Source organism: Hippoglossus hippoglossus, chromosome 1, assembly GCF_009819705.1.
Source record: "Hippoglossus hippoglossus isolate fHipHip1 chromosome 1, fHipHip1.pri, whole genome shotgun sequence".
NCBI classification, from domain to species: domain Eukaryota; kingdom Metazoa; phylum Chordata; class Actinopteri; order Pleuronectiformes; family Pleuronectidae; genus Hippoglossus; species Hippoglossus hippoglossus.
Genome location: NC_047151.1, coordinates 6,701,100 through 6,773,188, shown reverse-complemented (window position 1 = coordinate 6,773,188; position 72,089 = coordinate 6,701,100). Strand labels below are relative to the sequence as shown.

The window sequence follows — 72,089 nt, the reverse complement described above, 5'->3', positions numbered from 1 at the left end:
CGTTATATTCTTACACATTCAGAACAATTACCTGCTGCCCATTTTTCTCCAAAGATGAGATGTCTTTGATCTCTACCTGACAGTTTTCTATTTACACTTTGCAGTTTAAATTTTCAGTCGTTAAAACAGTTTTGTTCAGGAGATTGTTCATGTGAAGTTAGTAATGATCATGTAGGTTGTGTTTTTGTCCTTTAGATTTATTATGCCGACTTGTTTTTTTTCGAAATATAAACTAGAACATAAATAAATAAATGACCTTGTTGAGAATGTCAGCAAACTATAAAAGGAAACATTGTCATGTGGAAAAGAGATACATATGGGGTTATATGACAGACAATTTATGGATATTTATATATGTATATTCCTAAATCTTTTGTAATAGACAAGAGACCATTTCTTTTAAAGGACTAAGGGCTTAAGAGGCATAAATAAAAACATCAAGAAATGAGGATATATTGAATATCTTTTTATTAGTTTACTGTTTTCTGTTTTTAAGTGTTTGATTCTCAAAGAAACAGAAATAATCATGAAAAGAGTTTGGAGAAGCACAATGAGGAGAAAAATCTACTGATGGCGCTGGATCTTTATGGTGGTGTCACAAGCAGATCTTTGAAGACAGAGACAATATATTTGTCCAGTATTGGGTCTTCCATTTCCAATTCAAACAGCACACTTACAACACCGTGCCACTTTTAGCAGATTTTTTTGAAAATGGCTTTGTCAAGGTGTTTCATCATTTTTGGGGTGATCTCAAAATCTTCATCCTTGATTTCGACCCATATGTTTTCGAGTAGACGCTCGATGATGGTGTTTGGTGATCTGAGAGTGTTCGACAACTTTGCTTAAGCAAAGATCCTCGAAACCAGCTTCAGAACAATTATCCTGATGGGTAATTTCCTTCCTTCCACTGTTGGTTCTTGCTCTTCTCTGTATTCTTCATTGAATTCAGGAGTGGTCACCTTGCTTTCTGAGCCAGACCCTTTACCAGGTGCCGAAGGCAGACTGGCCCCACCGATCGGGCCCTCTGACACAGCTTTTTCTAAAGTATGTGTTATCACCCTGGAAGTGAGAGTTTCTGACTGTGTGTGAAGCCACCACCTCATTACTCCAAGGAAACACCACACAATGGCAAGGATGTCAGCTGATATGATAGCACGTGGCGGACAAACCGTTATGCTTGTGCACTGTGGTTGTGAGGCTTTTGGTCGTGAGGTAATCTTAAATCTCATCCTATCTATGTGATTGTTGAGGATATTCTCCTGGACAGTTTTGGATGTTGCAGACAGAATACTTTCCCTGTCTTCTGAGATTGTCTTCTGGGATGAGGATGATGACTGACTGTCATCTTCATTGACCAGTTGTTGGTAGACCTTCTTTTTGCTCTTAGAAGGTGCACACATACGTTTCAGATTCCTCATGAGTCCTTTGATCATTTTGCCGGCCTGTTGAATCATACCTTGTAGTCTTTTTGGAGGTGTGACACGAGGAGTAGTTGCCTTCACACTGTCCACGCCCATGGAAAGGGAAAGCCCTCAAATTCTCACCAAAGCATGTGCTCGGGCCAGTTATTATTAGGGCCCGAGCACCTCCGGTGGGAGGCCCTATTGTATTTCGAAGGATTTGTATTTCCTTTTTGGGTCTTTTTCAGGGCCTAGACATGCTCAAATTGTTACCAAAGTTTGCAGGGAATTCAAAACCCCAAAAAGTAATTATATTCTGGAGTAATTTGAAATGGGAAAGGAAAAATGGCTCAACAGCGCCATCTAAGGAAAAGCCCCTCAGTTAGCTTACAAAAATCGTAGCCCAGGTGTATCATGACCAGACAAACAAAAAAGGTCAGAGGTGCAATTGGAAAAAAGCAACAGGAAGCCCGCCATTTTGACTTTAGTGGCCATATTGGCCATTTTCCAAATTTTTACTTTGATGTACTTGTCCCAGGGCTTTCATCAGATCAACTTCATATGGAGATGCATGTCCTCACAACAAGATGGAGATGAAAACTACCTTTGATGTTTACTGCGTCCGTAGATTAATTTATGAATCAGATCATTTGGTCTTTAAATAAATTATTTCTGATAACCTGATGGTGAAGGCCCCACAGACATACATGCTCTCAAGCAGCAGCTCTCCTGTTTGACCACCATTTAGTCTCATACCCCTCCTCTCTCCCTACTTCACTATCTGTTTATGGCCAAAGTGGTGTTGAACATCTCTTTTTCTCGCTCCTCTCCAGGGGCCTGTACTACAAGCGAGTTCAACATACCCAGGATATCTTTCTGATATCCTTAACTGAACTTAACCTAACTATCGCAACCGCGCAACAGTGTAGTTTCATTTTGGTGGCAAAGAAATATATAGTGGCATGATATGTTAGTTTAAATATAAATCAAACCAAATTTCTTTATGTAAACATAAATGCAGGTTTTTTACATTGTTTATTCTGTAGCTCAAGGCTGCATTTACAGAGATGTACGAATGCAACCACCACCTCCCAGACCCTGAAGTGGACGCCGGTGACCCTGAACCCGAGGTCTCAGACACTCAAAAAAATAATTATATATTGTGATACTGTAATATTGGTACATAGCTGGGACAAGAATCCCCTACCGTATTAATAAAGTCTAACCTGATGTTATCTTTTGTTATCTTGTTTTATCTTATTATATTCAAATAAAGAAGTAATTGATATGGTGTCTCTGTGCCCCTATCTACCAATAATAATACTAAAAATAAATAAATAATTAAAGCCCTCAAAAAGCCAATTCATTTGCCTGAAAAAAAAAAAAAGTATTATAATAATAATAAATAACAATAAAATAATAATTAATAAAAACAAATATTATAATAATAATAATTGGCCCGAGCACATGCTTTGGTGAGAATTTGAGGGCTTTAATTTGTTGTTGAATTCTTTGATGCTGATAATGCAGGAGTGGAGTTGTTTGTTGACGGCTCAGCATCAAAGGATTCATGGTCCATGTATGTCCGAGATACAGAACCTCGTGTTTTGATGGCGTGTAATCAAACCTTGACGCCACGCGCCACGGTCACACCGTGTGACCAAAAATCGATCTTTGAGGTAGTTTTTATCTCCATCTTGTTTAGATGACACTCATCTCAATTTGAAGTTGATCTGATGAAAGCCCTGGGACAAGTTCGTCAAAAGTAAAAATGTGAAAAATGGCCAAAAAATGCAAAATGGCAGGCTTCCTGTTGCTTTTTTCAAATTGCACCTCCAGACTTTTTTGTTTGTCTGGTCATGATACACCTGTGTATCGATTTTTGTGAAGATCGGTCAATGTGAACGCGTTCCAGGGGGCGCGGGCACTGTTGAGCCATTTTGCCACGCCCATTTAAAATTACTCCAGAATACGTACATTTTCACCACTTTCTAATTTTCTGCAAACTTTGGTAAGAATTTGATTTCATTTGCCTGAAAAAAATAAATAATAATAATCCTTACAATTTCAATAGGGCCTCCCACTGTCCGGTGCTCGGGCCCTAATAATAATAACATCTTTCCATAGCACCTTTCAAAACAGCCACCACAAATTGTTTCACAAAGAGACAAATAAAAAAAAGAATTTAGTAATTTAGTAAAGTAAGAACTTAGTAATTGTTTTTCAGTGTTTCTGAATGTATGTTGCTTCTGTGGTTCACATGATTCAATCAAAATAAAAACTCCAACAACAGCTTGTGGGGATCATCAAATTATAATTATTGATGCAGATTGTACAGTGGTGTCCTGAGAAATGTTAAGAAATAGGGGACACTGAACACTTATTACTTATAATGTTAATATAGTCCTTAGGTATAGAATTGCATAAGCCTCCCAAAAAAATTTATAGTGGAATCACTGCTAAACGAAACACTGGACGACTTTAACTAATGTTCAACATGTGTCTTCACATAAAGGTACCTGGTCCTGCTCCAGGCGTGATGTAGACAGTGTGGTAGCCGTTGAACGGGATGGCCTGGTAGGAGTCTTCATAGGGGTCATATGTGAAAACCTATAGCACGAGAAGAAAGCAGTGTTTTTATACTGACTGAGAACGACCACTGATTGTGTCTCAGCCCTCACAGAGAAGCCTCCCTCTCATTTGTCGGACTGTCAGCGATGATTAAATTCATAAAGAGAAGGTCAACTTTCAGGATTAATCCATTACTATTTGAAGTTTACTCAACATTGACTTAGAGTAGTAGAGTAACCCTAACCACTGTATATAAAGATAGACGGCACGCCAGATTCCAAAAGCTGAATCATCTTGATCGCCCCCTGATGGCTGGCTGCGGTATAGGCCATAAGCCCCGCCTCCTCAGAGTCCAACATGAAGAGGATGAACTGCTCAAGAGACGAAGTAGGTTTTGTTGTAAGCAGGAGAGACTTCAGGTTAAACTGTTTTTAGTTTTAAACCTCTTCAAAACACAATTGTCTTTTATTTCTTTTACCTGACAGTAGTTTTAAAGACTATAAAATCAGACGTGTGTAAATGACTAAAATTCATTCAGCTCTGTCTCTTTGAATATATCTGAAGTTAGGATGGGACTGTGTTTTTCCTCTTATATGTAAATTTGTGTCTTTCAGTCACTTGGACAAATGCAGTCTGATAATGCTGCCCAACATGCTCTGGCTGCAGTGAAAAGTAATCAAGAGAGGCAGCTGACTGCTGAAAACTCAGCTCTGGCAAAAGAAAATACAGCTCTGAAGAAGCAGGCTGCACAAAACACTGCTGTGGCTGCAGAAAGCGTTGCTCTCGTTGCAGTGAACAATAATCTGAAGAGGCAGCTGACTGCTGAAAACTCAGCTCTGGCAAAAGAAAATACAGCTCTGAAGAAGCAGGCTGCACAAAACACTGCTGTGGCTGCAGAAAACGCTGCTCTGGCTGCAGTGAAAAGTAATCTAGAGAGGCAGCTGACTGCTGAAAACTCAGCTCTGGCAAAAGAAAACACAACTCTGAAGAAGCAGGCTGCACAAAACACTGCTGTGGCTGCAGAAAACGCTGCTCTGGCTGCAGTGAAAAGTAATCTAGAGAGGCAGCTGACTGCTGAAAACTCAGCTCTGGCAAAAGAAAACAACTCTGAAGAAGCAGGCTGCACAAAACACTGCTGTGGCTGCAGAAAACGCTGCTCTGGCTGCAGTGAAAAGTAATCTAGAGAGGCAGCTGACTGCTGAAAACTCAGCTCTGGCAAAAGAAAACAACTCTGAAGAAGCAGGCTGCACAAAACACTGCTCTGGCTGCAGTGAAAAGTAATCTAGAGAGGCAGCTGACTGCTGAAAACTCATCTCTGGCAAAAGAAAATACAGCTCTGAAGAAGCAGGCTGCAGAAAACACTGCTCAAGCTGCAGTGAACAATAATCTTTACAGGCAGCTGACTGCTGAAAACTCAGCTCTGGCAAAAGAAAACAGCTCAGGAGAAGCAGGCTGCACAAAACACTGCTGTGGCTGCAGAAAACGCTGCTCAAGATGCAGTGAACAATAATCTGAAGAGGCAGCTGACACAATTGTCTTTTATTTCTTTTACCTGACAGTAGTTTTAAAGACTATAAAATCAGACGTGTGTAAATGACTAAAATTCATTCAGCTCTGTCTCTTTGAATATATCTGAAGTTAGGATGGGACTGTGTTTTTCCTCTTATATGTAAATTTGTGTCTTTCAGTCACTTGGACAAATGCAGTCTGATAATGCTGCCCAACATGCTCTGGCTGCAGTGAAAAGTAATCAAGAGAGGCAGCTGACTGCTGAAAACTCAGCTCTGGTAAAAGAAAACACAACTCTGAAGAAGCAGGCTGCACAAAACACTGCTCTGGCTGTGGAAAATGCTGCTCTATCTGCAGTGAATAATAATCGGAAGAGGCAGCTGACTGCTGAAAAGTTAGCTCTGGCAAAAGAAAACACTGCACTAAAGAAGCTGGCTGCTGAGACCGCAGTTATAAAGGAGCATGAGGCAGAGAAAGCTGCTCTGAAAAAGCAGGCTGCAGAAAGCGCTGCTCTAGCTGCAGTAAACGCTGCTCTGAAGAGACAGCTGACTGCTGATAACGCAACTCTGAAGAAGCATATGGACTCTACTGCCTCACATCTGTATCAGGCCAGAGGTGACTGTGTCAACCTGATAATGTCTGTGGAGAACCAGAAAGTGGAAAATGACCCGAAGGTGAAATTTGCAGCTCTGCAGGAGAAATACGAGGAGAAACTGAGCGTCCTGGAAGAGGAGGCCAGCTTCGAGCAGAGCGAGGATCTTTTAAACAAGATATGGTGGACAGAGGAGAAGTTGTCTCCTGAGCACAAGGAAGTAAAACCCCTGATACTGAAGAACATTGAGCTTCAGGTACGTTAAATCAGATCATTTTAGATTTGAATTATATGGATTGTAAGTTTGTTTCATGTTTAGACTTTGAGGAAGAAAGTGTTGACACTTATGTTGTCTCTGTCTTTTCAGGAACTCACCTTTGAGACCGACTCGGACAAGGTGAAGGTCAAAAATGAGAAAAGGGAGAACAAAGAGAAGAAGAAGCAGGAAAAGAAAGCAACTGGAGAGAGCGAAGGAGAAGAAGGAGAGCAAAGAACTGAAGAAGAGGGAGAAGAAGGAGAAGAAAGAGAAGAATACGCAGGAAAAGAAAGCAACTGGAGAGAAAGAAGGAGGAGAAGGAGGAGAAGGAGGAGGAGGGGGAAGGGAGAGTGAGTTGGAAGATATTCCCCTTTTTTCGCTTTAAACGCCGGAGCTAGTCCTAATCTCGTCTCTCATCCTTCCTCTCCCTCAACCATCCCTTCATCCTGAACGCCCCATTCATTGCAAAATGAAATGCTGGAAATGAATGATTGTTTTATGTTGACTACTTTGTTTTCATAATCGTTGGAAGCAGTAATTGAAATGCAATGAATCGCCCGTCCCTTTTAACAGCTGGGGCCAAAGCCAAGGATGACTCAACTGATCAACTGAAATAGCCATTTACAGAGATCTGCCATTCAACTAATAAAGCATTTCTTTAATCAATCTTACCACAAACACTTGAGCCCACAGTGAAAGCTCTGACTCCAGGTGACACGCACACACTGTGAGTTTGCTTTTCAATCTGCAGCAACAAAGAGCAACATGGAAAAACACTACAATATGATTCAAAACTGCATTTCACTAAACACTAACAGTATATGGGTCTTAAATGTAACACATCAGATATCTGGAAATTTATCAATTAACCCCATCTCCTCATACTTCATTTGCAAACACAGAAAATATGTTTCAATGTCTCATATCACAGACCCTCAGATGACCATGTGACCCTCTGGAGGGTCTGAACCCAATGGTTGACAAACAGTTATTTATGGAGTCAAGAGGTGTTTATTACTGCCATCTGGTGGCAGCATAAGGTAAGCCTACTTTAATCTATTAAAACTATTACATTCAAAATAGAGGGGTAAAAACTTGGACAAACAAAAGTAACAACGTAAAATTAAAACAAATAAAGTAATTAAGTAAATAATAAAAGACAAAATGATAAAATAATTAGTTACATATACAGAATGAAATAATAGTAATAATAATAATAATATTAAAATTACTCCAGAATACGTACATTTTCACCACTTTCTAATTTTCTGCAAACTTTGGTAACGATTTGAGCATGTTAAGCCCTCAAAAAGCCAATTAATTTGCCTGAAAAAAAAAATAATGATTCTTACAATTTCAATAGGGCCTCCCACTGTCTTCTACTTTTCGGTGCTCGGGCCCTAACTAGTTAATCAGAGTTTTAAATATCCTGCTAACAGGAGGGATAAATATCATTATTATTGTTATCCGTTAAAATTTTATATAAAAACCCAGAAAAGTCATTAAAAATCAAAAACCGAAGTCTGTCGTTTACGTAAAGTACTCAAACCTTTAGTTAAGTACTTTATAGAAGACCATTTAGCAGAATGGATTTTACGTAGTGGAATTTCGTAAATTTGTATCCTTTTCTTTTGCCAGTACTTTTAAATGATGTTGTATTGTCCTATTTGCAGTCGTTGACATCAGATTTGAAATCATATAGCTTGCTGTCTTTGATTTGAAATGTTATCTTATTATTAGAGCCCGAGCACCGAACGGTGGGAGGCCCTATTGAAATACAATCTCTCTTCTCTTTGTGACCTTTACTGAGGTGACCTGGTCAGAGGATAAACAGTGTTACCAGTATGACATTAAGTAAAATGTGCAAACTTATCGAACTTTGAGGTAGTTTTTATCTCCATCTTGTTGTGTCCATCCATATGAAGTTGATCTGATGAAAGCCCTGGGACAAGTACAAAGTAAAAATGTAGAAAATGGCCACTAAATCCAAAATGGCGGGCTTCCTGTTGCGTTTTTCAAATTGCACCTCTGACTTTTTTTGTTTGTCTGGTCATGATACACCTGGGCTACGATTTTTGTGAAGATCGGTGAAAGCTAACTGAGGGGCTTTTCCTTAGATGGTGCTGTTGAGCCATTTTGCCACGCCCATTTCAAATTAGTCCAGAATACAATTACTTTTTGGTGTTTTGCAAACTTTGGTAACAATTTGAGCATGTCTAGGCCCTGAAAAAGCCCCAAAAGTGAAATAGAAATCCTTCGAAATACAATAGGGCCTCCCACCTTCGGTGCTCGGGCTCTAATAATAAGATAACATTTCAAATCAAAGACAGCAATCTATATGATTTAAAATCTGATCTCAACGACTGCAAATAGGACAATACAACATCATTTAAAAGTACTGGCAAAAGAAAAGGATACAAATTTACGAAATTCCACTACGTAAAATCCATTCTGCTAAATGGTCTTCTATAAAGTACTTAACTAAAGGTTTGGGTACTTTACGTAAACGACAGACTTCGGTTTTTGATTTTTGATGACTTTTCAGGGGTTTTTTCCATAAAATTCTCCAAAATATTAACGGATAAGAATAATAATGATATTTATCCCTCCTGTTAGCAGGATATTTAAAACTCTGATTAAGTAGTTTTCATTGAATTTGAAAGAAATTAGTTTTGTTATTATGGTTTTGTTTTGCTTCTGTTTAGGTCAGAGATAATAATTTGTAGTAGCAAGTTTAGGTTCCAAATTGGTTGAAAAGCTTGATACTCTGAGTTCCTCATTTCCACTGACATCCTTCCTGACTTTTTGTTTGTTCGTCCCCCATCAGTCGTAGCAGTACAGGCAGAGAGCGCAGCGAGAAGCCGCTGATCTCTGCGCCGCCATCGTCTCGGCCTGGTCCGTTCACCAGGGGAAGCAGTTCAAGGGAGCTGCGGGAGAGTCAAACCCCAGAGGAGCCGCGAAGAGACTGGAAGCGAGAGGGAGCCAAGCCCCGGAGACCGAGGGTCACCGAGGACAAACCTGAGCCAGAGCTCAGCAGAGTCCGAGAGCCTGCTGCCCAACACCGGACAGACATCGCGATAATACTGACACATTCACTCTCTGCCATTACACACACTGTTGTGACTGTGGTTGTTTATTTGCCTTGACAGTGAAACCTGAGCCTGTTGTCGTGACGATACAGAAACCTGCTCGGTCTGAGGAGCAGATCGAGAGCAAGTCCATCATCGAGGAGTTCCTGAACAATAAGGATTTCAAGGTGCTAAGATCCAGTCAACTGATAACTGATTTTTATTCACACCAACAAACGGCTGCTTATAAGAATATTAACGATGACATGTTTACTGCGTCCGTAGATTAATTTATGAATCAGATAATTTGGTCTTTAAATAAATTATTTCGTGGGGCAACCTGATGGTGAAGGCACCACATAGACATACATGCTCTCAAGCAGCAGCTCTCCTGTTTGACCACCATTTAGTCTCATACCCCTCCTCTCTCCCTACTTCACTATCTGTTTATGGCCAAAGTGGTGTTGAACATCTCTTTTTCTCGCTCCTCTCCAGGGGCCTGTACTACAAGCGAGTTCAACATACCCAGGATATCTTTCTGATATCCTTAACTGAACTTAACCTAACTATCGCAACCGCGCAACAGTGTAGTTTCATTTTGGTGGCAAAGAAATATATAGTGGCATGATATGTTACAGTTTAAATATAAATCAAACCAAATTTCTTTATGTAAACATAAATGCAGGTTTTTTACATTGTTTATTCTGTAGCTCAAGGCTGCATTTACAGAGATGTACGAATGCAACCACCACCTCCCAGACCCTGAAGTGGACGCCGGTGACCCTGAACCCGAGGTCTCAGACCCTGAACATGAGGTCCCAGACCCTGAAGTGGACGTCTCTGACCCTGAACCTTGGGTCCCAAAAGGAAGAAAAAAGTATACTATCCACAGATAATGGAGACTATATACTTGAGGAATATGGTGGCGACTTTACAGGATGAAGTGGCTCATAGAAATTTCATTATCCGAGAACAGGCCAAAATAATTCAGCACCTCAAGGCTGCATTTACAGAGATGTACGACTGCAACCACCACCTCAAGAGGCAGAAGTACCAAGTCCAGGACTTGGTACTTCTGCCTCTTGAGGTGAACCCAAGGGTCTGGAACCTTGGGTCCCAGACCCTGAACCCGAGGTCCCAGACCCTGAAGTGGACGCCGGTGACCCTGAACCCGAGGTCTCAGACACTGAACCCGAGGTCTCAGACCCTGAATATGAGGTCCCAGACCCTGAAGTGGACGTCTCTGACCCTGAACCCAAGGTCCCAGACCTCGTCATGCAAAATGACGAGGTCTCCTTTAAGGAGCTGCCGCAGAAGATGGATATGGTGGCGACTTTACAGGATGAAGTGGCTCATAAGAATTTCATTATCCGAGAACAGGCCAAAATAATTCAGTACCTCAAGGCTGCATTAACAGAGATGTACGAATGCAACCACCACCTCCCAGACCCTGAAGTGGACGCCGGTGACCCTGAACCCGAGGTCATGACTGAGTTAGCCAGTGTTACATTTATCAGAGACGAAAAGAAAAACTGAATGAGTCAATAAAGTAATGATCTGCTCACAAGCCCTTTATCTCCAGGTTAGTGTTTAAAGAAAATAGTCAAAGAGAATTTGGGATAAAGAAAAATGTGAACAGAAAAAGATCAGAGAATCAAATGAAGGGATGATTATTTTATGGTTTTAGCTCCAATGCTGTGAATGGATATATGATGGAGCCGTATACATTCTCATGAACTTTGCACATATTTTATTTTGTAAGGCACATTGTAATACAGGTTTTGAAATGTGCTACGGAAATAAATTGTATTCTTCTTATTATAGTTATAATAATTATCAGTATTATTACTATCACAAGCCAATCAGGTACAGGGTACAGATCAGGTGTGTCTATGTGCTGGATAGATACCATAGTCATAGAAACTTTTCTGACACAAATTATGCCTCCAATTATCTGTACCAGTCCTTCAAGAAAAGAAACTCCCCAAAAAATATACAAAATAATTTTGTTCTGGTATTGTGAAGTCTTGTGATATGCTGGAAAAATGTATAACATAAGCAATACAGTTGCTTTTGTCTATGTAAAAATCCGCCAGAGGCACGAAATTGAACACAGTGGCTAACATTAGTCAGAGGATGAACAGGAACAAGGGACCTTGTGCCAGTATAATTCCTATTTTTAGGCCTAATTGGAATCAAAGGTTTGGTACAGTTATGTCTAGTCCAAGACGAATGCGTGACTGTAAATTTATTCCCAAAAGGTACAATCTGTATACCTGTTTCCAATCGAATAGAAGCTGTATTTGGACACATAGTGTTAAGCCAATCTTTTTCTGTCGTACAATTTGTTTCAGCTAGTGTTAGTTGCATTTGATCTCAATCCTTGTTGAACATATTCCTTATAATACGTTAACCTGAACAGAGCTGACAAATTAATATCTGTAGGTCTGTAGCTACGATTAAAAGAACTCACTGCAAAATGTATGATTCTCTCCTTATCACCTTCATAATCAACCATGTTGCGTGTGGTCATTACAGTGTGTGAAGGGGGAGTGTAGCAGTCTTCATCATCACTTGTGATCTGAGATGATGTGGCAGGCCAGCCCATGACGGTCCAATCTTCTTTTGTGAAAGGCACAGGAACAAGCATGGGAGCGGTAGACGAAATGGGCATGTGTTGACATGTCTTAACATTTGAAAGATTTATTTTCTGAGGAATTTCAGTCACAACAGTTAGTGCAATGTTGTTATCTTGATATGGTGACATACGAGACGGGTTGTCTCCACACCTCTGCTGCCAGTTTACTGAACCCTGATAAGCAGGTGCTGTCTCACAGCTAGAAGGTTTGCCACACCACTGTGGATGTTTCTAATCTGAATTAATGTCAGCATGTAGTCACCAAACAGCTGTCACCCGTGTCGCACTGAATCCGAATGTGTTTTTGATTTAATACTATTGTCGTGTTCTTTTTTCCTTAGGTAGAGATGGTAGAGTCGGTCTGGTTCAAGAAAGTATTTATTTAGAAGCAATGAACAGCTACTACATAGCTATGGGCACTCAACGTACAACCCGCAAGCCGCCTAATACCGCCAGGGAAGTCAAGAGTCGCCCCGAGCGGATGGTGGGTGCAATATTTATAATAATAGGTAGAACTTCAGCAGGAGGGGGAGTCACGTGGCTAGTGCACAGGCTGGTCCCAGCCTCAAGGCACTGGAATTCGCCAATGATGAGGAGCCGCTCTCAGTTTCGTCCCTCCTTTGACAGTCGCTGGGACCAATCTTCACATTCTGACAGTGTTTGGTTTGGTGTTTTAAAACAAGCCTTGAATCGGCTGACAGCTTGTGAGCTTTCAGTATGGCATGCACATGTTCCTATCTGTCCTTCAGACCCTAGTGGCCGCTGCTTGAATTCTTTCTAAGGGTATGTCAGTATTTTTTAAGAAAACAGTGCATTCATCTATGTGTGATTTTTGGAATAAAGCTAATGGAGTTTATGCTGTAATATTGTAAGTTAGGTATTAGAACAAGTTAAAGTACAGTTTATTGTCTGCCACAGATGTACAGTCTTCTCAGACAGGCATTATCAGACAGGTGCAAGACTGAACTGCGATGTGACACACACACCCACACAACAATCAACTTCAAGATTAAAACCAGCCAGCAACGGCTACTATCAGTCACTATGTGAAGGCCACACATTTTCCCACCTATTCAGATTCAGCCCAAACTGCCCCTGCCCCCACCCCTGTCTAACATACTGCACTTGTTTAGTTCAGTTTCATTGCCATCTTCACAGACACATATTCAAAGAAGAACATAGATTTTAGTCTTAACAATATTCAAAGGAAAACATAGATTTTAGTCTTAACACTATCCAAGCATTATCTCGTGATCTAAACCTTACTGTATAGACCGGACAATTGGGGTGTTCGCATTGTGTTTTCGGGCATTTAATAGAGCTATTCCCAGGTTTCCAAATCTGTCTGAGGTGTCTCATCTGTACGTTGGTGCTGACAGGTTGTGGATCACTTATCTTTTCAATGAGCTGTGAGACGCACACACTGAGATGAGAGTGTCGTTTCTGCACCAAAATGCAAAGTCTACATTTGAACTCTTAGATCTTGCTCTCACATCACATCACGTCATCAAGTGATTTGAAGGAGGTGTTTTTCAAGTCTCACCAGAGCATCATGGTCAATTGTATAAATTGAAGTTATTCAGATCACATCGACTGGCAGGGCAGTGGAAAACTATTTTTCCTTCCTGCCATTCTTGCTTTCTCTGCCATTCCCTTTTGGGCTGATGGTGGAGGCTTGAATTTGTAACGCTCATATTTGTAACATTGGCAGAGTTATATGGTCGTAATTTGTGGATGTGAAAAAAAAAATCATTACTATCGCAGTCAGCGACAATAACCAACAAATACTTCGTCTCAGGCTCCAACCATGCAGCCTGAAAGGGTGCCATGGCCGTGGTCTTTCCATCATTGGACAGTGAGCGTCTCCTACGTCACCACAACTGTCACACCCTTCTTGACGGTTTGTTGAAGCTCGGAGTGCAGGCAGAGCCCAATCAGCACTCCCCCCTTCTCACCGAGGTGTTACAATTGGGTGATGTGTTTGACTACTCACTGCCGGTGGTGACTCTGGCTTCTGCACAGCTGTTACTGGTTGGAGCTTGGCACGTTACAGATGGAGGAAGGCGCTATTCCACCCTTTCCTCTTTCTCTCGCCTCTAAGCTTTGTGGACGTTGGGGTGGAAGTCGCCCACTGGTCCCTGTATGCGCTTGCAGTGGCTGGCATGGATCCAGGTGGCTCTTCCTTCAACCTTCACTGCTGTCTCAGTGGTCAGGAGCACCTGGTATGGACCCGTGAACATGCAGCATAATTAATGTAATATACACACACATATATATATATACACATGTATACACACACACAAACACTTTTGTTTTGGTTAATACTGTTTTTATTCCTTTTTGGCAGCATTTACTTGTTTAGTTTGTTTGAATTGTTATCTTGTTTGATTGAACAATTGGGTTACAACATGATTGGTTATATTGTTTACAGATGTATTGTTTATGGTTATATCCTTCATTTCTTCATTAGTTTGGTAGCTGAGTGCCACACTGCTGGGAGGCTAGGCACTCCAGGTGAGGTCCACACGACGTAACGCATGTGAGTGAGAGCACTGGGATAAGAGTGTGTGTGCACCATTGTTGTTTTGCTGTGGCACCCCTGGGCACTGCTTTGGTTAGACTGCCTCTCCACATGTGGCCTCAGCTCACATTTTGTTTTGTAGGCTGGCTTTTATAGTTTGAAGAGATTTTAGACTAATGTTATATTAGATTTTAAAGTTAGATTTTAATCCTGTTTGCAGCAAATAATATTTTTGCCTATTAATCTTGTTTCTCCCTTTCAGTTCCAGACCATATTATTGTATCGTTTTGAGTTGTTGTTGTTAATAAAATATTCTTTGTGGAGTCCTTGATCCGCAGCACTTACCTGGCGAGGCCAAGGTGTCTTTATCCGACGAGGAGCTGTGCCTGTTCCGCCTGCTGCGCTTCTCCCTCTCACCCCGCGGCGACGACGAGCCTCCCGCTAAGCACGGCAGCAGCAGCGCCTCTTCTCCGGAGCCGTCCGTCTCCAGCTCGGTCAGGACGCTTTCACACGAGTCCGACATACGAACGGCGACCCCGGGGTTCAGCGCGAGTCCCAAGCCCTCCCGGCTCCTGTCAAACAAAACCCCAGGGGAGTCCGAGGAGAGAAAGTTGGACTCCAGCAGTGACACCGCTGCCTCCCCGGCGTCCAGCCCGCTGCTCTCCGTCTCTGTCGGGTCGCATTCGGACATCATTGTCCCTCTGGTTGAACACAGTTACAGTGAATCACACCTGGTTCCCCTCACAGCTCCATTTTAAAGCGGCTCCGGTCTCGCAGCTGCTCTCACTCTCAGAAGCAGAAATGTCCAGAATTATTTTTATTTCCCGCTCTGTCCAGTGCGCATGCGCAGTGATAAAGACACCGGTTGACCGAAGATGCGTTCAAGGACTCACTCGGAGGTTTTTGTGCTGGACAACATTTTAATACGTCAACAATTTCTCGCCCGGCAAAATCAACTCGCAGATACACTGTGGCAATGATATATCAAAATTCGTGATATTTTAATTAGGAGAATTTTGGAGGTGCAGTATTTGAGTGTTTTTATTGGTGTAGAATCACCTGAATACACTGAACCTTGTTTCTTGACGTCACTCACTGTCTGTTATATATCTCCCTTTCAAATGCCTGACAACAATTGTATTGTCTTGAATATATGTGTGTGCTCTCTGTGACTGTTTTGTGTGTATTTTGTGTATGGGATGAAATAAATCTTATGCACTGAATAAGTATGGCTAAGCTTAAGGCCGTAAACCAAATAGAACATTTGGACGTTTTGCATTCCATATACACAAAGGCCAACACAATTATAGGCATTATTGGAGGTTAATTGTGAAAAAATCTATGGTGCATGTGTGTACAACAAAACCATAGAATTTTAGTTGTATAAAAATAATTGACCTTATGTATGATTTCATTATAATAACTGAGACTAGCCTTAAATGAATAAGGGCTATAAGTGTATATTCTGGTCAGCCCACTGCAAAGCCGGTTCCCCAAACTTATCCTGCATAGGGCCCCCAGATGTACAGAGCCGGCCCTGGTTGTCTCTTTTTTTATGTGACATTACATAATAACCGAACAGTTCACAAAACCCAAAGCTTCATTTATAAAGTTCCATTAACCTAAAATCCAGCTTCAACAAACAGTTGATAACCAAGCCTGTGCACTACTGTGAGTTTGAATCTAATTCAGCTTCATTTGAAGTAATACAACTGCAGTATAAGCTCATGAACAGGACACAGTTTGTCTTTGCTATAAGTGTTTTATGGCAAAGACTTTCCTAAAGTTTTACATTTGTGTTACACAAAAATCACGTTTATGTTGATATTTAAGTCATTTTTACACCAAACAATTTAAAAAATCACAAGGAAGCACACTGATGCATTCACTGTCCTCTCATGTTTGTGTTTGTCCTGCATTGATATTTAGCAGTTGTGTATCTTTGTGGCCACTAGGTGACGACAGTGATTCACAAATCAAAGATGTTGAGTCCCACCTCCAGCAGCTTTTCTCCAAAAGAAGACTTTATTCTTTTTTTTTTCTAGAAATGCCACTTACTGACCATATTTCTTTCATCAAGTGTCATCACTCTTCACATTTTGCCAGCGGAGGAAAAATAATTCCTTGTCTTCCCACTGGCAGTCTCTGACATTAAGGTTGAGATCATAAAATGGGTCTTTTTCTGGTGTGATAAGATAATGATCAATTTTACTTTGCTCCATTTTTTCAGTTTGAACCCGAGGTGGATTATTGCAGGTTGAAGAACCTCTGCATTAACTTTGCCAGGCTTAATGCTGTTATTTTCCATGGCTCTACTTTACTTTCCCCCTCTCTCTCATCCTTACTCCCCTGTAAATTAATGGTCTCTCGCTCTTTTCTTTCTATTCTCTCAGTGGCCCTCAATCACCCAGTGGTCTGTGCAGCACCACGCTCCCCCCTTAGCCCTCAGCCTCTCCACCACCTATATACCTCGGCCCCCTCGCCACCACCACGGCACTCTAATAAGGGAGTAACTGAAACACATGCAAATGAGCAGTCAGCCAGCTGGTATCACAGCAGCCATGTGATCTATCAAGGTAGGGGGTTAGGGGGTGAAGGAGACAGGGACGGGGGGAGGGATGGAGGGGGAGTGCACGCAGGGAAGGAGGAAGGAGGAAGGTTAGAGGAGGAGGGATCTTGGGGGCTTGAGAGGGAGATGGACAGGTTGAAAGACGCTCTGTAGAAACACAGGCATCCCCCTGCTCTTTGCTGGATGTTAAAATAATCCAATCAGGCCTCTCTCCCATTGGCCGTCAGCATCTCTCTCCATATTGTTTCTAGCTCAGCCTCCTTCACCTGTTATTTCTATATCCCTCCAATCATCACGGACAAACACCTGAACTGTCACTCATGTGACACATGACACTTAACAGGAAAGCACATCAGCATGTCTCTCACCTTCTCTATGCATGTGTGTGTGTGTCTGTCTGTGTGTGCATGTGTGTGTGCTTGCCTTTGTGTGTGTCGACCTATGTACTTCACCCACCACTGGATGACAAGCCCCTGCAGCAGTCAAGGCACACTGCAGACATATTCACTGCATGTGTGTGTGAGTACTTGTGCAGATATCTTTGTGAGGACCATTCAGATCCCACAACCTACACAGTGAGGACATTTTGGCTGGTCCTCACTTTCTGACCCACTTCTAATGGCCTGTTTGAGGGTTAAGACTTGGTTTAGGTTGGGGTTAGGTATTTAGTTGTGATGGTTAAGGTTAGGGTAAGGGGCTAAGGAATGCATTATGAAAATTAATGTCCTCATTAAGATACAAACGTGTGTGTGTGTGTGTGTGTGTGTGTGTGTGTGTGTGTGTGTGTGTGTGTGCGTTCATGCATTTGTAGCACCCATTCCAGCAGATTCTGCTGGCATAAGATCTGGTTCAAGCTGCCAACAGCAACCACCCAGATCCATTCCTGCTTCCTTCCTTCTCCTGTCTCCCCCCCTTGGCTGCTTCTTGAGGTAGATAGGTCTATTTTTTTGGGGGGTGGGGGTGGGGTGGGGTGGGGGGGGTGGTAGGTGGTTCATGTGTGTTTGGCTGATTGGAGATTTTGTTGGTGCGTGAGTGAACACATCCAAATATGAGCTTGTAATCTCCTTTTTACAAACTCCAACTCAGACTCAGATATCCACCGGGTTTTGATGTTGCAACATTTAAAGATTTCTACATGTAAGGTTATTAGATGATTTAATAAAAGTAAACAATCACATACGCATGGCATGAAGTGGTCATAACACATAAACAAATACTTAATTTTGCTGATGCATAATGGATAGTCAACTAGCGTGAACATATCGATGTCTGTCTTTCATCTGGTTCCTGTGGGGGGGATACACTGAGCCACGGCGACACCAGTCACCTGTTACCTGTCAAGAGAGATGCACAGGGAGAAACAGGATTCAGAAATAGCGTGTGTGTATGCGTGCATGTCCATCTATAGTTATGAGGGCCAATTTTGGTTTAGTACCATCATTGTTAGGACATTTTGGCTGGTCTTCCAAAATTCAATGGGCTGTTTGAGGTTTAAGACTTGGTTTTAGTGTTAGGGGTTAAAACTAGGTTTAGGTTAGGGTTAGGGTAAGATTTAGGGTTAGGCATTAATAGTGATGGTTGAGGTTAGGGTAAGGGGTAAGGGGCTAGGGAATGCATTATGCATGTGTGTGTGTGTGTGTGTGTGTGTGTGTGAATCTGCATTTGTATGTGTTCATCAGGCAGTACCTCTCGGACCAAACATCCTCAGGTAGCAGTGTGAACAGTACGGCTTCTCGTCATACTGAAACACAATCAGCAGGACACATTGACTGCATCATACATTTATTTGCTTGTCCTATTTATGCATTCAGTCGCTGTTTTCATTATTTCCCTCATGTTTTTCCTCATTCATTGTCCCCATATACCTCCGCATGTTGTCCGGCTGTGAGCTGTCTGTTGCACTTTTGACACTTCAGACACAGAGGGTGGTAGTCCCTCCCCAGGGACCTCTTCTTCTCACCTGGACCAAAAAATATGAAGCCTGCGTTAATGAGAGGCAGGGTGGGATGTTATGTTTTTATTATCTATCAACCAAGCAGTCAGAGGAATTTTCCTTTGTACACACACACTCTGTACTTAAAAAAAAAAAAAACTCTTGATAATTTGTGACGCTGAGTTAAATGAGGATATTTTACATCGAAGAAATACGACGTGTGTGATTCAGGTGTCTGGTTCGGTATTTAAAAACTGTTACTCTCCTCCGTGCAAATAGGCCAGAGAGTGTGGCGTTGGAGGAAAAGAGGTAAGTAGGCCAGGTCACATCGGAGAATTTGAACTTAGCTGGCACTCAAGTAGGAAAGTAAACCTTGCGGTAAAAAGAACAGCTACTCACGTAGAATTGAATAGTTGGTTTGAGTGCTGTTATAGAGCTAACAGCAAAGACTGAATGTGGGAGAGAGGACTTGACAAAAAATGAGAGACTGAAGGTGAGGAGGAAACCCAGAGAGCAGCATACACGCACATTTGTCTGGACCCACATCCTGTTGTTATCGGGGATTTGTGCATCTGTGTATGTGTGTGTGTGTGTGTGTGTGTGTGTGTGTGTGTGTGTGTGTGTGTGTGTGCAGTGGTTGGAAGAGAAGCAGAAAGAAAAAGAAAAAGAAAAACTTTTTGTTCTCCCCCCCCCTTTTAAGCACACATCAAAATGGATAGCATCAGCCTTTTACAAAGCAGATATTTCAAGATGTCAGCAGGAAAAGCAGGTGTAAATAAGCATGTTTGCAGTGGCTTGGTTCTGTTTAGTTGTATTTCATTGTGTTAGTGCATACTACCATTTTGTGTCAAATGGTACATATTATTGTAATGAAATGTAGCCATTGATGAAGTCTGTAGCACATATGGTTGGCAGGTTAAAGAGTCCACTGGAAGAAATGCCAATCCGGATCAGGGGGGTTGATCCAGGATGTTTTTTTTAACTGTCTTTAACATTGCGATATACGGCATTTTTTCCACATTTCCGTTGATTTCTCACTGAGTAATTAATGGCTCTTGATTAAAAAAAAATCAAACCCTAACCAAAAAAAAATCAAACCCTAACCCTAACCCTTATGATTGTAAAATTCTTTTAATTTAAATGTGGTTTCATAAGGGGACTAGGCTTTGGCAGAGGTGCCAGGTACCCTTCGATTTAGTTTACACATGTTTTTTACTTTCATTTATACCATAAGCATTTTTGTGTAAAATGTCCTCATTTAAAATTGTCTTGTTTGCACTTTTTCTTATATAAGTGAAACAACAAAAATATATACATTAAGAGAAGGCAAATAGAGAACTTTACGATAAAAAATATTAAACAGACAGCAGAAGAAAAACTAAAGTGAAAGAAATTAGAGGTCTCACTCACCAAAGTAGACAGGCTTTCCACAGATTGGACAGTAGCCTACCATGATAGCATATAATTATTGATCATTCAGTGTGTATGTGTGTGCAATTAAGCTGGCGTAGTGAGAAAATATCCTGAGAGAGTGTATATGTGTGAACTGAAAATTGACAGGAAAACGGTTAAACTGCAGAAACGTCAGAGTCTTGTGAAGTCAAAACCAGGATGTGGTGAGTGAGACGTCACAGGAAGAGAGACAAATGTGATTTAAGAAGTAAATACTATCATCAGCGGGGGATAAAACAAGAGACAGGCAGCATATCTAATCAAAGCTTCTTAATATGATGTATAACAGATATAAAGTCATGATTTAACGGTCAGTTTTATATTTGCGTTCATCAGATGCTCTGGAGACCCAGCCTTGACACAGTAGAGAGAGGGAGAGAAAAAGAAAGACAAAGGGGTGAGGAGAGAAGGGATAAAAACCAGCTGTCAGCAGCTCAAGTTCCCAACTATCTCCTCTTCTTTCCTGCTCTTTTCACCCTGTTTTCTAGATTAAAAACAAGGAGTGCCTCTGAATTGAAACGAGAAACCCGACACTTGTGCCTTTCTTTCCTTCTGTCTGTCGATCCTCTCTCTCTCTCCCTCTCTCTCTATGTCTCTCTTTTCCCTGTCACATATTCACACACATGCACGCCCCCACTCACTGACTCACATGGACACACACCCATTTACGCACACACTAAAAGGCTGTTCTTCTCCTCAATGACATCACATAGAGAGGCTGCACCCAGAGAGCACAGGGAGAGGCAGGGTGAGGCTGGGTTGGTTGGGGGACTGACAGGGGGGGAGCAGGGGTGTGTGTGTATGAATGTGTGGGTGTGGGTGTGGAGGCAGTTACCCCCTTGGGATATGACATAGAAGCAGTCCTGGGGAGGGACTGGGGTGAGGAGAGATGAGCGAGACAAGGATGGAGACAGTAGTGAGCCTCAGCTCAGCCGGGACAAAGAAGATGAACTCTGATGAACTTCGCAGAACAGAACAAGGCCGCTGAAGTCACTGTGGAAGACAGGCAAACGTCTATGTGGTTCGATCCCTATCACTGTTAGTGGGACTCGCTTATGCCTCATTAATGACTGAAGCACATGACCGATTGCATAAACTAGCACACAGGAAAGTATAGTGGTGAAAGAAATAGCTGTAGTCAGATGATACAAACATTTTACTTCAGTAAACATTAGCAACTGACCTTAAAGCAGGGGTGAGAGCCTTTTCAAGGCTTATTTAAATTTTCAGAAAATCCTTCAAGAGCCAAACTAAATTATCTAATAAATATATCACACTGCCCTCTCTCTACAATGGAAGGAACTCTTTCTCTTTGCCAGTTGTCTGGTGTCAGATGATACTGATGATGAGGCTACTCAGCTATTTTTCCAGGTTTGGGTCAGGCAATTTTTTCAGTCTTTACAACAGCCCTCCCAAACAGAGATACATACTTCAATGCATGTCTACGATCTCTGTCCGCATGAGGTTTTGGCTCTGCATCAGTTTTAATCCCTGTCCATTACTCGCCTAAAGACATTTATGACATGACCATACTCAAAGACTGGCTATGCGCAACAGGGTCAGCAATGCTTGTAATTGAGTATCTACATGTATGTTGCATTGTAAACTGGTAGCCGAGGCCAATGCCAGGTGTTTTCTTCCATAAGCGGGGTTATTTGATAGGAGTCTGACGCATTAGCAAAGGTAGCGTCATGATCGAAAAGACCCCATTAGTGGTTATGAGTGTCTACGTCGTCGTTTCCTAACATCTCTGTTTCTCCCATTCAGACTAAAAGACTGCAGTGATTCCAAACCTCTCTGTTTTACCGGCTCTAAACCGCCGGAGTAATGTGGATGCCCAGCTTGTCCGTAGCAGAGTTGATGCATTTTCATGCAAAAAACATATTAGTATGGATATTAGCTCTGTTTGTTGCTTTGCAGCTTAATTAGTTCATGTTGTAGGTTGCCAGGTAGTGTAGGTTGATTCCATAATAAACACAGGTTAGCAAATCTCACTGCTTGGACTAATTTTGCAAACTTACCACCATTTTCAGGTAGTATAGGCTTGTATTCTTGTAGGATAGGGAATATGTGTAACCACACTTGCTTGGATGGATAGACGGAGCAGCGGGAGGGATGGATAGATAGATAGATAGATAGGTACATAGAAACATAGATACATAGATACATAGATACCTAGATACATAGATATAAATAAAGTGTAAATAAATAAGGGGAAAAAAATGTATGTACTTTATATAGCTATATGCATAAACACACATTGACATACATGCTTCTGTGTGTTGTGTTGTTAATTTACATTTTGACAGCTCTCACACATCACAAATACATCTGCATATAATTTCTGTTCTGATGAACTTCAGAGGCCCACGAAATATATGAAGTATTTCATCATTTGCATACTCGCCAGCATCCCTCTCTTGTGTTTCATGCTTTGCAGAGGGATGGAATACCAAGTAGCTATTTCATCTGACCAGCCGTCCCTACAGGATAACCTATCATGTCTCTCCATCAGCATTCATTGTGTGTGGACAGTGCTGGGAGAGTTACATCCTGAATTGGAGGCCCATATATGCATACCCAGCTGACAATGTTTTTTGATGCAAATGATGATGTTGGGATTTTAATAGAGCAGAGAGTGAATATGCTGGACACAAAAAAACTGAAATTTGTGTAACCATAGTGAGAGGGAACAGTTAGAAGAAGAGGAGGTTTTCAACAGGTTGAATTTGAGGAAAAACAGAGCAGAATAAAACAAAAAGGGTCAAATTAAAAAAGAAAAAGGGAGCAGAGCACAAAGAAATGGAGGCAAAGTAATTGTGAAATAGAGAGAGAAAGGAGACAAGAAGAGAAGAAGAGAGGGGGCGTTAAAACCACTTTTCCCAGCGGATCTTTTGGTAAGGCTGCATTGAGGAAACTGCCAAAACTCTTTGACACACACACATTCCCGCACATAGTATACATGGTTCACATCCAGCAAGTCACATGAGATACAGCCACATACACTGGATGGAGAGATGTGGGAATATTGGTGTGTGTGTGTGTGGATAGGATTTAAGTAACATTCAGTGAGTGGTGGAAACAGGACAGAGAGAGAAACACTGGCTCCTCTGGTGGGTTGCCTCTGGACCAGGCCAAACCCTCTGACGCCGGCTTTGAGAACTGTGTGCAGGGGCGGAGGAGGGGGGGGCAACACAGGAAGAGGCGCAGGAAAGAAAACGGCTGGAAGGATTCCTTCTTCCCACACATAAATGCACCCTTGATCACATGTGTGTACACATGAACGCACACTCACACACAAAGAGCGAAGAGAAGCCTTTGGATGGATTCCTTTTTTCCCCCACACACTCACACAAACACACACACACCCACTCGTCGTCACGTTTCAGTTCTTGGCATCCTCCTCTCTTCTCCGAGCCCAGAATATGACATGGCATTTGGGGTTACATCTCAGCTGCATACACACAATCAGCCTCGCAGTACAAGACATATGGCAACCAAAATCAAGCAGGGTTTCAAACATTTGACTGATGAAGACAACAAAAGAGCCCCATGGTGTTTTTGCTTGATGATACCTGTTTGAGATACCTTGCTTTCCTCAGATATTTTCATTGTATCAGTTTTCACAATAACTTTTCCTTGCCTTCTCTAAATCATCATATTGCCAAAGAGAGGCAAACAGCTAAAGCTTTCTCAAACAACCCAAGAAAAAAAACCTCTCACCCTATATTGTTATAAAGCCATTCTGGTTCTTATTTGGATCAGTTGGATGGATAATTTTGGTGAGATCCCACCGTGGTGTGGCGATCCATTACTGGGGTGTGTTTTTCCACAAATATCCCCCTCTGTGACGGCCATTCTGGAGTCAGACCATCTAAAGGCTATAATCCTCTTCTCAGCAGATGGAAAAGTCAGGAAAATAAGTCCTTGTTTTTCTCTATTAATCTGGCAAAGCCTATAAGTCCCCTTATACCTCTATGTGGTGATATGATTATGGCATAGGGACTATTACTGCATGATTATCAGCTATGAGTGGCTGGGTCAGTTAGATTCCATTTGTTGTTTTGTTTGAAGTGTGCATAAAACCGATAGAGGGGTGTATTCTATGTGTGTGTGTGTGTGTGTGTGTGTGTGTGTGTGTGTGTGTGTGTGTGTGTGTGTGTGTGTGTGTGTGTGTGTGTGTGTGTGTGCGCTCACAGCTTTTGACACACAAGCGACAGATACCAACACAATGCAGTGCCATAAATACCAACTTCTAGAGTTTCTCAACAAAAGAGGGTGAAGACACAAAGGCCAAGCTGAGATTTGCAGTATATTTTTGGCCATGTTGTTTAGTAAGGACTCAAAAATATCAACAATTATTCAACAGATTGACATGACATTTTGTACAGACATCCATGGTCCCTTCAGGATGAATTGTGTTGATTCTGATCCTGACTTTTCCTCTTGTGCCACCAAAGCTTTTATAGCCCTCCGCCAAGGATATTATGTTTTCACCCTTGTACCTTGTTGTAGGCAAGATTCCACAAAAACAACTGAATGGATTTCCATGAAACTTGGTGGAAGGATGTGGGTTGGGTCAGGGAAGAGCCCATTCAATCTTTGGTGCATGGCCGGATCAGGCCGAGGTTTAGGGAATGCATGAATAGATTTTAAGGGGTCGAATTTAAGGGAACCATTGGCAGTGGTAAAATGTTTTATTATTAGATAGATTGCCATGAACTTTAGCAAACGTAGTGCCAGTCAGTTATTTGGTGTAATATCTCAACATCTACAAAACCGATTGGCCTACATTTTGGTTTGGACATTCATTACTACTCACGGTCATTTACAATACTATAATTTTGTAGATTTCCTTCAATTTTTAGCTCCTTCATCTAGTCAAGTTTCTAATTGTAAAATGCCTGAAATTACATTCCCATCGACCTCAGCTGTACTCTCTGTTTAGTGCTAATCAGTAAAGTTAACATTCTTACACGCTTAACTATAACTGTGAATGTGGTCAATAATATACCTGGCAAACTTCTGCATTTGCTCAAAGTAATGCGGCACAGTACAACCAAAGTCGACACTGCCATCGACCCATATCACCAAAAGCCCTCCTGACATCTTCTACGTGTGTGGCACCGCTTCTTCATCCTGAGATATTTGTATTCTATTTGTTTTTTATTTTTGCGTCTTTTGCATGTTCAAAGTTTCATCAACACGCCCACTCGCTTGTGGTGAATCCTGCAGAGGATCTCCTGCTGTGTTCTCACATTGGCTCTTTTGAAAACTATCCCACGTTTTTTCTAGGAACCTCTTACTCTGACATTTGTGTTCTCACATACAGCCCCCTCCCCTGTCCGGAGATTATCCGGGGTTCAGTGCATGTCTAGTTAAACTTTAATCTGGTTTTAACATGACACAATAAGGACATTTCCACACTGTGATAAATGATTTGAAAATGTTGTTTTTATTTAATTTAGGCCCCCTGGATGGACTGTCTCATGCTTTACTGCCAAACATTGTTCAAATCCACAAAACTGCATGTTAGATAGTGGAGACTGCAAAGTTTTCAAAGATACCAAATGATTCAGACTGAATTTGCAGGGAAATCGAATAAAATGGTGCACAAGACATCTATAATATTACCTTTTGATTTAATGATGAAACTGTAAAAAAACATGTCTTCCTTGGGTTGAAAATGTTCCCTCAGTGTGAACATCGTATATAGCTTCAGTGATGGCTTTCAACAAGCTTGTACACGCAGTTCGACTGTGTGGAATAAGATGATTTCGACAACCTGAAGGCTACTTAAGAGGAAACAAAAAGGGAAAGTGCATATTAAGGGGATGATGATTATACAGGGTTTCAAACTTGCAGTGTCGACCTCAGTCAGCCCTCACTCACTCACTCACTCAGCAGGGTTCTGGGTGTATAGCACTTTGTTCTCAAGGCTGGTCCCACCTATTGTTTCGATCTGCTGGGGGAAAGAGTGAGGCAGGCTGAAGGAAAGAACCTAATGTGTTGCTTCTTGCCTGTGCATTCTTGGCATAGCTCTTTGCCCTTTTCATTTTTTTACTGTGATTTTTTTTTTCTCCTTCGCTTTAATAGTGAAGCCAAGGGTCCACAGCCAGCCAAGTCCCACCGCTCCAGTCTGGCTAAGCCACAGAAAGCTTGGCTTCCTCCTCTCGGTGCTTTCTCTCTCTCTCTCATTCTCCATGTATGAATACAGTGTGCGTCCCTCTCACTTTCTCTTTGTATGTTTCTTTGTGTCGCTTTATATGTCTGTCTCAGTTGTTTCTTTTTTTGTCCATTTGGTTTTTTGCATCTGTCTGCATTGGTCAATCTGCCTCTTTGTCTCAATTCCTCCTCTATTTTTTTTGTCTTGTTCTCTTCTAATACACACACACACACACACACACACACACACACACACACACACACACACACACACACACACACACACACACACACACACACACACACACACACACACACACACACACACACACACACACACACACACACACACACACACACAACCCTCTCTACTCTCTACTTCCCTGCCTGTCAGTCTGTCACAGCCAGCGGATTTCTTCTTCTCTGCTGTTCATGCTCTCTGTTAAATCTTCTTTTCATCTTTTTACGGACATGTTTATAGACAAGTCAAGAACATTTTTATGTACACGCATATGGTAGGCCACATGTGTGCTTTTTTTGCAGTGAATTTCGCATGTAGATCAACAAATTTCGACCTCTCTGATTATTCTGAATGCCTTTATTGTCAAATCTATAGACGTCAAAAACATATTGCATAACCATTAGGGTAACGCTGAAGGTATTACAGCAATGTCATGTCATCTGAAATCCAACGCTATGTCTTTTTTCAACACAATGTGAATTTGAATGTATCCAAAGGAGACAGTGTTGGCAATTTGCTCCTATCTGTCTCTCAAGCGAAATTGAATTATAGATCAAGAAGCCCTCGTGTGCACTAAAAACAGAATTCTCCAACTCGAGCGAGGCCCTCTCCCTCTTCTACTACGCCCATTTCTATCTGATCAGCTCCATTCATTCCGCCACTTAGACAGGAATCTAATTAGACCAGAATATCAACATTAAAACACATCACTGCCTCCCCCTCCTCTCTCTCTCTCTCTCTCTCTCTCTCTCTCTCTCTCTCTCTCTCTCTCTCTCTCTTTGTTTCTCTGCTCTTCCCTACAGCTGGTGAGAGTAAGGTTTGTGGCTGCCCCTCCCCCAGCGTTTGAACAAGCCAATAAGAGAGCATGTCAGCAAAATACCCCCCCCCCCCTCCACACACACCCCATCCCTCCTTTTCCCTTACCACCCCATCCATTCCCAACCCCATCCCCCAGAGCCCTCTCTACACCCCATCCCCCTTTCCTACCACCCCTAACCCACTTACTCATCCTGCCTCCACCCTCCCACACACCCACGAGACTTCCCCACCCTCTCCACTTTCTCACCCGTGCTCTCTCCCTATACTAACTGCTCCCCAGTCTTCTTTCCCTTTCCTCTCACTCAACTTCCCACTCACCCTTTTTTCCTGAACACCCTTTCTTCCAACTCCCTTCCCTGCACTCCCACACGCCATTTTCCTCATCCCCATCTCTGCCTCTCCCCATCCTTCCCCCACCTTTCTCTCTATCCTCTCCTCTCTCTTCTGTGGCCTTATCGTATGAATATCGGTAGCACACTGGGTGAAAAATTGATCCTCTCCGCCTGTCTATGGACGTTGCCACAGTGCATTATAGCCTGTGTGTGTGTGTGTGTGTGGAGGCTTGCAGGGAGAGAGGAGGAGGAGGAGTGAGGGAAGGAGGGTGGGAGGGATATTTGCATATCATCAAAGTAGGGAAAGGGAGTGTAATGAGGGGAGAATGTGTCTGTGTGTGTGTGTGTGTGTGTGTGTGTGTGTGTGTGTGTGTGTGTGTGTGTGTGTGTGTGTGTGTGTGTGTGTATTAGCAGTGGTGTTGATGGGTTGTGGTTGAGGGTATGTGAAATGAGAGAACAAGACCAAGGGACTAGGGCAAGGGAGGTGAGATGGACTGGGATGGGTTTAGTAGTGTGAGTGTTTTTGCATGGGTGTGTGTGTGTGTGTGTGTGAGAGAGAGAGGGCAGGGGAGACAGACATTGATCACACATGTTCCCCCTCACATGCCATCCATCACACCGGCTTGTTTAGAATATCAATGCTGCACCTCATTAACACTATTATATTCGAAATAAAAACTCATCAAAGGCTGGGTAAAATATAGAAGAGCCACATATCCCACTGTTAAGAACACAACGAGCTCATCTGGTTTGTGGACATACACGTGCACAAACCTGTTCTGCCAGTGAGAAATGTGTCTGATCGCACTCGCTTTCTCTTATTCTTAGGGTCAAAATACCTTTATTCTTGTAATCTATTTGAGTTCACATCTAAATAAACCCTTTATTTTGTATCTCTAACACTATTTTCCATCTACCGTTAGAGGCTGGTGAACATAACTTTTGCAAACGCAGCGAATACTTATTTTAAAAAGGGAACTTTCGGGCTCCAGAGGAAACAGCTGCATTGGGCAGGCTTGGTATTTGTAAATAAATAATTTAAAGCCCCTTTTAGCCTGCCTCCCTGCTCCCCACAGCTTCTGATTTAACAGGCACAACCAGTCGATCCCCGAATCCACACCGTCTCATATTGCTAATAAACTCCTTATTTTTTAAGTCAAGTGAATGAAAAACAGTCGCATTCGAAGCTCGGCGACATTTTACAGTGTTATTTTGCTCCCAGTGAGCGAATAGGGACGAGCGTGTGCGAGAAGTAACTACAAACGCGGTTCGTTTTCTGGTGTCGATTGGTCGCGCCTGGTGAAATCCGACTTGAGCGTTGACGGTCTGTCACATTTCACGCTGACACCGAGCGAGCACAGGGCTCACGCACACACACAGACACACAATACTACCGACAGATCCGCGTCAGGAGCCCAGCCGAGGCGAGCACATTGGAGGTAAGTAGTTGTGGATAAAAGTACTTGGAGCATTGGGGAATCAAACGTGGTTTCAGCGGCGGGGTCACGGCTCAACATCGTGTTAATTCTCGCTTTGGGTCTCCCTTTGTAAGATCTTACCACTTTTATCTTCCTGTGTGTGTGCGCTCTGGTGTTTAGCTATTTCCACACCAGCGAACACAACCGGCTCAGCTCACATTCAATGAAATAACTCGTTAAGTTTTTGCTCAAAGCATTTTTCTGTTTTGTTTTTTTGTACTATTAACCATGCAGCTTAAAGGGATACGAGGCGTGGGTGGCGAGCTACGGGTTTTTTCTCTGTGCTGGTCGGCTGAGGAGGAGGGGTTGGTATAGCTTAGCAGGCTGGCTAGCGAGCGACGCTACGCCGACTGGCTAAACAAGTTTAAATTATCGTTAAAGTGGGAAAAGTTCCCTTAAACTAATTTTGGGTTTAAACACGTTTATGGATAAGATCATGTGTTTGATAACAGTGCTGTTACAGGGTTAGAATAAGCACATAAACGCGTTGGCTATTCACACTAACGTTAGCATACCCCCCTGAACGTTAGCCTGTGAGCTAGCGAGCTGTGACCGTACTCTCCGCGGTTGTTGTGGACTAAACATCGCTGATGAACCGCGGGGTTTAACGTAACTGCCGCATGGAAGTGGTTTGATAAAATCTTAGATACTGAACGTGCCCACAGCCATGTTTAGTTAAAAACACTGGATATTGAAGGTTTCTCAAACTGACGTCGCTCTATTTTAGTTGCTGAACCAGTTTGGGCGATCGTGCTGTTTAGCAGCGTTACTGAGACAAACTTGAGGGAAGTGGCGGATTCAAAGTTACAACACACACGCTCGGCAGTATAAACCGTGGTAGTTCACATTAACGCGGCTGTGTAAACACTGTGTGTGGTGGCTGTTTTGATTTGCAGTGTTAACACTGAGAACCTCTCTCCCTACGTCTTTTTACAAACAGCGCATAAAAGCTTCTTCTGTGAGAGGAAACGAGAGGAAAACGCAGGGAAAAAAGAAACAGAGGAAATCCCCCGAAAGGAAATGCCAATCGCAGCCGCTGGACAGCCGACGACCCAGGAGCCCAGAGTTTGCCCCCGGCTGCCCTCCACCCCGGAGCCTGTCCCTAAAGGGGCTGATTTATTCGACGAGGCGGGGGCGGCGGAGTCGGCGGAGCGAACAGAGTACGGGGGCTCAGAGGGGGGCAGAGGACTCGGGGGCTATAGTTACACCCAGAGCGGCGCTAGGGGCTTTGCACAGCCAGGATCCACCAGCTCTCCGCCGCAGTCCCCAGCCGCGTCCTCATCCTTTCTCCTCCACCCGCTCCACCCGCACCAAATGGCAATGGAGCCCCCAAGGACTCGATCGCGTTCTCGCTCTGGATATTACCAGCAGTACGGTGGTGGTGGTAATGGCACTGGATTTACCGGCAGTGGAGTCATGGGATCTAACCATCACCAGCTTCACCACCATCAGCAGCAGCAACTATATCCGCAGCAGCAGCAGCAGCAGCACGGTGCCGGTTGCGCACCACTTGGAGCTCACAGCAACCACCCGGAGAACCAGCAGCGATCCCCAGGAAGTAACACCTCTCCCGGCATTCAGAGGCTTTCTTCCGTTCCCGGAGCGCACCGCATCCCGGCTGCAGGTAAACGTCCCCACTTGGCATTGTCACTGACTGTGTATGTGGTACGGTACCCTCAATAGGAGAGGTAAATAAATATGTTAAACTAATTCATTCGACTTTTCCCTTCATATAAGCAGCAAATAGAAGTGTTTAATTCCATGGAGGCAAATTGTGAGGAGGAGGAGGAGGAGGGGGCAGTCCAGGGGTTGTCATGTCACAAGTGTGTATGTGTGAACACATTTGTTGTATTCTAATTAGAAGGGGTGTTTTATGTGCCTGCCATGGAGCTGCAGAGTGGATGTGGAGCACAGTTGGCACATACAGTAGGTAAATGAACAACAGCAGTCTGTGGTGGAGACGGGGGTAGCCTCAAGCTTATTGAACTGCCGTGCATAGTTAAGTTACCCAGACTGTGCTTCTTAAGGCACTGTGGCATGTCTACTTTTAGTCAACTACACAAATATTGATGTAGCTAGGTAACAAGCCTAACAGTATGTGCAGGCTAATCTTTGTCTATATTAGGCAGATGCTACACAGATACTAGGGATACAAGGGTTAGGGTTTGTCGGCTGAAAATTGTGAACAAGAGAAAAGAAAACAGGCACTTCTCATATATATATATATATATATATATATATATATGTATGTATGTATGTATGTATGTATGTATGTATGTATGTATGTGTGGTGACACTTATGTTCATTTTAACTACAGTCTTGTTTAGCTCAGTGGGTGGATGGTAGTATTTTTTTAAACATGCATTCAAATCATTACTTGATGTGGTGCTTTAGAGAAGATAGTCAGCTAAATGGGATGTGTCACTTTACACCCAAACGGTTTATTATGGCCTCCATGATAACAGACAGAGACTCTTTTGGTACATGTATGTATGGGCATACAGTTTCAGATGGGGGGGGGGGGGGTTCACAAGTAGCTGAGAGGGTAAGCTATTACTTGGTAGTTGAGCTTCACTGTAAAGCAAAACTTAGTGCGAGAGTGTGCACGCACTGGTGCTGGGTGCAGGATAGATGGGAGGGCACTCTCACACAGAGAATGCAGTGCAGCCAACCACATAACATAGATACAGCAAAGCTAGAGTTTCATTTTCAGTCAGGCTGTGGGAAAGCTTTTCTTTCAGCACCCCTAACAGGCTTCTCAGGTTAAAAAAATGCTGGGGCGTTAGCTTTCTCCTGTGTTGCTCGGGGAAACAAGTTGAAATGCTCATGGGAAAAAATTATTAAAATTTTGTACATATCAATTCTCATGTACACATTTTTAAAGTATAGATTTTAATCATGGATCGAGCCTTTGAGTCAATGGTTTGTTGTGCCCAGAGCAGATTGACTATACATACTGATTCCACATGTTGGAGTAAGTTATCATGCAATCAGGAGACGAATAAACCAGTCTTCGCTTTTTATTGAGCGACTCATGTTTGACAGACAAGCAAATGCTCGAACACACAGAATCACTGACGGTCCAGTGACTAAGCTAACATTTTTTTGGCGGACTGTATTTAACTACTAATTTGTATTTAAAAAAACATAGCAACATAGATACAAATTTCAACCATACAGTGCCGAGAAATGTATTTCAGTTATTTAAATAATGTTAAGGGGTGTCTGCCTATGTCAGTGACTAACTGTGTTCTGGGACTGGAATTACCTGTCTGGAAGAGTAGATGTAAGACCAACCAAAACAGCTGAAAACACATAAACAAACCAAGGCCCCTTCTGGACTCCTGGTCTAACTATATGTGTCTAGGTTTGTGCATGTCTGCAGGGTTACGCACAAGTCAAGCCCTCTGTATGTTTGTCGTAGACACTAAAAGATCTGAGACAAAGGATTAAAAAATTATAAAACAGATCAGTTTCCCAAGGCACACTGCATCCCCACTGAATTTGAAATACAGCCATTATCAGAGTTTAGTGGTTTGCTGTGACCTACGACCCATACTCTCTCACAGTAGCTAGACTATGACATGTAGGATAGCACAAATCAATGGATAGGATGACTGTATAGTATTTCCATCCAAATGGATTTCGATCTAGAGGGGGATGGTGGCCACAGATTCTGTAGACACTCACTCTTTATCTGTACTAATTTTAATCAGACCTGAGAGATCCACGGCACTCCAAAGACAGGTTATTAGTCACATATTTTATTGGTCGGGTATTTATTGGTTTGGACTCTGTTCTATTCTATTCTGATCTAGCAGTTTGTAAAAAGATATATTTAAAAACATCATTAGGATATAAAAGTCTGACCATTGGGGAAAAATTGCAAGAACATAAAAATGTTTAGTAGATGTGAAGCTGCAAAACAGGTCTTATTTTAAAATACAAAATGATTCAATTGCTTTATTTTTTTAATACTATTTACATGATTGACATAGACAAAGGAAACCTTCACTAATTTGTAGTTGAATAATCTCATACAAGTGAAGCAGCTGGCTAGCCGGGCCTTCCCCAACACTACACACTTTTTATTAGACCCTCTCTCCACTCCCAGAAAGGCTCCTGCTTGTTGTTAGAGAGTGAAAGAGAGGATAGATACTTAGTCCATTCTTCCTATGTTAGTCACCTGCGTTGGCCATGAAAGCAAATGATATCTTGTACTCTTCAATCCCGCCCTCTGTCTGCTCTCCTTGTAGTCTATTCTAATGCCTTTGGCCTCTTTCCCCCTCTTTTGTGCCTTGCTCTTTTATGCCTGTTCCATACTGTTTGTAGCACTGACACCTCTTTGCACCATTCTGTCTCATGCACTATTCACATGACTTTGTCCACCATGTTGGAAATTAATATGGGTTAGGAGGCAAAAAAAGACCCAGGAGAGCTCATGTCCCCAAAGTTGATGCTGAAGGTGCAAAAAAAGAAGCACAGACAATCTAGAAGCACTTAAGCAAAAGAGCCCACTGAAATACATAAACTGGTGCCAAATTGGTCTGAGCGAATAAAAACATCCTCTGTGGCAGCTGATATCTTATCCTAATTCTGACCCACCCCTGTCACAGCTTGTCCTCTCATAGCCACATTCATTTTTCCCTCCCCCTTGGATCAGTCAACCATTTCTGTGCCCCTCCGGTCCATTTTCTCTGGCCTCCTCCCTCACATTTGTCTAATGGAGGGATCGTTTTAATGGATTGCCCAAAGCAGCAGAGGGACAGACGCTCTTGCCACTCTAACTTTACCCGTCCACTCCACTCTTGTTCTCTCCTTCCTTCTCTCTGCAACAGAGGTGGAAACATGTACTCCGTTTCCTTTCTTTTAAAAAAACTTTTCTTTGTCTTGTCGCCCAGGCAACCCCCTCCGGTTTGAAGAGAAACTCTTTCACTTGGATTGACCAAGTAGCAGCCGTCACTCCAAGTAAATAACAAAGCAGTCACTTTGGTCAGCAAGACAAGCTCTTAGGGGGGTAGAGGAGAGTGACCTCAAACTAGCTCTGAATTCAAGGCATGGGATCTGATCTGGTTTGAAAATGGGAACTTCCAAGATGGAGTGTGGGCAAGAATGCCAAAGGATACAAAAAAAAAAAAGTATAGATAGAATAAAACTAAAGTGGAGGAGATGATGAATAGAAGAGTTGTATTAAACAGTTACAGGATTTGATGTAGGGAGGAAGTCCAGTGCACAAGTTTTTAGCAAAGCAGATTGCAGACAGTGGATGAGGAGGGAAAGGGAGAAACTAATATACTGAAGCACAGGAGAGATTGCAAAAGGGAGGACATGAACAACTTTTACGAAGTAGGGTAGACGGTAGAGGACACTGCATCATGTGTATTATTGTAAGCAAAACACAAAGAGGAAGCATGCTTCTCAGGTAGCAGTTAAGTGTGCGACCTGGGAGGAGGCGTGGATACTGTGACTGGAAAGAGAAAGATGAAAATGATTGGCTGGGAGCAGGTGGAGGCCCGGGGAGGTGACCAAAGAGCTTAACTGAAGGCGAAACCAGACGTACTGAGTGGGGTAAAGGTATGCGTGGATAAAGGCATGAATGAATTTTCAGTGATTTAAGGAAAGGGGGGAGAGGATGTTTGGTCTGGTTGTTCAAATGTTGGTCTCTGATTCCTGTTGATATAACTGGGCATGTACGTCAAATGTGGCTTGATTGTTTCATGAGGGCAAATCCAAGGTTCCGATGTCCAGATGATGTAGATCAGGTGAAGTGTGTCTCCAGGCAGCTGGATATCTTTGTTTTGTAGCCCCAACTCTCACTGATATCACTGTTTTTGGTTGTGAAATGTGAGAACACAGCCTTCCCTTTTTAAACTTCTCAGTGTAATCCACTTCTCTTCTGTCCACACATATGCTGAGTCTGTACCAAACTGTCATCATTTCACCATCATGTGGCCAAATGTGCTTTGTCTCGAGATTAGGGGCTTCACTAAATACAGTTGTATGTTGGCAAAACAACGACAGGTTTTTTCCTGGTATTTAAATGTATTGATCTGGACAAACATTTTCAGAAATCGTATAGCACCTGTTGTAGAAAAGCCATACTAACTGAGTGTGTGCGTTTGGATGTCTTTACTCCGATATTTCCTTTGCCTTACCCACCTCTTTATAATAAGCATCATACAACGATATTTGCTGTCACCTAATCAGCAGAAACTGTAGTACACAAAGAAATAATTATCTTCAAATTTTCATTTTATCCTAATTGAATTCTGTAGTTCAGAATTTTCTATACATGTGCTGAACTGGACTCAAGGCCCATCGTATGTATTGGGCCTTTATTGCCCCAAAGACATTGATATAAGTTCATTTCTTACAGACTGTTTCCAGTTGGCTCCTCATAATAAAGTGTAAATGAGTAAATGGCTCAGTTTGTGGTTCCAGTGTGTAGATTCATGATGGAAGAACAGAAGTAGGACTCATTTGTCTTTGTCTGCCTGTCCTTTACTTTATCTCCACTGACTCTCTCAGCTGGTGTCTGTCTTTTATTGGGGAGATGGAGAATAGGACAGAAGGAGCAGTGGGAGAGAAAGGGTGGTTAGCTGTATATGTGTTGGTTGGTGTCCTTCTACTGACTTTGTAAGTGCACACCCCCTGTTGACTTGCTGCCTGGGTGGGCTGTGAGCAGGAACAGGACTGTCAGAAACATGCATACGTATAGAATGATGTCACTATAGAAACTTTCTAAGAAGTTGACCGAACTAAAACAGGGCTTAGGGCTTGATTGTGTGTTTTTAAATTCTAGTTTAAAAGTTTCTTTTGTAAATTAAAACTCTTTCTAATGGATTATTGTAATGTATCACTATATGTCTGTATTTCAAGAGTTCTGAAAGAAAGCCTAATGTTGCTTCTATAAAGCTGCTTTTAGACCTGCACTGAACTCTAGACTATCTCCTGAAATTTTCCTGACTGGCTGAATGTGAGAACGCGAATGCGCAGACATTGTCAGGAGTTTTTCCTGCCAACCTCCTGGTGATAACTCCAGATAATGTCCAGATAACACCACGTGAGAACACAGCAAGAAATTATCTGGAAGATTTACTGCGAGTTATTGGGCGCTGATAATATTTCCAACATGCGACGGGCGCAAAACAAATAAAAAAACAAATCTCATGATGAAAAAGAAGTGCTATACATGTAGAAGATGCCGACATGGATGTTAAATTGGAAAGGCGAGAGTGTTTGTGATAAGGGCCCAACACGGTGTTTATAAATGTAAATAAAAGCACTTAATCTCCGAGGCAGAATTTATATGTTGTTTCCTGCCACCTGCACGCTGCACCACCCCTTGCTTGAATTCCCCCAAGATTTTTCGGTTGTTGTGAACACGTCTGAGTGAATCTCCTGCTGCGTTCCTCATGTGAATGACAAAGTCTGGAGCCTGTTGTGCGGATAATCTCCGGAGTTCACGATGTAAAATTTTTGGAAATTTTGATATCCCACACACTGGTATTGCTGTATTGTCTATAAGTTGAGGCTGGGGAATATTTCCGATATTCTCCTCATACATGTTTCTGGAGTAGTGACTCTTTGGAAGAAATATGGTTTCCCTGTGTTCGCAGGGTCTTGTAGTTAGGAACTTTTTGTAAAAGACTAAAGTAAAGAAATCAAATGAGTCTGTGATTCGTATCAGACTAGATTGTCATTGCCATTAACTCAAGGACTAATATTTGCCCTTAAAAGGCTGTCATTAACCACTTAATATAAAATGCCTTGCTGAGGAAGGTTCTGAATTAACATTGCATTTAGTTTCTTGATAATTAAATATTATATACTTTCAAGTGTTGAAAAGAGATTTCCTCTGTTTCTTTTTTTTATGGCCAGTACTGCTGCCTTTACACATGCACGCACACAGAACCTTCACATTATTTCGGGTGCAGGCACCTGCGTATATTCACAGATCGGGGGATGTAAAAGCAGTTTTCAGACTTGAGAAAAAGTGCGGGATGGAGGAGCAACCTCAAGGACTGCAGCAGTGACAGAACAGAGAGGAAGATAATGAGAAAGATAATGAGGAAGGAGAGAACAATAAATAGATGGAAGAGGACAATGAAGTGGGAGAGAGTTAGAATCATTCCCGTTTCTATAGGCACACACACACTTGCCATCGGGCCTGTGTGAAGCAGTGTTAGCCAGGTAATGGCTGGGCAGGCGTTACATGCCCGCCTATTTTAAGCCTGTGTGCCAGCTTGTTACTTGACTCTGCTTTGCGCTCGGGTGTGAAGTGCGCCTTGACATGTGTTCAGGAGGCGGGTTGATGCAAAAGGTGTGTGTGTATGTGTGTGTTCATGTTACACATATGCTTGACTGAAATTGCCTTTACTTTCTGTATACATTATGTAAATGGTCTGCAGCAGTCAGGAAAGGTTTCTGTCCATTTTCCCATTTGTTGCTGTTGAGCTGAGGATTTGTGAAGTAAGATTGTCACTCGTCTATCATCTTATCTGTCCGACCAGCCTTTCTATTCACCCACTTTCTTCTGTGTGCTTCTGTTTTGACTGGAGAGAGGAAGAGGTTGTTTAATAGAGAAAGGCTGCGAGTGAGAGCAATGGAGCTCACGGACAGAGATGGTGAGATAGGCAAAGCAAGGAAATGTGGATGCTGTGAGATAGAGCAGCAGGGATGTATGGGAAGAGAGACAGGCCGGCAGATAGGGAAATAGATTGGTGGCAGGGAGGGATGGTGATGAAGTGATGGAGAGTGTGAGGAGGAGGAGGATGTGTGAGGAGGGTGTCTGAGCGCGGCACGGTGGGGGAGGGAGGAGGGTGAGAAAGGGAGGGAGAAGTGGAGGAAATGGATAGAAATAGCTGATGCACTCTGAGGCTTACAGAAAATCAATAGCAGTCAAGAGGGGAAGCCACAACCCCCACCCTTCTCTCTCTCTCTCTCTCCTTCTCCCTACCTTATGTTTTTTCCTCCACTCTTTTCCCATGTCACTCTCCCCCTCAATGCTCTCACCCTTTCATGTAAGTTTCCAACCTTGTCCTCTGCTTCTGTACCCCCACTTTGCCCTCTTCTTGTCCCCTGTTTTCCTCTCCTTCACACCCCCTCTTCATCCTCACTTCTCATCTCTTTTGCACCATTATTGTCTTTCACTCTCCTTCAAAAGGCATCCTCTACTCTCTACTGCTGGTTCCATGCTGTAGGTGATGCGTTCATATTCATGTGTAAAAAATTTTTTTCAAACGGCTAAAGGTGGTTGGGTGTGAAATGGCTGGTTTTATGTAGTCTGTAAGCTCTGGCCATTCTTTATACTCTTACTCAACCTATTGCTAATTGCTAAATCGTTTGTTTTTCTGAATCTTTCACTCTCCACATTTTTACAGTTAAACACACAGCAGCAAAAGGCTGACTTGGGTTTTTCTGGGTTTGCTTGCACACATTTATTTAGTCAAACTGTGCTCTTTCATTATCTATACCACTTGTAACGTTTGTTCCTGTTTTCATCTTACTCTTGCACCTGTAGTTCTTAAAATCAATATGCAACATTGTGTGGTTAATACAACACCACCATCATCATTACGTTTCTTGCCCTTATAGCAGTGATCATTTAATAGTGGCATCATGTATTTTCACAGAAAGGGACTTTGCTTCAATTCAATTTGTATAGCACCAAATCATAATATACATTATCTCAAGGCACTTTACATAGAAGGTATAGACCTTAAAAATGATAGAGAAACCCAACAGTTCCCACAGTTTCCTTTTCCTAACAACAATGATAATTTTTACCTCTGCCAAGGAGGCTATGTTGTCACCCTTTTCCGTTTGTTTTTTTGTAGGAAAGATTACACAAACACGTATGAACAGATTACCACAATACTTGATGGAAGCAATATGGGTCAGGAAAAAACCCATTCAAGTTTAGTGCAGATCAGGATAAGGGGTATAGATGCAGGACTTTCTTGTGATTTTCCTTTTTTCCCCCAACATTTCCATTGATTTCTCAGTGAATATTTCATGGATTAACAATGTGTACAATAATTTCAAACATGTTTAAGGGACTGATATTTATGAGTCTGAGTATGCACTCTACGGAGTGCCATTCTCATTATTGTTGTGATTCTCAAAAGTAGCATTTGACTTGTAATTATCTATGGTCACTTTATTCAAATCCCAACCTGACTATCTGTTTTGGTCACAGTAGTTTGCTTAAAGCTTCTAAGCTTTCCTCTTGGTGCAAGATGTCTCTAATTAGTAATATAAATGAAACATGTGCATAAAAGGTAATACATGTCCATGTTGCAGGTTTTCCTTTCAATACAGTTCATTTCCAGTTTATGATAATTAGTGTTTCATCAAACTCATCAGTCCAAACCTATCTCCTTCTCCCTCCCTCTCCTTATCGTCTTTTCTTCGATTCTTCTCATTTTTTTTCTCCACCGTATGCAACACTAATGTCTCCTCTGCTTACTTTGTGTTTGTGTGTGTTAGAAATGTTCATAAATGTCCTGTATCGTCCTAGAAGTGCAGTCTGACTCTTGTCTTCAAGTTTCTCCAAGAGTGTGTTCTGCCTTTTGAGACATGCTGTCCGTCTCTCTATTTTTTTTTGTTTTCTCAATAATTAAAATAAGACAACACATAATAATAATAATAATACATATAAATCATAACAGTGACCTCTCATCTTGGGCAAGGTGATTGAGGAGAACCCTGTGCTGTGCAGAATCCCTGGTCAGCATAAATGAGGTCACACAAATCTTCCATATTAGCATCTACTAATATTCCCCTGATGGAGGGGAATTTCATACTGAAAAATAACTTTCCTTGTGGCCTTATGTGTTGAAACTAGATTGTGTGGACTGTGCTGTGCGCAGTCCAACTGTGGACATGATGTCATCCAAACATTTTAAACCTGTCCTGTGTTGTGTGACTGGGTCTGAATGAGTCGTCCTGAATGAGTCGTCCTGAATGACTCGTCTCTGACTCAATTTACTGGACTCTGACAATGTTCAACGGAGACCAAAATCGGGGAGGGAGCTGGATTTTTGCCTATTGTGATCTGTAAATGATTGTTGTACAGAAAAGCTCCATCCAGCCGGCAAGTCCCATGAATGCTTCACCAGTAGTCTGTCCCAATTCATCTCCAATAAAATAGCCGGTTAGCTGCTCTCTACTATACTAATAAAAACTTCACTTGTCTTAACCTTTTAAGTGCTCTTGGGATTGGAGTAAGAGAGGAACAGCTTTTTTAAGGATGAGGAATTCAGTAGCGAAAACCTCTGTCAGCCTCTTTTTTTCTCCCCGTTTCTCCTCTTTGTTGTCAATCATAGCTTTTTTTGCCAAACAGAGGCCTCGAGAGAGAAAAATCCCACAAGCAAACACCGAGAGGTAAAATACTCTCTTCTAAAAGCCTGTTTTGCATCTAGACCCCTCTATTTTAGCTTTCCTCATCTCTATCATAAAGGTAGCCTCGTCAGGGAGTGCCCTTGGGAGCGGATACCCTTGGAGTGTATACCACTGCCACCATCTGTGGTGAGGACGTCCCCAGCTAAAGACATGCCCATGACAAGAGGGGAGGAAAAACAAAAGCCTGGAATAAATAGAAAAGACAATAAAAAGATGAAAGGATTGTGGGAAAAACAAAAGAGTAAAAGTCTTAGCCGTGATGCAAGCTGCGGTATCATCAGAAAGCTTCTCTAATCCAGGATTACTGTGTTTATTTTGTGTGTGTGTGTGCGTACCTAAATCCACTGCTTCTGATCTGAGACTAGAGAATACCATATGTGTTTCAGTCTTTTTGCGCTGCACACATGGTCAGCACCCCTTCTCACAAACATGTTGTCATCGGTTTTTGTTGTTGTTATTGTTTTGTATTAAAATCCAAGCTGCATTTGAACACTAACAACAACAGGATTAAATGGGTGGAGATGAACTCGGGACTCCCCACAGTGCCTCAGTGAATAATGGTGCTATCAATTTCAACAATAGGGTTTACCAACATGTTGTTTATAATATACTGTAAAATATACAACACTATATTAACTCATACAGTAACATACAAAACCACACGTGTGCAGGACAAGACTGTGCTCCTCTGTAAATATAGAAACGTGTAGAACAATAGGATCAATGATTTGGGTGATTGTAAATTCAATTTCCGGCAGCCTGTTTGTTTGTGTTTTTAGCTGCTGTAGCTATGAAATGCTGTTAAACTCAGCATTTATTCAAATATAATAAGAATGGGAGGTGCATATAGTAAACATGTTTTTTTTTCTCTGTGTGACCTGTTGTCCTCTTTCCCTCTCTTTTTCTCTGTAGGGGCCTCTGGTGGATCTTACCACTGCTACCCAGACCATGCATATGGAGAGGAGAGTGATAAGGTGAGCCTTGTACTGTGTCAATGTTCACGCCAGCATATAAACTGTAGGTATGTTTTTTTTATGTGGCACACTATCGTGGGCCCTAATTGAGATCAACCTGCGCTGTGACTGAGTATTAGATAATATCTTCTCTCAGCTGATGTGTACACTCGGAACCCAACAAGATTCTGTGTGTACATAACGTGTATGCAGTGTACAAGGTGTAATTCTTACACTCCCAGTTAACTCATGGTTGTTTTAAGAGAAGAGCAGGCCAGTGAGTATGACAAGAAAAGTTTGTTTTAAAAGTCATGACCCTAACGGAAGGGTGCAGCCTGCCACGCACAGACTATAATTTCAGTGTCTTCTATTACGTTAAGAAATACAGACCGGATCTAGTGATCAACCCTTTCTATAGTTCGATAAGCTTGGGACAGAATTGTTCCTAAACAAATCCTATTTAAATAATAAGTGATCAGATAATCCACTTACAGTGTTCATTTTGGGTCTTTATACATGTTTGGAATGAAAAAAAGTGACAGTTTTTACCGGCTCTGTCAGTAATTTACTGCTCCTGCCCGTGTCTCTATCATTCGTGCTGCCAACCGAATAGAGCAAATTCGAGTGAGACCGGCCATCTCCTCTGTCTCTCCATAGATTGCCTAAGTTTACAAATTCTGTAGTTTTAACTCAGGCTGAGTTAAATACAGATGTGTCCGATGACACTGTGAGTGTGTGAGTGTGTGAGTGAGAGAGAGAGAAGCTGAATTAATGAATCAAGTTGCACCAAATTCTCCTAAATATTGTTTAAAATATATTTGCATTATTCCCTTGGAAATTGGTGAAAACCTCATTTCACAATTTTAAAGAAAGTGAAAACATTTTAGGATATACTGGTGCTACTGGCTCCTCTATTTTAACATAATTGAAACAAAATAATGAAATGATTTTTTAACTGTTTCATTGTATTAAAGCTTTAGCTCTGACAAGTGCTTGATATTCACTGTAGTGCTCTCAGGCAGTTAATCGGGTTTGTGTCGATGTTTAGAACGGAAGTGCCTCATTGAGAAACTCAAATGCAGCAGAGTTTGTAAATGGTGACTCAAATTTATATTTCACAAAAACTGAAGCATGTTTTGAAATTTCAGACAGCAGCAAGAGCCTCTATGTTAGTGGTGGCAAATTTAAAACATCTCCTGAACACCAGAAACCGAATATTTTACAAGTGTACTTCAGAAAATGACATTCATCATCACAAGGGAAGGCCTGATGAGGTGAAAACAGTGAAGGAGAAGAGGGGAGGCAGGATGCTGAGGAAGGTGTTGCTGCAAGCGTGGAGGGCAACAGGGGAAGCAGGGAAGGAGGCAAGGCCAAAAACAGGGAGGGGGTATTGCTAATGATTTCACCTCCAGCTGTGGGACTTGGTCGGAGGGAGAGAAGGGGGAGGGAGGGGAAGAAGCAAGCAAGCAAGCAAGGGAGGGAGGGAGGGAAAGGAAGGGAGGAACAGTGGCAGAGGAACCAAAATGGGCTTTGAAATCTTGTTGATGGAAAGAAAATAAGTGGGGGTGAGAGTAGTGTTTGAGTGTTAGTGGAAGCATGTCTGCTAATATTAACAAATCTAAATAACCATATTTTGTCAGTGTGCACGCTCAGTTTTCTAGAGCATGAATGCTGCGAAAGAGAAACCTGGCCTCAGTTGTATTGTACTCTGTGGGCTTCTTTTTAGTTTGGTTCCCAGCAATGACAGCGAAGCCACAACAGCTGCTGGGCACAAAGTGTGTGTGTGTGTGTGTGTGTGTGTGTGTGTGTGTGTGTGTGTGTGTGTGTGTGTGTGTGTGTGTGTGTGTGTGTGTGTGTGTGTGTGTGTGTGTGTGTGTGTGTGTGTGTGTGTGTGTGTGTGTGTGTGTGTGTGTGTGTGTGTGTGTGTGTGTGGATGCATGTATATCCAAAATGTGGACACAGTGAAATAGAACATGGTAGGGTGTGTCTGCACTCATGCTTCAGGATGTCTGTTCAGCCTGGTGTGTACTGTGCACTCAGTGGATGTGGACATAGTGAAAGGTGTGTGTGTGTCTCTCTCTCTCTCTCTCTTTGTGTATGTGTGTGCGGCCAGTCTCTCCACTATGAGCACTGCAGAATGTGCTGTAATATCAGCCACAGAGCATTTTGCAGTGTTACTGGGCCATGCTGGGAATCACTGTGTGTATCTGTTTGTGTGCACGTTGAGCTTCTGAGAGTCAGCACGTTCTTTTTTTTCTCTATAAATATATTCTCATCTAGATGTTTGTGTATGTTCATAATAATCACTCCATTAAAACCCAAGGCCACACTATGGCATATTGCTGGAGGACACAGCAATACACACTCCTTTTGTCTGACACCACCTCCTTCGCACTAACGCGGGCAGACAGGCCCATCAAACTTTCATACTAATGGGCATAGTCTGCATGTGTTAAGACAGACTGTATGTGTTTGAGTGTGTGTGCATGTGTGCGTCCTCTCTAAGAAGGTCTTGTGTCCCCTCAGATTTCAGGCTGGGGTCTCGCAACGGACAGACAGAGAGGAAAAAAGGGGGAGGGAGCAAGAGGAAGAGGGGACTGTAGAGGGATTCAGTTTATCTGATGGAAGGAAAGGGGGGGATGGAAGGAGGTTGTGGAAGAGGGTGGGGAGGGTGTGTGTTTGTTGAGTGTGGGGGGGGGGGCACTATGTCAGGGCTGGAATGGAGGAGGCTGGCTCAGATATGAAAATGGGCACAGTAGATGTCCCTAGGGTTTTGGGGTTGGGGCTAGGCTGGTAGAGGTTGTGGGGTGTCGGGTGAGAGAGAGGAGGGGCTGTTGTTGAGATGAACTGAGAGAGGTTTAGGCGAGGGGGTGGATCTGTGCCCTCCATCCTGTGTAGAAATGGGCATAGATAGTCACTGTGTTTAAATGTTGAGTGTTGACCTTTATGTGAATATGATATTATTTTGTTTACATGAGTTGCTAATAGATTCCTATTCCTGTTTGTTACAGACTTTAGTCTGATTACGTCCGGTGTTCATGTGCCAGTTTTAAAACACCAACCTGAAATAGTGTAATGTCCGATGCTACTGTCTACCATTTTGCGTTTCTTCTTCCTAATTTTGCAAAAGCTACATCTTTTTATTTTTCCATTTTCTGGTCAAGCAGTTGGTATTGGTCAATGCCACATGTCAATGTCCCAAAAGCTGTGTAAACTCCAATAGGACGTTCTAATGCGATTGAGATGTATACAAAATGTGATTAAGATCAGAATACTGCACAATTTGATAATTGCTTATTCTGAGTATGACCTCATTTGAGTTGAGATATTTCGAAAATGCTGTTTACACGGCAGTGAATTATTCAGACTATCGACTTAATCGGGTTAATATTGGGATATTGGTGTCCATGCAGACTTCACAGTTTGTCCTCAATGTTACTTTTGAAAAAATGGGCCACTGAAATTCTCCAGTTTTCTTTTAACAAAGTTTGGCTTGTAAACCGTTGTGACTTGATGACTACCACAATATAACTTTTTTGTTACTTCTACCAAAAACAAAGAAAGGTATTTTGTCTTTACATGTTCAGGTCTTCTGAAAAGCAAAATGAGCTCAATGTGTTTGAAACATTAGAGTTGAATCAGACCAAAGCACTTCTGTCTTTCATATTAGTTACATAGAGCTCTTTCTTTGCTTCTCGGCATGAACACTACACCAATCATGTTCCTTTAAAAATTCTATGAAGTCTCTTCCTACACTTAGTCTACTCCAAACATCAAGGCTTTCTTTTTCTTTTTAATAGCTAAGTTTATTCAAATTGTCATTCTGAATATTTTTCGTCATGACAGATTTGAAGTACCTGTGTTTTACACAAGCACCAAGTTCACTTTCTAAAAGTAATTAAAACTGAGTCAGTGACAACCAGAGGAATAGACTCAAGCCATTGTCAGACATCATCTGCGGGTAAAATCCGGAGAATTGACTCCGAAGTTTACCCACAGTTTGCCTTTCACACATGCACAACACAGCGGGAGGTTTTCTGCACAGACGCGCTCACAACAGCATCAAATCCTCATTAATCAGGCGAGAGGTGGAACAGCCACCACTGCTGTGTTCAAACAAATCTCCTCGATTTCTACAGACTTTTTACTAGGGGGCCAGGTGGAGAAGGTCTGCAGAGACTGCGGACCGTCTCACTCGGGCATTTGCGTTCACACATGCACCACCTCTGGAGAAAATGCAGAGGAACTTTGGACTTCAGTGCATGTCTGAAAGCAGCATTAGTGAACAAAGAGTTTTAGTTGTATGAAATAAAGAATAAACAAGAAGCCATCACAATAAAATGTGAAGAACAAAAATGTATTTTGAGCAGTGGGCCAGGCAGGGAAGGATGATTTCATATGGCTTGAATGGTTTCGTAGAGGCTTTGTTGATATCAATCATCTTGGACCCAAATGATCAGTCATTGTAATTTTCACAGCGTATAAAAATACACATGCAGGCAGACACACTAAAATTTGTGGTGTGTACCCCTCCCTACGACCCAAATTTGTTCTGTCATTTAGGATCTGGTGTGCCCTACGGTCTCAACCAAGCTTTACCCTTCTTTCCTGTCATCCACACTCACTCTATCTCCACTTCTCCTATTCTTCCAGTGTCCTTCCCTCTCTCCAGCACTCTACTCTATCTCGCAGTTCTCCCCAGTCAAGACCAAATGAAGTCATTGTTATTGGTTATCTTTCCCATAAGCTGCTCAAGCGTGGGTAACATCCAGTGCTACAAGCGAGCATTTAGAGACATCAGGGCACAATATGTTCAATCGCGATACTCAATGTTCCGGTTTGTTGGAACAGCAGAGTATGCCTTTTAAAGAGCCTCAGAATGTATTGTTTCTCATACACTGAAGAACTCAAAACGGTGGCAGCTGCTCATGTGAGTTTGAATGTGAAGTTGCGAATGTATGCAGGAGTTTCCATAACTTCCATAACTGTGTGTGTGTGAACTTCTGCAGCCTGCTCTCCAGCTGTTTCCTGTTAGCTATCGCACTGGTCTCAAGGTTTCTGAGCTGTAAATGTGTGTGTGTTAAGTCACAGCTGCTGAGTCATTTCTATCACACAAACAACGGTCTACCCCACAAAGCGAGTAGGTGAGGGGGGGAAAGGTGTGTGTGTGTGTGTGTGTGTGTGTGTGTGTGTGTGTGTGTGTGTGTGTGTGTGTGTGTGTGTGTGTGTGTGTGTGTGTGTGTGTGTGTGTGTGTGTGTGTGTGTGTGTCATAGCACCGCTAAGGTCTGTGTAAGAGTGACTAAACTCTGACACATGAGTGTGTATTCTTGCCTCATCAAGTGCCAAGTGTGAGAGTCACTGCCTGACTGTAAGTGAAGTGACTCACAGATGAGTTGATTGGACTGAAACAAGAGAACATCATAACTCAAGTCCAAACCTATCCAGTCGAGTACGTATGACTCGCACATGGGCTTGTGAGAGCTTGTTTTGCATTTCCTCACTCTGACAGGAAGTGACTTTGAAACCTCAGGGCCTCAGAGTGCTGGTGGTGTAACACGGCCTTCTTCTCACACATGCATGCCAACAAATGCATATGAGCATATACACTCACTGATGACTATACAGGAAATGCCATGATTCACAGAGGAACTTTCTGTCTATGCATTAGTATGGATTGTAGGCTACAGGGAATGTTAAGCATGGTGAAATTGATTTATTTGATACGAGCGCTATGGGTCACTGACCACAGTATCCATCCACTCTCCCACCCTTCCACCTCTGCAGAGTGAGGAAAGCCCCAGTCCAAAGCGCCAGAGGCTGTCCAGTCAGTCTGTTTTGGAACAACTAACCTCATCTGCTCCCCCACCTTCCACGCCGTCTCCCCCCATCCGCCCCTGGGAATCAGGGCCCCCAAGCCGGAGACAACCTCACCCCCACACCCACTACCACCAGGAGCGATGCCTCACTCCTGCTCGGCACAGACGCAGGTAGGGCGGTTTCTTGATTCCTACAAATGAGTTCCACTGTGATTTTAAGTCAACTTAAAGTCCTAAATACAAAACCATAATTTTCCCCCCAATCTTTAGCCCACCAGCAAGGCGTCAGCGTGGCCGTCTATCCAGACCCACGCGTCATTTGCCTCCCCATCTGCAGCCCTCCACCCAAGGCCCTGCACCTCGCCTGTCGCCATCCGAGCTCCAGGATGAAAATTTCCACCACAACCCCCATCCCTCCACACACCAGACATACCCAACACACCTGCCCAGCGCCTATGGTCAGCCCCTGACAGCTGGTGTTGGCGGGCCAGGGTCGGACGAGCCCCGGGCTTTCCACCCCCCTACCCTGTCGCCACGTCTACTGCATCCAGCTGCTCACCACCACCACCACCTTCAGCATCAGCATCATGCAGCACAACAGCAAGGAGCCATGGTCCTAGACCTGCATGAACAGGTTAGTTCAGAAGGTTTTTGTATGAGTTTGCCAGCAGATATTGTGTGTGTGTGTGTGTGTGTGTGTGTGTGTGTGTGTAAATGTGAGACAGTATATAAACTGTGGTGTGATTTCTCCTCAGCTGCAGCAGGGCAGTGTACCAGTGTCCTACACGGTGACCCCAGTCCCTCCTCACGGTCTCGCAGCACCTTTGTGTAGCGGTCAGCACCTTCCCCCTTCCTGTTCTTCACAACAGCAAGTCCCCGCTTGCAGCGTGGTCTTCAGCACTGGACAACACTACCACCCGGTGAGCAGAACACAACTGTGTGCAGTTTGTGTATCTGTGTGTGTGGGTCTGTTTGTTTATAAAAACGTACACTTTGTGCCGTACAGTCTCTTCTGCTGCTCAACCAAATAAAAAGGAAAGTGCTTGAGGGAAAGTGGGCCCAAAGACATAATGACCAACAGCACATTCTCCTGTTTAAAGAAGCTTGTTAGTCTTCCAGGTCTTGGCTGCCACCTTGTGGGAAGACTTGGAACAATTCAGCCACCACTGAGGAAATATGCATCTAAAACATTTCTCTTTTGCTCATCTTTCTTGTCTTGTTTATCCTTTTTCTAGATGCTACAGGCATGTTCAATGCAACATTTGCCAGTGCCCTATGCCTTTCCGTCACTGCTGACCAGTGACCCTCAGTTCCTGCTTCCTCCTCCACCTCACCTCTCTCACCACGCGCCTCACCTCCCCACACCCGGACAGTTCCTGCCTTTCCAGACCCAACAGCCTCGATCGGTACGTGAAAGACATTTTTCATAGTTCACCTGGTATTTATTTATTTATTTAAAACTTAAATTGTTACAGCGATAACATCTTTTCAGCTCAGGTCAGTAATGCATATGCCTTGATCTAAAATATAGCTTGTTTGTTCACAGCCGTTACAGACGATCGAAAATGAAGTCGAGCTTCTGGGAGAGCAGCTTTCAGTGGGTGGAGGATTCAGCTACGCCCACCACCACCACCATCACCACCAGCCTCCCTCCACCTTGCCGCCCTCCACCCCACTCCAGTTCCTCTCACACCATGACCCCCTGTCACAGGAGCTTTTCACAGTGGTGAGTACATTTCATTCACTTATTTGTTTGACCAATTTTTTAAACGCAACTATATTTCAAACAAATTTACTTTCTTGTCTCTGTCTTCACTTTTCACAGCCCTATCCTCACTTCATGCCTCGTCGATTCACAAGCCGGCGCTACCGCTCTCCGCAGGCAGTTCCCCCGTCACCCTACCACCCCAGCTTCCTGCCTTACTTCCTGTAAGTGTGTTTCCCTTCCTCATTTATGTTGGAACTACAGGTGAATAAAGGTTTGTTAGTTGTCACAGAGAGGTAACAATCAATCTTCTTACCTTGTGTTCCTTCAACCACAGGTCCATGCTTCCTGTGCCCCCAAATGTGGCCCCCACTATCAGTCTAGAGCTGGATGTGGACGACGGAGAGGTGGAGAACTATGAGGTAGGGCAAACTGCTGCCACATTGTTCAACTAAGAATAATTTTATCTCATGACCCACCAGATCTTTGAAAAGGAGACTAAAGAAATCAACACAAATCAATTATTTTGTTAACACTTACACACACACCCCATTACATAAAGTCACTCCTATTCAGTTTCAACACAACTTAAGCAGTTTAGTTAAAAGACATTTCTCATTTAACACTTAACCGGAACGATAATGATAATCGTTTTTCTGAGATGGTCTCTGCTGTAAACATGTCTTCTAAACTTTGCTCCTCTGTGTGAAACCTTCAGGCCCTGTTGAACCTTGCAGAGCGTCTCGGAGAGGCCAAGCCACGTGGTCTAACTAAAGCCGATATAGAACAGCTTCCATCATACAGGTTCAACCCCAACAACCATCAGTCTGAGCAAACACTGTGAGTTCCTTTCTGTATTTAAAATGCATGTGGGGTGAGGACTTTATCCTGTGGGTGGTCATAGATTTAGTAGATGTGATTTTTAAATAGAACCAATCTTTTTTTGTCCTACAGGTGTGTGGTGTGTATGTGTGACTTCGAGTCTCGCCAGCTCCTCAGGGTTCTGCCCTGTAATCACGAGTTCCATGCCAAATGTGTAGACAAGTGGCTGAAGGTGAGTGAAGAAATTCAGCTATTTGGGTCACTGTCAATGTATCAGCTCATTACCACTGGGCTCTGAAGGCTCAGTCACACCAGAAAGTGACAGAGTGAAATTAATTTTCACGTCTTTTGAAAAACGTGTTTCGGGAAGGTAGGTGGTGTTATGACGACCCAGAGTAAAGATTAATCTCAGGGATGATTACTCGAGTGACAAGCGAATGGCTAACATGCTTGTCAGGTGGGATGTTCCTAGCACTGGTCAGTCACAATAGTTCTCTGAGGTTGTTTCAACTTTCTCAGTGCTCAGCATATTCATCTTTTAAGTTAATGACTGAAGGTAGAAAGAAAGAATAGTAAGCAGACAGTTAGCAACCTCTTTTTCACCAAAATCACTGGGTATATGTGGAGTTTTTAAATGTGGGTACACCTGCTAAAAAGGCGATTAACGCCATTCCTGTTGCCTGTAGAGGAGTTGGCCTCTCTTCTGTTTTTTTCACCCTGTGCCTTATGTTGGATGTCAACACACTAAAAAGTGAGACGCTCTCTCACCTCGCTGTCTTGCTAAAAAAGCAGGTTGACCTGGGTGTCACATTTCCGTAACTATCCGTTAAACTTGATACCAAAAGATTGTGCAGATTTACTTTGCCCTCTATGGCTCCTACAAGCTAAACCCAAGTGCAATAAATTTATTTTGCCACAAGATGTACAGTTGTAAAAACGTGTGTGACTGGGCCTCTAATCTTCTGACTTCTAAATATATTTAGCAAACATACATTTTTAAAGATTTTGATGTTGTTATGTTAGTTTCTGTCATTATATATTTACCTTTTTAGGCAATTTTTTTAATGTATGAACATCTCCATATTTTTCATTCCTTCCAGGCCAACCGGACCTGCCCTATCTGTCGAGCCGATGCCTCAGAGGTCCAGCGGGACTCTGAGTGACCTCGTCTGCTCCAACACCTACAATCTCTTGCTCCCTTCGACTCCCATTTGGATGCACCAACGTCTTTCCTTTAATAATACAGTATACAATTCACACACTCTGCCACAGAACTGGGACCAATGCTCCTTAATGCTTCACTCTTTGTCATCGAGGACACCAAACTGTCATTCTCACATGGGATCAGCATTTATGGGTGTGGGAACTTTCTACTGACTCATGCTAACTTGATTGCTGGACTTCCTATAGGCCTTCTGTCCTGAACTACTACTCTGCCTTCTACTCACAGTTCCTCCTTTCTATGAATGGCCTTTACAACACACAATGACATGTGCAGGTGGAGATATAAATGTGTATTTTTTCAACCATTCCTCTACGGAGATGGACAGACAAACAGACTGCTTTGAAAAATGTCTGTATAGTTGTACTAACAAACCCTGAGGGAGAATTGGCAGCCCAAAGATAATTTTTGGTTTCATTATTATTGTGGTTATAATTAAGCATTCACATCTTGCTTTGCAGAGTCATTTTTACTAGATTTTTTTTTCCTATTAGACCTTATTTTCATTTGCGTGTATTCATGCATTCCTTTTGTTGTGAGAGCTTTGTGTATGGGGTAAAACAAAAGATACTGTACACTGGGTCAAAGGGTCAGCGTCTTTGGGGCAGTGAAAAGTGTGTGTGTGTGTGTGTGTGTCTTTTCCTGTGGTATTTATACAGTTCGTGTTGGTACAGTCCATGGACTGAAACCTAAATCCAGTTTTTTTTTCTCCACTCTAGATTGATTTAACTTCAGACCTTTTAAAGTTGAGGTTTTGCTCAAATGTCCTTAAGTTTAGGAGCAGGAACTTCTCCAGAGAAGTCAACAATGCTGTGACATGACTCTTGATGTTTCCGTCACATGTTAACACACTGTACCACCACGTCTCCATCGCTTCATACCTGCCCATCTACACTGTTCCTATGTGAAATGAGTAAAGGGTGGAAGCTTTTGAGATACATTTTTTGTGATGCAGTATTTCCTTCACACAATGAAACAAATCAGGACTATTCATCTGCCTCCACATATCCACTAAGCTCTCCTCCAAGTGAATAGTTAGATATTACAGAGCTGACTAGGTGGATTCATTCATGGAATCGGGCAGTTGAAGATATGGCGTCTGTACCTGTCTCGGTACCCAACCAGCATTCTGTGTGTGTTGGCAGATACAGATGCAGTGTTTTCTCCATCACTTAGTTATAAAGAGACTTGAGAGGTCACAGTTAAATCTACTATGTTTCACCGGACGGCAAATCTGACACTTCAGCACTTTAATACGTAGATCTAAGACCAACACTCTATTTCTTTTCATTCTCAGCAAACCACTTTTCACAGTTTGTGTATTTCTGCAAAAATTTCAAAGCATTACAACATAAATCATCACTTCAGCTTCTACAGTACGTTAACGTTAATCCTTCTGTGTTCTCACTGCACATTTGTACATGTCCAGACATTTTCCTTTTAAAATCTGTGTAAGGCCTATGTCAGCATGTCATAATGTAACTCCAGGATGTTCACCTCGTGCACAGAGCAGACTCTTATGTAATTTATCACTATTTATCACAAGTGGTATTTTGTGTCATGATGACAAGCTAACATGGGCCTTTTCAGAGCTTGTGTTGACAGAAGGTCGTTTTGGAAAGCTAAACCCGGCGCCGACAGTCTTACATCTGAGATGCCTTTTTTTTTTTTATAAAACTTAATTTTCCAGGTACAAGTCGAATCTATCCAGTGTCACGACATCAGACCAATACATGTAGAAACCAGTTTTAGATTTAAAGAGTATCTGTGAGAACCTTCAACTTCTACAACTCCTCCTCAGTGTTGTCAGTGTATAAAGTCATGTAATATCTATGGGAGTGGAGGGAAACTATATTTTCTGTCATTGTTCTGTTTTCCTTTGGGGTCAAAGGTCATATTTATGACCATATACATCCATTTTGTGTCTTAGGATTGTTTTTGTGTTGGACAGTTTTCTGTTGCTTGGTACACTAGCAATTACCTCAGTCCCACTATTTATGTCTTTGCAGAAAATGGTGCAACCAGTATGATTAGTGCTTATCAATTCATTTTGCTAATGTTTTTCATGCAAGTTGTTGGGTTGTTTGAACATTTTGTTTTTCCTTTTAAACTCTATGAAACTATCATTAAAATGGTGTCATAGTAGTTTCATCATGTATTATATCTGTAACCAAAATCATTTGAAGGCTTGTTATGATGATGACATTTTTAACAAACATTTGTACATTTTGTATGAGAGTTATTACTAGTAATACTTTATTAAGTAGTGCAATGATTTTTTTAATCCCTTACCCCATCTTTTGGATTTCAAAAGTTGGATCAATAATAAATGTATAACATCCTCTTCTAGAAATGTTGTCTTCCAGTTCTTCAGGTCCTCTACTCCTCTGTCTGTGTTGGCTTGAAATGTAATTCTTTACTTTCCTCGCCATTGAAGTGCAAAGCACAAATAAGTGGTGTGTTGTTGTGGATAGTCCATTTGGTGGCAGTGTAGGTCTGTTATACTGGAGGCCCGGGGTCTTGTTCTATGAGATGCACCAGCTCACAATCCCAGTGCCAGAGACAGTTATTTATTTAGCATCAAAATATCTTTTTAAAATCCTTTACCTACCGATGCCATTTGACTTAAGTCAACGATGCAGCACATTGTATGTTTTTATCAGCACAAATTATTTAATACTTCAACAGGTACTGCAGGGGGGGTCGTGGAATTTTTGGTTGATTAGACAATTTTTTATATTTTTAATTTTTTTCCCCACGAATTTAAATGTCTTTAAATACACATTAACATGAATCCAACATTGTAGTGAATGGATAAATGGAGGCAGAAGATCTTTCAGTCAGCAATGCACACATTCAGCGACACACAATAATAAAAACATGAATATATGAACCTGTGTATTATTTGAATAGCTTAGTATTGCATGCACAATAACAGGGTAGCTATGTTTATACATGGCACTAGGCCCAGTTTAATATAAAACACAATTTTATACAATATATATAGTAGGGAGTCCCTGCTCCATCTCTCCATCAGTTTGGGGGTCCTTGGCCTGAAAAACGTTGAAGACCCCTGATTTAAACACTTAATTTAGACGAAGACAAAAGACCCTACTACTTATAATGATCCTCTACAATACAATACTAACCCACTAGTGTGCAGGAACACTGGCAGGCTGTTCTCAAGAGGTGCAGAAAGTAACCAAAGGTTTCACTTAAGTAAAAGTACAAATAAATAGACCAACCTTTTCTTAAATGAAAGTATGTGGTAGTACCACATAAACCTTTCTGCTTGAGTAAAAGTAAGTAAGTACTTGCTTTTAAATATACTTTATGGACTAAAATAAAAAGTAGTTGTCCAGTGTAGCCCATTCCTTTCTGCAAAGGTCAACTACATCATTATGGCTCTGTGGTGATCTCTCTTCAGTTTCTTCTTCAACAGTGATGCTGCTGCTGCAGAAGGTTTGTCTCATGTTACCCGCCAGCTCTGATTGGACCAGTGAACCAATTCCCTTCTCGTTATTTATTGCCTTTGAAAATAAAATGGTGAACATGTAACAACACATTGTAAATATGTAGTAGAAAGTACAGATATTTGCTGAAACATGAAGTGAAGTAAAAGTGAAAAGTACTTGAAAAATAAATCTAGTTACCCTATGTACAGATAGATGACAAAGGTACTAGTAACTAAGTAAATGTACTTTGTTACGTCTCCTGACTGCTGTTCTCAAACTATCAATTTGTTGCAAAGGCAAAGCCTTATGATGGATAAGAGTGATTGATGGATATGATTTTTTAAATAAACTATGTAGACAAAAATGACCTGATAACACAGTATAAATATTTATGTTTGTATATAGGATACAGTAACATAATTAGCATATTTACTATAGTTTTTCTGAGGAGAAAGACTAAAGTTTTGTTCACATAATATTTCACAGGAGTGAAATATATAATCTAAGGAGGACACAGAGAAACCTGCCATCAATTTCGTTATGACTTATGAATTTAGTTTCAGTAACAAACAAATCTGGCAACAAGTCTGACCTCAGAGTGTGAAGTTAATCCTTTTGCCCACACAGGAGCGCTTTGTTTTTCCCCAAAGCTTCATTTGCATATCATGTGCATATTCAGGTGACAATCTGTTCCCCATATGAGGAAGAAGTCAGGTTTAGGAACATAATTAAATCTGGCTCAGTGAGTGACACATCATGTTAAGCCGGATGCACAAGAATTTGAATTTGAAAAAGCTCACGGATGGAGGCCTCCAGCTTCCCAACTGTGGCACTGTGAGTACATCTGTCCTCGTGATGCTTGCTGCACGACATGTTTGCAGCTTACAACCTGGATAATTGAACTAACCTTTGTTTCCCTGTGCCATGTGGCCGTCCCCCGCTTACCTTTGCGCTTGCTAAACTCCATGCCTGCCCAATCACTGCCCAGCCCTCCACCCCAAAACCTTCTCACCTCCTCTGCCCTCTGCCTTTCCTCCATCCCCTGCCTCGCCTGCTCCCTCCTCCACCCTCAGTCCCCTCTCAGTCCATCTGCCTGTCTTCCCCTTCGCCCTCCACTTTCACCTGCTGCAGCCCTCGCCAGATTTAGTCACCTAAATATGAACCCTGTATTTGGGTTCAGTCCTGCAACAAAAAAAATCCCATTTTCCTTGAGCTAACTACTGCTACATTTTTTTAAAGTTACTAAAGTACCTTAGCTTACCTTACCTTTTCTTTTTTTAAATCTAAATTCTAAATTCTAATGTCCATATAGAACCACAGCAGAGATAAATACTAGGTGCATCTCTTACATCTTATACATCACAGCCCTGTATCTAATATAAGAACCTTTATCACACTAATCTACACACACAGCAATAGTATCATCTACTATAAGATTATAATCAGCGTGTCTTGGGGCCACATTGAATGACTTAAAACCCAGATTTGTAATCTTGATCGATGTGATTGTCAGTGACAAATGTGACGGCTCCTGTTATATCCTATGTGTTTACCTGTGCTGTCTTTGAGGTGGAGCTGGATGCAGTCACTGATTGACCTGACTGCCACAGAGCAGCAGCATCTGGGCCCAGTGCAGCACAGGAAAGAGAACCACCATTTTACAGCGTCTCTTTCCAGCCCTTGTTTTTATTCAGCCTTCGCTTTCTTTTTCACGCCACAACACATTGCGCCACATTATCCACACGCAACCACATGAACACTACTGATGTCAGTAAAAAACTAAACACACCTCATCTGTTTTTGTTGTTCAATTACTTTTCATCATAAATGTTTTTTGTAAGTGACATTTTGAGTCTTCCTGTGTTTTCATCATGGCCCATGAACTGGGCTGCGACACAAAGAATCACTGAATGTTTTTATTCAGCCACGTTTCCTTCCTACAAACACAAAACCTTACATCTTTAATTAAACCTTTTTTTTCCAGCTTTGTTAAAAAATATTTTCTTTTGTATAATATGAAAATAAACCGAATATTGGTGGGTTTGTGACTGCTGCCTTTCACAAAGCAAGTAGCATCGAGGCAAACTTTCTAGACAGGGTAATGCACATGAATGTAAATTTCACATGTGGTTGGTTGTCTCACAGAATGTCCCTGTTTACTGTTTACCTGTGCTGTAGTGTATTGTAAAAGGATGCTTTGCCCTGAGAATATATTGTAGAACGAGGTGAAGTAGTGTATGCTTATCAGCATAAGTGTTCCCATTTGTTAGTCATCGATAAGGAACTATTAAATACATGTAGAGATGTATGCACAGATCAGATGTGATAGAGGACAACATTAGTGCATGAATCTGTTAGTGCAGTTTGAGAATAGATGTTACTGCCTGACAGTCTGTTTGTGTTTCTGTTTCTGGGAGACATCTTTGAGCCTTATATGGGATTTTAAGTTCATGTTGACATTACATTTTTATTTATGCTAATATAAAGAGCATTTAACATAGTTTTGGTTTGATTTACTTTTGTGACATCAATATTCTCAACTATTTTATACCCTTCTCTGTGTCATTGGATCAAAGTGGTTATCTCTGTCAGACTTAAGATAAAGCCGACATCAGCTTTCCTGGAGAAACTTTCTAAAACTTAGCCACAAGTGTGTTGCTCCCTCTTTCAGCTCTTTCAACATCTCATCAGTTTTCTTGTCATCGGCTTTAAATGCAACAGATGCACCTCTGTGTACACGTGTGTATACTTGTGTGTGTATGCATATCTGCACATGTACAGGAAAAGCATTACGACTTTAAACTTGTGAGTTGGACACTTTTCCAGTACAAAAAACAAACAAATAATAAATGAAAAATGGAATACTGAAATACTGAAATAATGGCCAACTTCCTTTGGGGTTTAGGGTTTGGGTCCTAGAGGCTTTTTTGTAAGTCTGGACATGTAACATTTACCTGCCGATTTTTATACATGTTGGTAAAACGTGCCGCAAGGTGTTGAAATTTTGTAGGGGGCGCTATCCAGTCAAGTCGGCACACCTATGCTGCTGATCACAATTTACAAATGCAAATGAATATTAAATTACTTTACCTGTAGTTCTACCTGTCAGATCGTCAGTTCAAACTAAAGAGTTTTAATACATTTAGATTGTAGATAGTAGCTGTTTCCTTCTGAGGAACCTTTTGACATTGACATTGGACTGTAAAGATGGTGACTGTACTGGAGTTGATCCAGTAAATTCCAGTTTAAAAGATTTACCTCTACCAGGGATGTTTTGTTGTCGTCTGCGTTTGTTATTTAGCAGGTTTACAAAGAAACTACTCAAGTTATTTCCGTGAAATCTGTTCAGGGTGGGGCATGACTTGAGAAAGAAGCCATTGAATTTGGTCCGGTTCCAGATCAGGGGGCAGATCCAGGAATGTTTTTTTTTTTGGCACAGTATGGCACATACTCCATAGGACGCTGACACACACACACACACACACACACACACACACACACACACACACACACACACACACACACACACACACACACACATAATAAGTGTCTCAATATGCTTCATCATTTTTTATGAATTTGTCATAAAACCACAACAGGGCCCACTGTTTTATTTTCAGCAATTGGGTCAAATACTGCCCCCTAGCGGTGAACATAATATAATATCTGCATTGGCCACATCACATCCATCCATTGAAGAATTCTTAGGGTCAAGCAGATAAGCAGATAACTAAAGAAAAAATATGAACTTTTTTTCACATCAGTGGGGAGGTTTGGATGATATTCCACCTATAGAAGAAAGTTCACGTTCTGTGCAGATTCTGTAGCAGCCGTCACAGCGGCCGTGACAAACAGACCTGGAGTCACAAGTAAAAGTGAGACACCTGCTGATGTTTTGAAAAACATGATTTCAAAAGAAAAGATCCAAGGATGGATCCGTAAAGTGATGGTTTTTACATGGAGTGTCATTCCACCTGAAATGAGCAAAACACTTCCACAGCCCTAGGAAACATCGTAAACCATAATGAGAAAATCGTGCCGATAAAAATAGAGTCAGCTCAACCGTTGAAAATCTCATGATGTTGCTAATTCATATATGATTGCCTGCCCACAATAGACACGCCTTCCACTGCCCCTCCGGAGGTCAGGTCAGTTTATCAGCTTTCAACATGGCCCAACAACTGAAACATACCCAAGTTGCATAAAAAGCAACATTTGAGAGCACATTGAGTCAAAAACACCCTGAGTTAACGTGATGATGTAAGAGCACAGGAGGTTGACGCACTGCAGGGCCAAACCTCGGAGGCTTTCATGGCTGTGGCTCGTTACACCTGTTACCCTCTACATATGCGTGTTTGCCCGTTCATCTACAACAGTGCTTTTTTGTGTGTGGACAAATATTATGATAAAAAAAAAAATCTTCCAGGCCACAGACTCTCCCCGACACACCAGAAGTGTTTGTTGTAGCCTGCGGTCTTTCAGAGGAAAAGAAAAGGTCAATCATTTTGCCCGTCACCTCTAGCTGAGTTGTCCAACCTCCATCCTTGGCTATTTTTGTTGTATAACCGAGGGGTTATGACAAGGAATATTGTGGTTATATGGTCAGGATGCCTGCAGAATAACCTTAAAACCACCTTTTCCTAGTTGTAAGCTTTTGGGAATGTTTGACTTGCATTTATTACCGTTTTTATTTCTTCAGTTTTTTAAATGTCTAATTTACATTTATTTCTACAGTTTATATTTGTTTTATTTTCGTTTTAGTCCTTTTTACTACTTTATCTCTGATGTGGCAAATGCCATTTTAGTTAGCTTCCTTCTGAAGCACTTTGTAACATTCAAAAAGAAAGTACTATATAAATATTCTTTAGTATAATTATTATTAGAAGGATATTTTCAAGATGCTTGTTAGTTGTGTAAGTGTCCTTTATATACTGTATTCCCTGCAGTACAACCATTGTCTAACATTTTAGTAAATTTTTGTCTTTCTGTATAGAATAGTGGAATTATCAGGTATATGAATAAACACGTGTTATGCAGGGTCTTTATCTATTTTTCTATCTCCATCTTGGTATTTCTTTGTTTATATGGTGGGTTTGAACTGGTGGTTGATTTATTTACTCCAAGTGGTAAAAGCACAAATGAAAGAATATAAAGATTTAATATGTGAGATGGTCTTCTGGTCCAGTTAGTCTTTTTATTTTTCTGATAAAATAGCAAACCTCCACCGGAGCTGATCATCAGCAAACTCACTCAGGTGGGACCATGTGTGTACGCGTTTGTGTGTGAGAGTGAGTGAGTGAGTGAGTGAGTGAGTGAGTGAGAGAGAGAGAGAGAGAGAGAGAGAGAGAGAGAGAGAGAGAGAGAGAGAGAGAAAGAGAGAGAATGGGAAGAGAGGATGTTTTCTACAAGCTCAGCAATCTCTCCAACAAGCACACTCAGCAGACCTCATCTGGATAAATAAAGATTAGCCTAAAACCCTCACGTGCGTGGAGCTCTAACACTGTAGCCCCCTCCTCTGTTTATATGTTGATATATTGGTCGCACCATACGCGCGACTCTCTCCTGACTACAAATACATAAATATGACAGGTATGATTCAGGCACTTTAATGTAGCAGCCTGCAGCATATGAGACAGAGGCAGTGATGGAGCAGTGGAGTTAGAGTAGTGGGGTGTCGTGAATCGCCTTAAGCTGCGGCGCCCCCGTGCCAGTTAACTTGACTAAAGCAGACACACACTTCCATTATGGCAGATTGAAATCTCCACTGGGCCGTGTAAGGGAGTAATGTGTTGGTTATATGGCCTGGACTGTGAGGGATTTATGCACATGTTAAACCTATCAATAATGGCACAGGAGTAAATCTCTCACCAGGTTTTTTGTTTTGACATCACGGTTTCTGTGTTAGGAGATTATCTTGTGTGTGTATGTGTGTTGGGGGGGGGCTTTATATGGGTTTATATGAGCCCATATAAAGTTATGGGCTCACAGTGGGGTAGGGGGACACACAGGTCACCATATCATAAATCTATATCCAATATCTATCATGTGATTGTGCTTTTCTCCTATCTTTACCATTTGCTTTATTGTGTCTCAAAAGAAAGAACAAAAATACAGTATATTCATAATAAAGGACCCGTCCATCCCCCATGCATTCTTCTGACTGTTAGCCCCTGAATCTTCAATGGATTATTCATGAGCGACAAGCAGAAATGTCTAAAAGAGGTGCAGTCTGTTCATGTCTTCTCCTCTTCACTGCTTTCACACCCAAGTCTTCCTCTGTCTCCACTGTGACTTCAGCAGCAGAGTATAGCCCGCTACATGACTCTCCTCTTACCGCCACCAAACTATAGCCACTTGCACCGAGTATACAACAGCGTGAGTGTGATCTCAAATCATGCACACAAATATAAAAGCCAGCCTTGCACATACTTGGCAATGCACCGAGAATGAATTGTCCGTATTGGGGCTCGGAGGTGGATAATGTTGGATGGATCATTACAGTTAAGAAATTATTTTTTTTTACTTAAATTTAACCAGACAGTCTGACATGCAACTCATATGTGGAAACTTGAACCTGTCAGTGCACAAACACTGACAGGTTCATACTAGGCAAAGTTTGGAGGGCATCTTGAAAGACAAAGATTCGTTCTATTTCCAGGTGCAATTCATAGAGGTCAAAGGTCGTGCTCAGTGACCAGAAGTGTATTTTTCTTATTTAAATAAATCCCCACTTACTTCTTCCAATGCAACAGCAATAAAATATATTATGACAACGTCTTATGATTGTGGAGATCAAGGGTAAATACAATCCAGTACAACCCCCCCCCCCCTCTCCTCTGAATTTTCAGAGCTGTTTACTATGGGGGAAGTTAAGACAATTTTGAAAGGATCAAGAAAATAGCTGTGGATGCTCTTAAAATCCCTATTAAAATATGCTTGGAAGATTATATGTGTGTATATCTGAATTTTTCTGTTTGTGTTTTTATTGTTGTAACAATGAGACCTGGTTAAATAAATACGTGTTTATACGTGTATCAGGAAATAAAACATAATGAAACAAGTTTTGTTTTTTGTCTACAAATAGGCCAAACAACATAAGATAATACACGTTCCCTTAATATACACACCATAATATTATATACCAAAATATATTCTGCTATAGAGACAGACTTCACTACAATCTGCTGATTCTTCTGGAAAGTTGCAAGTAAAAGCAGAGTAGATGGTTGATGTGGACGTTTGTGTGTTTCCACAGTGCAACAATACAGAAGAGATTCTGTATTGTTGCACTGTGGAAACACACAGTGTTGCTAGTCGTCTAGTAAAGACTTTAAAGCACCAGTGGCAGAGAGGTCATCTACAGCGGATCAGCTGAACATCACTCTCAGCCGTGACGTGAATCGTTTCCACTCAAGGAGCTCAAGCAGCAAACACACCTCCTCCTCCTCCTCTTCCTCCTCCACATCCTCTTCCTCCTGCTGTTCATCTCTCTGGCTTCTCTTCCGTTCAGCGCGAGTTTCATGGAAGAATCAGTTCCTGGTTTCCTTGTGGACTTTCCTTGTAGTTGAGGAACCGGTGCGTCCTGCGTCCTGGCACCTTGCGCTGCGCCTCATCTCTTTACGCACAAGAACTCGTCTTGCGTTTTGCCGGAAAAGAGTGAACTTACCGCAGGTGAGCGCTGGAAGTGTGTTCATGAGCGACAGAGGAACTAGTTAAATGAGCGTCTTGTTTTTGATCGACAGCAGTCAACTTCAATCTTCCGGACTTTTGGCTTTGGATCGACAGCGCGGTTTGTGGCTGTGGCGCACCATGGGCAGCCCGGCTCACGCACCAGCATGTTGTCTTCTGTAAATAAAAATGTATAGTAACCTCTTTACTATACTAGGAAAAGGTCACTTCGTGTATTTCTGTATTTTTTGCGCTGCGTAAGATTCAAGCCACAGACGAGCAGCCGGATCAGGTGTGAGGCATCCGGTGGACCGAGGAGGAAGAGGAGGAGGAGGAGACTGTAGGGAGGAAGGGTTACAGCAGAACGACGGGATTTAAACACAGGACACTTGTTCTCTGGAGGACGGACTGAAACAAAGGAGCAAGTTGGTCCAGGGAAGAAGAGAGGAGATGACGGCCAGCACTTTTCTCCTGCTCTTCACTCTGTCTCTCACAAGTGAGTGGTTTTATGTTCACCTTACTTTTATTCGTCTAAAGAAGAGTGTTCTGTGAAGTTAGGTATGATGAAAAATACTGTTTTGAGTTCTACGTTTTTTTCCTCACGTAAATTTTACAAGTTTAATCTGCAATTATGACAAATGATGAGGTAAATGAACCTGCACCCACTCCAATCTCTCTCTCTCTCTCTCTCTCTCTCTCTCTCTCTCTCTCTCTCTCTCTCTCACACACGCACACAAACACACACACACTCCTCCCACTACCCACTCAGTGACATACCATACATCCCATAGCCCTTTACCCTAACCTGTGACAATCTTTGAATACCTAACTTCAGCTCTAATCCCAATCATCACATAATTGTAACTCGAACCTTGAAAACAAGTATTAACCTTAAAAAGCAGACTGGACAGTTTCATTATGATTTCATTCAATACATCTATTAAAAGCTACAACTGACTTCAAAATGAGTTCATGATATGAGAAGTTGTAATAGAGAGTATTGTAAAAGTCTTACGCTCACAATAGTTCAAAGTCCTAATGCTATCCCTGTACATGTACATGGAACAGTGTACACACACACACACACTAGCAGTAGCGTAATGCCAGTAACACCAGCAAAATAAGCTGCCATAGAGAAGTGAAGTTACTTTGGTGTCAGTGAACTGCAGAGGACATAACCTATATGAATTCATGCAGTGTCCTGTACTGAAGAAGCCTGTTGGAAGCAAGTCCAGTTGTACACATGTACAACTCCTTTCCTGTATATAATCAAACACAGCTCACATGAAAGGCGGCTCTGGAGCACTCGATATGGACTTTTAATCAAACACTGAGCTATATATTCAAGATCCTCCTTTACCAGAAGCAGATGTGCTCAAGGTACTGATCATGTGTTGAAATTATTGTGTTATTGTTAGTGTGTTATTATTATTGTGTTATGTGCTTTGTGAGGTGATGTCCACTGTGTGTACTTGTAATATTATTCTGTATTCTTTGACAAGCAGAATGATCCACTAAAGAAAACAGCATAATCCTCAACGTTTACGCTTAACTATTTAATTCGATCTCCCAGTATCTTAAAGCCTCCTCCACAGACCATAAACATAACAAAGGAACAAAAACTCTATTCCTGATGTATTCCGTTAAAATAACATGTCAGTTACTAATTTTCTGTAAGAAATGGCCACATTTAGATTATACGCTGTGCAAAATCAGCCTTAAATAACCCATTGTTTGTACACTGTGTATTTGTAGGATTTTAACTCTTTCTCAGACTGTTAAAACCCCAACGTGTCTAGAGAGAAGATCGAGGACATGACCTTTGCATTGTTAATGGTAACTTACAACATTTTGAACTTATATTTTTTCTGCAAACCATCACAGTGTTTAGATCATGTTGCTGAAAGGCACAGTGGCTGTTTTACAGCTGTCTCACTTGAAATTTTGTTTTGTGAAATCATTATTCAAATTGATCATAGTGTTTGATCAACAATGTAAGTTCTTATACGTGAAAAAGAGAATTCAACTCAGAGAGTTGAATTGTGCATCTCTTTCTGGGTTCCCAAATCAAAAGCAGCCACAACACTCCTTCCTACAACTTTTACCTCAGGGAAAGGTTTTTAAAAACTGTCTCCTGTGCTTGTGCTCTTAAAATACTTGTAAGTAAAAGCAGATGGGCTCTTTGAATAATTTATAGAGGGTTATTTTATGCTTCCCGCAAAGAAAGAACCATCATCTGTGTTTAAAGCGGAACACTTTTCCTAAAAGAAGAGCTTCCTTTTTCTAACATGACCTTGTGTTTCATGGATTGTTGAGTTTTCCATCCTGTACTCACTGAATGAAGTTGATAGGCTTTAGCTTTGGCTTGTTGGGCTTAAAAAAAAATAAAAAGGCCAAAATTTACAAGGCGAAAAACAAAATCAGTGCCATCGTTCTTCATATCCGCTCTACGTAAACAGCTGGGCCGACAAAGATCAGGTATGACAGGCGACATGTAAAACATTATTCTGCAGCATCCATCAAGGCAAATATCTCCACAAGTCCAAGTCTGAATTATTTAAATGATGTAATACACCAAGAAGGCGCACAGCACTTCTGTGTGTCTTCTACCATGTTGTTGTGAGTGTTTGTGTTTCCCTGACGGCCTGGAGATTTTAATGGGCCTTGCACTATGCTATGATGTTTGGCACCACTTCTCAGTGACAGCCTCATCACTTTGACTGAAGCTGTTGTAAAACTTAGAGATTGAATACACAAAATGGTACAGACTGCACATCAATATTTATTTAAAACACACAGGCTCTCACAGAAATAAGAACTTTAATCTACACTGCAATGTAACACATGGGAAATCTTCTTGGGCGTAGTGTGGGCCAAGAGGTTGAGTGGGTTGCCCACGAACTAGGATGTTGGTGGTTCGATCTCTGGCTCCTGCATTCTGGATGCCAAAGTGTCAATGGGGAAGAAACTGAACACCAAATGGCTCCTGACGGCTGTGACTGATGCATGATAGAGAAAGTGCTCAAACCTTTACTGTAAAGCGCTTTGAGTGGTCATCAGGACTAGAAAAGATCTATATACTGACAGAGTGGCACACTAACAAGTCCAGTCGTGCACTTGTACAACTCCTGTCCTGCAAATAATCATACACAGCTCAATATATAAATGCAGACCAGAGCCTTCTCCCACTCTAAATATATGCTGTCCAATTAAATTAACCTGGTTTGCGTCAAGCATCAGAGCCTCCAGGAAGTCGCTCATCCTAGCTAACAAATAGCCAGATACAAAAAATCAATCCCCACCCTCCTCAAACCCCTTATATGGTCATTTGGCACTTTGGCTTTGGTACAGGTCAAACAAATAAGAAAGCAAATGTTAGTCACTGGGCTTTAGATGCAGATAGTAGTATTTATAGTAGTATTTTGGCCAATATTTTTGGGGTTTCGGGTGTAGACAGTGGAAATCTGGTCCAAGACTCTGCCCTGTGTTCACCATACACTGTTTACACTCCCACGAGTTTTGTTTATCACACAGGTCGAATGTTTCTACCAAATCACAAACAGTGGTGCTTTTTGTAGGTGATTTAGCTCCAGACGGCATTTTAGCAAATCGCTATTAACAGCTATTAACATAATGAATGCAGATAAATTAAAAAGCAGATAGCCGATGCATTTTGGTCAATGGGTTCCACCTCTTTTGCCACATGGACTGTTTACCTGCAGGCAACCAAAGCCTGCTCAAACGTGATTGGTCAAACTAGAACATTTTGTCCTTCGTAAACAGATTCTGTCTATTCACATGAAGAATCTGGTTATAAAGATTAGCTCTTTCCCTTCAGATTCCTGTTATGCTAAGCTATACTAAGCTAACCGAAATTAATGTGAAACGTAAAATCAATATTAGTATACATTTAATTATTTTTTATTGTAATTACCATTATCATCTCTGTGACTAAATCATAATTTTAAGACTAACACTTTCACCACATTTTTCATGCCTTGTCATGTAACAGTATTATTGCAAATTTCACCATTGTGGGACTAATAAAGGACTTATTATCCTACTTCCTATCTTATTGCACTCTGCATTTAATAAAAAGTAATCAGACATTTAACTATGTTGTACTTACCGTGTAATTCATTTATAATTTTACCCCTTTATTCCCTAATCTTTCTCCCTTTCTCATACCGACTCATCCCATAAGTCTTTCCTTTATTGCCTTTATATACAGTGGGATCCAAAAGTCTGAGACCACCTACCCATTGTGAAAACATTACATGTCATTATTTCACTGCAAGGAGTGGGATGTGATCTAAAGCATTAGCAGCCATGTTCATGCAACAGGCTGTTCTGCCTCATCGGGGCCACCTGAGATGAAAGCTAGATGTGAGTAAGGTTCTAACTGGTTAACCTTCAGTGTATCATGTGTCCCCTTTCATTTAGTTCTAATAGATTCCCCTCCCTCGCTCCCTGTTCCTCACAGTTGAAAAATCCAGCGTTCAGTGTGCCATGAAAACTCGAAGCAGCAGGGCGCCGCCGAAAAAAGAACATCCCTGCTCGCTAATCATAGTAAAACAGACAATTCATGTGGCACAGCGGGGGTGAGGCAGTCCAGATATTTAACGCTGTCTGCGCTGTTGTCAGTTTGTTTGACAATGTAGAGACATAATGGCTGCGGGAGCCAAGAGAGTGGGTTTGACTTATTCATACCATCGCTTTTACATAACCAATAATTTAGGGCTGAGGAAACACAAAGCTTGAGGGATCCTCTCACAGGGATGGATGCATGACTGGATTTTTGTTTGTTCTTTTGCTCTAAAACCCTGCAGTAAAGCGTGAGACTGCAACACACACACACACACACAGGCACACAGGCACACACATGATTCAGCCTTGATGGCCGTTGGTAAATTGACTTCATTTACAGCCAACTTGTTTATTGTTCATCATTCGTGATGACACTGGACTGAAAACATATTGCAATAAAGAGGGTATCAAGCTCTGAGCTGCACCACACACACAGGATGTGGTGTTACACTGAGAGGGAAACACATTACCCCTTCTACCAGAATTTGTGCTCTGCTAGACAAACACATGGCAATTATTTACTTGCGGCATTTCTGTTTGGCTGACTGACTTGTGTTCTTTTCCAACAGAGGTGTAAAGGTGCATGTGGCTGTTTGAACGATGTAAACATAACCTGGGTCCTAATTGTACACTATCAGGATATAATGTGTCCTCACTTCTTGTGTTTTGCCTGAAGGCAGCAGGGCAGAGAATGCAGAGGAGCGGCTGGTGAACTACCTGTTGGGACCGGAGCGCTACAACAAACTGATCAGACCGGCGGTCAATAAGACCCAGCAGGTCACTATCTCCTTACAGGTGTCTCTGTCGCAGCTTATCAGCGTAGTAAGTATTTAAATACACAGACAAACACGTGTGTACATGAAGCGAGTTCAGGACACACACCAAGAAAACACCACGACACCGCAGCTCTCTTTGGATTGTCTACAGCAGGAACACGATGCACAAATTGCAACTCTGCATAAGCTCGACCCAGAACGAGTTCACCCAGAAATCTTTTTTTGTTTTGTTTTGTCACCTGGACCCAACAACTAAGCCTCTGTCGATACATGTGAAAGTGTTTTTGTCTTATTGTGGTGAGCAGGTGGACCCAAATGCAGGAGACACATTTAGGTGAAAAAACTAAAATGGCTTTAATTCAAGCAAAGGCTCTTGCAGAAATAAAGCACAAAAATCCAAATAATCAATATACAGAGAAACATCAAGAAGGGCTTTGGCACACACAGCCGACATGGAACAAGGGGAACGAGGGAAACAAGCTGACTGACCAGGACAAACAGAAGCACAGAGACTTGTATACACAAGGGAGCCAGGGATGATTAAACACTGGTGAAACACATGAGGAACAGGTGCAGACGATCACAAGGGGGGGGGGGGGGAAACATGACAATGACAGGAAGTTAAGCTAGAGACACACAAGGAGCATCATCTCAAAATAAAACAGGAAACGGAGAGAACTCAGAAACAGCAACCAAACAGAACACAAATCGAAACACAAGTAAACCAAGGCAAGAGTCCATTACAAAACCGTTTTTCCTCAAAAGTGTATTGCCACAACGGCAGACTATGACAGGACAAAGGCACTTAGAAATCAGGATTCTGCTGGGGCTCAGGCCCCCCTGGCCCTGCCCCTGGATCTGCCCCTGCATTATTTACGTGCAGGTTTTACACTTGTGTGGTTGGCGACATCATTTAAATCCAAGCATTGCTCTACGCAGCAGGCCTTTCTCCTGGCAGACATTCTGACAGTTTGATTATAGGAAAAGCACTTCCAATAACATTTCCACAACTTTTAGCTAATCACCACTGTCTCCTCAGCTCTATCAGGAATCTCCATCTGAAACTAAGGGACGTGATTGCTTTACTTAAACTGCTTAATTACATTAACTTGATTGGACCTTAAAACCAGCCACGTAAATATATTAAAGCACTCAATAAATTTTTGATGTGTTATATTAAAAGCTTCCTAATAATGTGTCATACTGCCAAAACCATGCAGGTTAGAGGACCTGGCTTTCAGTTGGGTGAATCTGTTTTCCTTTCCCTTTGAGTTAGCCCTGATAGACATGTGACCTGTCCAGGGTGGACACAAAATGCATGCTGGGAAAGGCCGCGGCTTCCCCTCTATCTCAGGATAAGTAATTTAGAAAATGGATGGAGAGATCATTTTTTGTTTTTTTTAAAAAGGTAATCCATCCTTGGATTATCTGTGTTTTTGGAATATTGTCTGAAGCCTGTTATTCAGTGTGTGTGCTGCAAACTCTCTGAACCATTCGACATAAACTCATGACAGCGAAGGTTTTTCAAGGTGGTGGCATATGTAAACAAGATATAGACCAGAAGTGCAGAGCCTGAAGTGAATGGCACGAATAAAAAAATGCAGGGCGGTGCAAATCCTTCCTAGTTGAAATAGGAGACACTGTAAACATGTAAATAATACATAAGAGGAAATATTTCCTTTCTTTTCTGTGCCCCCCCCCCCCCCCCCCCAGAACTCCAGCCCCTGAGCCAAGCTTGCAGCTACCGTATCAATCTATTCACTGAACACTATAAAGATGACATTATTATTAAGAACTATAATCACATTATTGTTACACATTGCTAAGTTATGCATCAGTGCCTAAAGGGTTGACCTAACTCCACTGAGAGTTGCATACTTGTTCCGGTCACACGTACATGCCCATAGTTCCGTTCATACTAAAATGATGCACATCGGTGGTTCCAAGCATGCACACTTGATCCCACATTCCATTTCAGTAGGTGGATATGATGTAACCCAGAGCATGCGCAGTCGACACGTACAGCAAGGTCACAAATGTTGGGCTGCACGCAGACGTCCGCATAGCGGGTCTGTGTGTTTTCTAGCGGACACGGGTGGATGACAACATTTTTCGTCATGATGACCATGGGGCACTGGCGAATGTAGAAACTATGAATTTGCCTTAATGCTAGTGCACACGGTCCTTGACTGACATCCTCTTCACGCCTCTGCCGGCACACCTTAATTCAGATGCCTTGTGAAGCATTTCATTTTACATCTTTAACATCTGAAATAACTCAAAATAATGCATCTTAAATTTTTTCGTATCCTTTACTTTTGATCAGGCATGTGTCAGGCAGGACACAAAATATCCTGTGCAAAGCTGCACTGCAACAGTTAATTACATCGGTGACATTTATGAAGGTTTAAACAGGTATGTAATTTTGCCCAAAACTGTTTGTGATATTGTGTCCACCCCTTAAAGGTTTGCTTTGATATTTGAGTTTGACCTTTAATGTGTCTTGCTAAAACCACCGCCAGTAGACAACATTGTGATAATACACGAATGTTTATTTTTAAGTAGAATATGATGGAAATGATGCGTAGTGTGTGACAAGATGACCGATGTTTTCTTGCAGAATGAGAGAGAACAGATAATGACGACCAACTTGTGGCTGTGTCAGGTACAGTGCAATCCTGCTCACTGCTGAGTGCACACACAGTGTTCAGTATGCGGGTGTGTATGTCAGTAATGGAGTTTATGAACGCCCTCTTCACAGGAATGGAACGACTACAGGCTGAGATGGGACCCAGAAAAATATGAAGGCATCAAGAAACTACGAATTCCATCCAAACTCATCTGGCTTCCTGATATAGTGCTCTACAACAAGTTAGTAGATGCATGGCATCCCACAAAGAGAAGAGCAGATTGTCCGTATTTAATTTATATTGTTTTATAGTCAGTGTAATTAAAAAATATATAACTGCATGTACAGTCTTTGTGTACGTGTGTACAGTTTATAATTCCACAGCATTAAGAGGTTTTTTCCAATCTAGGGCTAAAATAAGCATGTTTATCTATGGGGAAAATCTTCTGCATTCTCTCTCTGCTTTTGCTGAGGTGAAGGAGATTAGTGAATAATCTGGTTTCTTTATCACTTCAGCCAATAATTAGGGAGTGATTGGGTTTGTCTGATTATAATCACTGCAAGTGTAAATGGAATTGTCAGAGCCAGTGGTTAGCAGAGAGCTTTCCTACGGAGAGTTAGGTGCTAAGACCGATGCCACTCTCATATCTGTCTGTTAAATAAACCGATCAGACGCAACAGTGAAAGCACGGAGCTGAACTGAAAAATATTGGTTCTCTTGTTCCAGTGGCACCTGTCACAGGGTGGGATAGATGAGGCAGCAGATGAACCGTCAGTTCTTAAAGTCGATGATTGGAAGCAGGAAAAATGGACACAGACATTACTGTGTCTGAGCACTTCCAGGTTTTGGGGGGTGTTACTGGTGTTGAGTGGTAAGTGGTCCTAGGAAGCACAACCAGCGTCAGCTTCATTGGTACCCAGGATGATACAAGTGGGGAAGTGTGGCCCATGTGGTCCAATCCCACTGAAGAGCTACTACAGCACAGATTGCAGAAAACATTAGTGATAGAGACGTGTCAGAACCTGACAATGTAAGAGTGGAATAAAATGGCCTGGTTTGATGAGTCATGTTTTCTATTGCATTGCGTTGCATTGACAGCTGGGTGCATGTGCGTCTTTAACCTGGAGTAAGAGATGGCAGCAGGATGCTCTATGGCAGAGGTCTTCAACAGGGGGTCCGCGACCCCTAGGGGTTCTGCAATTTGTGGAATTCGCGAAATTTTTGGTTGATTAGACAATTTTTGTAATTTTTGTAATTTAAAATCAACCAATTTCAACCAATTATTTTCCCACTAATTTAAATGTCTTTAAATACACATGAACATGAATCCAACATATTGTAGTGAACGGATAAATGGAGGCAGAATACATTATCTTTCAGTCAGCCCTTTGCGAAAGTGGATTTTCCTCACTCACCTACCTGAAAAACAAATACAGGTCAAGACTGCAGCCTGAGGCTGATATGACCCTCTGCCTGACAACCTCCATCCGTCCAAGGTTAGAT

The 72,089-nt window shown here is 42.0% G+C and overlaps 3 protein-coding genes across 5 annotated transcripts in view; 2 read left to right on the top strand and 1 right to left on the bottom strand.

Annotated features, from left to right (window-relative positions):
- Nucleotides 1–18,262: 18,262 nt before the first annotated feature.
- On the bottom strand, nt 18,263–20,629 carry zgc:195282 (uncharacterized protein LOC100192223 homolog). Its single transcript, XM_034596236.1, has 4 exons — nt 20,468–20,629; nt 18,990–19,084; nt 18,811–18,865; nt 18,263–18,458 (listed from the first exon to the last, which is right to left on the bottom strand). The coding sequence occupies exons 1-4, from the start codon at nt 20,508–20,510 to the stop codon at nt 18,448–18,450; spliced, it is 204 nt and encodes a 67-aa protein (XP_034452127.1). The 5' UTR covers nt 20,511–20,629; the 3' UTR covers nt 18,263–18,447.
- An 8,719-nt stretch (nt 20,630–29,348) lies between these two features.
- rnf38 (ring finger protein 38) lies at nt 29,349–53,819 on the top strand. The gene is made up of 13 exons (XM_034591694.1): nt 29,349–29,505; nt 30,485–31,168; nt 41,864–41,925; nt 47,690–47,892; nt 47,992–48,355; nt 48,477–48,641; nt 48,957–49,127; nt 49,268–49,447; nt 49,547–49,650; nt 49,764–49,848; nt 50,145–50,266; nt 50,381–50,480; nt 51,349–53,819. Exons 2-13 carry the CDS (start codon nt 30,565–30,567, stop codon nt 51,409–51,411), a joined length of 2,223 nt encoding a protein of 740 aa, XP_034447585.1. The 5' UTR covers nt 29,349–29,505; nt 30,485–30,564; the 3' UTR covers nt 51,412–53,819.
- Nucleotides 53,820–62,383: 8,564 nt separating this feature from the next.
- Nucleotides 62,384–72,089, top strand: part of LOC117767584 (neuronal acetylcholine receptor subunit beta-2-like) — a 14,428-nt gene continuing 4,722 nt past the window's right edge. The window contains exons 1-5 of one of the 3 annotated variants that reach the window (XM_034595368.1): nt 62,384–62,596; nt 62,856–63,089; nt 67,857–68,002; nt 70,577–70,621; nt 70,718–70,827. In XM_034595368.1, coding sequence (XP_034451259.1) covers nt 63,044–63,089; nt 67,857–68,002; nt 70,577–70,621; nt 70,718–70,827 — 347 coding nt within the window. In that variant the 5' untranslated portion in view covers nt 62,384–62,596; nt 62,856–63,043. Of the gene's footprint in view, nt 63,090–67,856; nt 68,003–70,576; nt 70,622–70,717; nt 70,828–72,089 lie in introns of all 3 variants that reach the window. The other 2 variants (XM_034595360.1, XM_034595354.1) reach the window with 2 other exon arrangements.

Bases quoted from the DNA above. Each gene is read 5' to 3' on its own strand.
- rnf38 (XM_034591694.1), top strand. From the start codon at position 30,565: ATGCCAATCGCAGCCGCTGGACAGCCGACGACCCAGGAGCCCAGAGTT. The intron at 48,356-48,476 runs GTTAGTTCAGAA...ATTTCTCCTCAG, and splicing joins TCCTAGACCTGCATGAACAG to CTGCAGCAGGGCAGTGTACC. The intron at 49,128-49,267 runs GTACGTGAAAGA...GTTTGTTCACAG, and splicing joins AGACCCAACAGCCTCGATCG to CCGTTACAGACGATCGAAAA.
- zgc:195282 (XM_034596236.1), bottom strand. From the start codon at position 20,510: ATGGTAGGCTACTGTCCAATCTGTGGAAAGCCTGTCTACTTTG. The intron at 19,085-20,467 runs GTGAGTGAGACC...TTTTTGGTCCAG, and splicing joins TGGAAAGCCTGTCTACTTTG to GTGAGAAGAAGAGGTCCCTG. The intron at 18,866-18,989 runs GTATATGGGGAC...ATTGTGTTTCAG, and splicing joins CAGCCGGACAACATGCGGAG to TATGACGAGAAGCCGTACTG.